The sequence below is a fragment of the Chelon labrosus genome (genome assembly GCF_963514085.1).
Source record: "Chelon labrosus genome assembly, chromosome: 2".
NCBI classification, from domain to species: Eukaryota; Metazoa; Chordata; class Actinopteri; order Mugiliformes; family Mugilidae; genus Chelon; species Chelon labrosus.
Genome location: NC_140338.1, coordinates 5,797,891 through 5,858,205, shown reverse-complemented (window position 1 = coordinate 5,858,205; position 60,315 = coordinate 5,797,891). Strand labels below are relative to the sequence as shown.

Genomic DNA, 60,315 nt, shown 5'->3' with positions numbered 1-60,315 from the left:
CCTAGAACACCAACGTTAAAAAGTCGCCACCTTGATGTTACTAAGCAAATAGGTAGAAGCCTCCTATTTCATGGGTGATTATGTTTCAGCAGGCAACAAGTTATTTAACTCCAACTCATGCAATGAGTAGCTTCTCATTTCTTTAACAACCATGTCTAAAGACACATCCTGTGGTCGTGGAAAAGATGTTTGAGAAGGGTCAAATCATTGGCATGCATCAAGCAGAGAAAACATCTAAGGAGATTGAAGAAACTACTAAAACTGGGTTTAGAACTGTCCAACACATTATTAAAAACTGGAAGGACAGTGGGGAACCATCGTCTTCAAGGAGGAAATGTGGTCGGAAAAAAATCCTGATTGATAGTGATCGGCGCTCACTTAAACGTTTGATGAAATCAAATGGAAGAAAAACAACAGTAGAACTCAGGGCTATGTTTAATAGTGAAAGTAAGAGCATTTCCATATGTACAATGTGAAGGGAACTCAAGGGATTGGGACTGAACAGCTGTGTAGCCTTAAGAAAACCACTAATCAGTGAGGCTAACTGGAAAAAGAAGGCTTCAATTTGCTAGGGAGCATAAAGATTGGACTCTGGAGCAATGAAAGAAGGTCATGTGGTCTGATGAGTCCAGATTTACCCTGTTCCAGAGTGATGGGGGCATCAGGGTAAGGAGAGAGGCAGATGAAGTGACGCACCCATCATGCCTAGTGCCTACTGTACAAGCCTGTGGGGGCAGTGCTATGATCTGGGGTTGCTGCAGTTGCTCAGGTCTAGGTTCAGCAACATTATGTTGCCCAAACAGTAACGTTGGGTGAAAATCACCTGAACACGTACCTGAAGAAAAAAATCAGGGATTGGAGTGAGGAAACACTTCTGCTTTCAATGATGTCAGTGAAGATAGCCTGAAGATACCCAAGGACCCACACAACTCAGGCAGCAGCAACACAACTAAAATCGCGTGACAACAGTTAGTTTTCTAGGATTAAGGTGACACAGATTGTTGGTGGGACACTAACAGACATTTGACAGTGGAGGACCAATAATTAGTTGAAGTGTCCACATCATGACTGTTTTATTTTGTTTGTTTGATTTATAGGTGAAGTATGGACACCACATACCTTTGTGCAGGTTTGGTCTGGGACTGTCTTATGTTTGGGTTCCTTTAATTCGACATTCTCAATTAGTGTTGCGCAAGTCTACAAGTCACTTCACCCCCTCTTAGATCAAGGTACAGGCATTAACAGCCAAAAGCATATGAATATTATCTCAAAGGCTTTTATTTCATTATTTTATTTATCAAATCGTGTTTTAAGCTGATCCTACTGTGACCAAGAAGGCAAATCTGTTCCTACATTTGTGCTTGAGGCCGATTCCTATGTGTTTATTTATTTATTTTCACAGTTGCCTCAGACTGGGTCGAGATAAAATCGATATTTTTTTTTTTTTGCATCAACTGGTCCACATCATCAAAGGTTGATCTGTGTGTACAGCGATGCTTCATTTACCAAATGCTCTGTTTAAAAATTAAACCCACTTTAACACATCAAAGTCAACACTACAAAGCTGTTTGCTCAATTATTAAGAGGCGCCCCTCGCTGTTCAAGCCTGAAGCTTTCTGCTCGCAGAGTGAAGGGTCGATGCCTTACTACAGAAAACCTCCCACAGACTCATCAGGAGGGGTTTCTGGTTGGAAAGAATCGACTTGAAACATCTCTATATCATCGTTTGAGTTGCCTGTTTTGATTTAATGTCGTTCTCATGTTTCTTTAAAATATTCCATTTATATCCATACCAACTGCAGCACCATTGACCTCACACAAATATGGTCAATTGCAAATGCCTTTTAACCATTAGTCTTGTTATGATACAGATGGAGTCTGGAGGCAGTTTCCAAGTCCATTCATACATCAACTACAACATTAAAACCACTGACACTGGCATCCGTTGGTGTGGATGTTACTTAGACATGTAGCACCCACCTAGACCAGACCAGGCAGCACCACCCCATAGCAATGACACTCCTGGATGGCAGCAGCCATCCCCAGCAGGATGTAGCCTGACACAGACACAAAAACACTTTAGGAACAACTAAAAACACGAAGAACAGCACAAGGAGTCAATCTGGCCTCCAAATTCACTAGATCCCAAACTGATCAAGTATCTGTGGGATGATCCACAGAGGCCCCTCCCCTCAAAGGCCCCCCACTAACAACATTCTGTTGCCAGACACCACAGGACACCCTCAGAAGGCCCATGTCCATTCTCTGATGAGTCACAACTGTTTGGGAGGCACAAGGGAGACCTACACAATATTAGGAAGGTAGGCGTAATGTTATGCCTGATCGATGTCCTTCAAGCTCAGGTCCTCTGCCAGAGGCCTGGGAGCTTCGGGACACAGATCTTAGATGTTGTTCCTGCTGGAGTTTTTCTCTCAATCTGGTCTTCTGATCTCCACAGGGACCTCTGCTCCGTTCACCCTTCCACATCTTTTCTCATTCTTCTTGAAGCCCTTGGTGTTTCTCCACCTTCTCATGTTCCTTCTTCTTGTTGCTGCTATCACTTGGAATTTCTGCTGTTTGTCCTACACTACTATTACCATCACCAATTTGTCATACTGTGTATATAATCTGAAACAATGTTAACGATGCCAAACCCGCATGTTTGTTAAGATGGTTATGAATAGTCCTGGCTTCAGTATTTTCCATCTGATTTCTTCAACTGCGCTCAAGTATACCGGTTATTTAATACAGCCAAATTGCCAATGTGCAGAGGTCAAATGTATTTTATAAGTTTCTAGAATAATGTTTTCATTTTTTTAAGTCAAATGCTTACTTATTTACATTTATCTTTATTGTCAACCACTGACGAACTGCTTCCTGTTAACTGATTCACTTTCTTCTTCTTCTTTTCCTGCTGCAGGGCTGTTGGCGCAGCTCCAACAACGCTCTGTTTACCCTTTCAACAAACACATCTCCATCTCATTGACATTCTGGGAGCCTCTTCACAGAGTCAGGGTGCCTCTATGCAGAGTGGACCCCCCCTCCTCCTCCTCCCTTTCAACAGAGCTACACATCCACATCCTTTTCACATATAGACTCAGGAAATGACTTACTGATCTATTAATGGACACCAATACAAAAAAAAATCAGCTGTGCCAATGCCAAAAGGAGATTGGACAAAGATGGCTGCAGGCTTGACTCGAAATAACCATCCTTTGGTGAAACAGGTGGCCAATAGGTTTCGGCGTTTTCCCTCAACTGACTGCTTTACTGGGAGGAAAAGGACAAAGAATTTATTCAGATGTTGATATTTTGGTAGTAAAAAAACAATACCACCCGCAATGGAAGTAACAACAGCTGATAAAACCATCATTTGAGAAATTAAAGTTTCTCCTTCTCTCGGAAAAAAATGAGATTAAACTCCTTGGCGCCCAGTGACTGCAGGATATTGTTACCAACCCAACATGAAGTAAAAAAAAAAACAAACAAAAAAAAAAACAATCAAGTTCAATGGGGAGTTGTTTACTTTGTGCTAGCTTGTGATATCATATCTCTTGTTCTTACTATGCTGTTGTGCTGAGACACATGATTTGATTGTATAACCCACAATCAGAGGAGATGGTACCTGGTCAACAACTGCTCCAAACATGACAGCATGACATCTTATTTAATCTTCAGTCCTGGGTGATCTGATCACAAGTGGAAAGCTGAGAGTACAGGTGTGAACACCCCCCAGGATGCATTACAGTGGTCCAATCTCAGAAGTGGTCTGAAACTGGACCACATTTCTTTGGCCACTTTCTTTATAGGTAATCTGAGTTTTGTTCAGGTCTTCTCAGTCTTGTCATGACGTACATGCAACAAACAGATGTTTGTGGTTCTGAAACAACACTAGCTGGAGGTCTATTAAAGACATCTTCTGTGCCTCAAATTATGATGGTGTTTAATTTTATACGGAGTGCAAAACTGAGATCAAATCTCAAGTGCTGACTGAGGACACGTGTGGAGACACATTTTAATGCTAGGTGTGAACAAAGGAACTTAAAGCTGGTGATGAAAAGTCTGAACAGGGCCAGAGATCTACCCGGAAAAGTCTGTTTGCCGACCCCAATCAGCCCCTCCGCCTCGTTAATCAACACCAATAGACGCCGCAGTTTATTTTAATTAATCGTTGCGGACGTCTTTGTGAACTCTGCAGACTTCAGGAGGCGCCATTTTGGGCACTCGCCCCTTTGCTCCAGGAAACAGTGGTGTTTATAAAATGGACGGCCAAGTCAAATAAAGCCGGGGAAAAACACTTTTGGACACCGTGCCTCTGTAAATGGCGCTGCAGTGATGTCCCTGGGGTTGAAGTGAGAAGACAAGAGAAAAACAACAAGGCTCCCTTTTTCCCTTCTCTCCCCCCCACGCCCCCTAATCCCGTTCGCAGGCCTGCGGGGAACGGACGGCCAGCTGCCAAGACAAGGACTGCTGGGAAAATGTGGCTGCTGCCAAGCGGGAGTGGCGGCGGCAGCGGCGGCGGCGGTGTCGCACATAGCTTTGTTGTGCCAGAGGCCTCAATTCAAACTCAGAGTTTTACGGTTGCACTGGATCATCGCCAAACTGAAGCACCCACCCCACCGCCTCCATCATCGCCTCAATCTCTCACGCCCTCTCTTTTTTTTTGTTTTGTTTATGCACTTTAATTCTTGGTCTCTTCACTGTCACACATTCATATGGTCTTTGCTCCATGTTTTCCTGACTCTCTCTCTCTCTCTTAGCTCCACAGCTCGTACTCCTTCGCCTCGGCTTGAAGCCAATGGCCGCCTGCCAAAGACTCGTCAGTTGCCATGGTGGCAGCGAGAGAGAGAGAGAAAGAATAATGACTCACTCCTGGAGCCAGATGTGCATTAATGGATCTGCATTATGGTGATACTCTCTTTGTGTGCATAGGAATGGGTTTTTCTGGGGTGGGGAGGCGGGTCGAGACGCACAGAGAAACCCAGACACCGTGAGTGTAACCTGCATTTTCAAATAAACCTGACTACCGGGCCAGGGAGTTAGCTCAGACCTCTGGAGAGGAAACGATTGGAATATCCCTGGAAGAGAGAACTGTTTTCAAAAGAGAAAGGACACTGGAATCTTAAATAGCAGATGGGAAAAGATCCATGCTTGGGATATTAGCCTCGTTACTGAGCTGACATGACGAGTATGATGCCAGAGTGGAGCCGTCCGGTAGTTCAGAGTCTCGCCAAAACCTCTCGTCAGAAAAATGTTTCCAGACCATTTAAGAGGTCAGAGACAAAGCCCAACAGAGACTCTGTAGTCTGTAAAAGCAGTCACAGCATCACTTGAAGGAAATTTTTTCTCTACATTTTCCTTCTCCGTCATCATTCTTTTCTTTATGATATTGTGTAGGAACAAACTGCTAAACTCATCAGTAGGGGAGTATTTAATGTCCATGGGCTCTTAAACATCCTAACTAGATCTCGCCCACTTCCCTTCTTCTTCTTCTTCTTCTTCTTCTTCTTGTTTGGTTTCTTGATTGCAGTGCCGGGCGTTTTCTATTCAGGTGCAGAACGCTCCGCTTTGCCAAAAATAACATCAGCGCCACACGGCAGAGGTCAGCCATGATGTAACAAAAACCCCTGATGCAAAAAGGCGGAAAATAATGAAGGCTTACGTAACGTCTCGACAAACCGCAGCCAAACCGAAGATCCAGGCTTCTGCCAGGAGGCCGACATCAAAAACTGAGCTCGCCACAAAGTTCAAAGCCATCAAGCGTTGGCTGAAAGGCAGATGGCAGAACATCAGAGAGAGTGTCTCCTCACATCCTGCAAAGCAACAGAAGGCATTTGTTGCTTTTGAGGATTCATCTTATCCAACATGCGCACGAGTTCCTGCAGTGCAGCAAAAAAAATATTATCCGTATGACAATAGGAACCGAGGCAGATTGCACAAGCTTCATCCTTGAAAGAAATGCCCCTGACTGCAGAGAACAGAAAAATAAATAAATGAAACTTCTGTCAGGTTTATAAAGCTAGAAATACTTTTTGGGCCTTCATTAAACCTACACCAATATTTCATTGGTGTATTTTAGTCATAGACGATGCATTTATCACCACATCCATTACATTTCAAATCTAATTATAAATTGGTGTTCCAAACCAAACAAAAAAACAGATAAAGGACCAATCCAGCACCGAACACTCATATATCATTACTCCAGTGATGTATTATAACAGTCTGATTTATACGTTAGCCAGGCTAAATATGTCCTTGACCTGCACCTGCACAGGAAACTGTGTGGAAACTAATGTTCTTCCTGTTTTTGAATAAGACTTACCCATGTTAGTTTTTGTACTCGAAAAAATAGGATTTAAACCTGAAACGTTGGACTGAAGTGATTTTTTCCTTGTTATTAAATGGCACGATGCTCCTTTAAGGCTCTTTAAGAGTACTGTGGGACCTAGACAACGTAACTTACGCACATAGCCTGCACCGGTGTGAGCCATTTATACTTTTGCGCTCGTCAGTCTGGCTCGCTCTGTAACAACGCCACCAAAAATGCTAGTCAGCACTGTGTCTCCTTTGCCGGTCGGGTTAATTTTTGTTTCTACTTCCTGCTTCACTTTCAACAACAGCAACTGAAGCTTTTGCGGAAGTTTTCGCCCAACACGAGTCATACAGATGTTTGTATATCCGAACCTCCTCGGTTAACCGGAAATATTAAAGCAGAAACACGCTACTACCAAGCGGACCAATCACAGCTCTTGTGGTCTGCGTTGCCGTGGCGCATAATTACAAATTTCTGGGGAGGTGTACGTCATTTACACATATGTTGTGATGTCGCCATTGCTTCTGCGTCAACTTAACGCGGGAAGTTTAACCTCCTATTAGAGTTTTCGATCTAATACACCATCAAGGGATTGAAAGTCATCTAGCCAGTGCTTACGTTTGAGGTACTGGAGAGAGGGAGTTGAAAAATTATCTAAGACCCTGTTCCGACCTCACATTATTTCCTCTGTTCACACCTGACATTGAAATGCGTCTGCATATGCGTCCCCAGCCAGCACTTGAGATCCAATCTCAGTTTCGCACTCTGTATGCAGTTAAACACCAACATTATTTGGGTTACATATAATATTGGAACAGCTGATTATGCATTTATTGATTTTCGTCCCGATGTTAGTTATTTTAGACACTTGCACGAAGCTCAGATTATAAGTGGAAGCCAGGCAACTTCTCTACGCACTCTAACTTCAACGCTGTGCTCAAAGTGGTAGCGATTCATTAAAGACAGAGGCTGTTCTTTCGCAAATGTGTTTTTACTTGCATACAGAACTAAGATGGGAACTCAAGTACTGGCTGGGGACGCACATGAAGAGACGTGGTTTAACACCATACGTGAACACTTATGATCAGATTGCCCAGGATGTACGTTAATGTGAGGTGTGAACGGAGCTCGGAATAAAGAACATAATGCTAGACTGTTTTGAATGTTATTTGTTGGTTTGCCAGTTACAACAGCTTGCCAGATTTTTGCAAATTAAGATTAATTGTTTTATTTTTCATCATCACTCTAAACTCCTGTCTTATCTTAAATGAAATATGCAGTCATTTTTTGGTTGGAGTGGGCGCATGGAGTCAAGCAGCTTTTCTCCAGCTGGGACTGTGAGAGTTTTTCCCACTAATTCTGTCAATGCTTCCCACCTGGTGGAAACAGCTGAAGGAAAGGTTAACCCTGGTGTCTTGCGCTCTCTCCCTCAGGCAAAGCCGGTCAAGGTGATCAGAAGAAGCTAATAAATAGGGGGAGGAACAGTGGCTCACATCTTCTTCTCTCAGCTACTGTTGGTTTTTGCAGTAGATCAGATTTATTATGATTTATTATGTTTGTTTAAGGTTTAGTGGGCTGCCACTTATTTTGACCGGCCCATCAGATTTATTGAGTTGGTTGATTACTAAATTAACCACTGTGGTGAGAGCCAGCCAAAAGTGGTTGTTAAACATCTTAAAACCTTCACTGTTTGACGCGGTAGGAGGAAGTGTCTAACTCCTGCTTTAACCTTCCAAAATAACAATTTAATCTTCGTAAAGCTGGAAAGGAAAATCACTCAAAGACAGTGAGACAAAACAAGGTTTTATCATTGTTTAAATACTGTTTTCCACCGTGCAATTTAGTGTGACTCTACTGTCTAGTATCTGATCTGAGTCCACACATAACAAATCTCAACCCACAGTCTGGTCACGCTATAACACTGAAAGAAAAAACAAAAAAAAACAAGAACCCCAGTCCCTCCCAGAGTCCTTGAGCTGCAGGAAGCAGTTTTATGATGTCTAGCACATGAATATCCTCACTCTTTCTTCACTTTTTCAGATTTTATACATTTTCCATCCTTCCTCTGCTCCAGCCCTGGTCCCTGTCTCTGTTTTTGTCGTTCGGGTCCACTGCTGGGGCGTCTGTCTGATGGGTGTGTTACTCATGACGTGGACTCAGCTCTTTGTTTTTGGACCCAAAAAGAAAATCCCACCTATTTCCGCTTATTTATTACACACATGCAAAAACTGAGACGTTTCGAGCACCAGTTTCTGATGTACAACACAGGTGCACGCATGCAGTCCATAAATAACACTCATAAACACAGACGTGTTGAGGTGAGTGTGCACCGTTCTGTGTACATGACATAAAAAGTCATGTATGTATGTGTAGACAAGGTTTATTCTAGGGGTTGCATGACTTCAGATATTTTACCGACTCGTCTCTGATGACGTGACTAATAAAAACACAGTAGAAAGTAATGAAATCTATATTCTTGACCTGAATACATATGCTGAGAACAGACAGCTCATGTGCTACATACTGTGAGCTGCAGATATGTATAGCCTGTATAAAAAGTTATCCTCAACTTCCTGATAAAAACTTAACAACTGTGGGGTGTCCATGGAATCTCTTGTCACATGCAATGGACAACTCTGTTTCTCGACATGCAAACGTTGTTGAATGCATGTATTTTTATTTTTATTTTTTTCCGGAAACATTAATCCTGTGACTTCTTTAATGGAGTCACCATCTGAGAAAGGTTTCCCATGTTGGGCAGTGAGTTGAGGACCAAGGAACTGGCCGTTGTGGTATTTTTTCTGTATTTTGTCAGCATGTAAATAAAAACAGTTGGCTTCCATTTACTGAACTTACATCCCGTTGGGCACCAGGATTTCATAGTGCCGTTGTATGTTAAAGTCTTTCATTACAGCAACGGTTCTGTTTCATATCAACCAGACACTGTATCTGAAATCTGAAATTGCTATCTCGTGTTTCTTTGGTTGTGTCATTTCAGGCCACCTGTGTCAAGAGTCATCTTTGATTAATCTTGTTTTGTGGAGAAGCTGCAGCGTTCAAGACGCTAGCGCCACCTACTGTTAGAACTAAATAGTAAAATACAGTCAAGTTGTGCAAGGGGCCATGTTCCATTAAATGCTTAGTTTGCTGCGGGCCGCTGTAGTTTGGAAACCCCTGATGTACTTGCTCCGTTGCTCCTCTACAACCTGTTTCTCGCTCCATTTCCCTCCCTTCAAAGAGGCCCGGCACTCAGACCGCTTATCCCTGGACTCGCACAAAACACGCAGCGGGTCAGAGTACACCGGGTGCCCTTGGCGAGACGGATAAGCCGGCGTTATGTGATTACGCGGCTCAGCTATTGTGCAACCCCATGACTCAGTGCTCTAATTGGCGAACGCTCTGTGAGAGAAAGAGGCAGAGAGAGAATCTCATGTTTTATCTTTTAATGTGATTTCTCACTCAGCTTTTAGCAAGAATCACAACATTTAACCAATGCACTGCCTTGATGGAGTGTTTTATATTTCCTGTTTTAATTTTACAGTGTGTACATAGTATGAAACTCTACCTAATAATTCATAACGTGGGATAACCCTACGTGGAGTTTTAACTCTATAAAATCCAACTTTGCCTTAAGAAAACAAAACTACAGTGTACATTTTTCCAGCTACAATTGCAAGACATCAAGTTTGCTGCAGATCTTGCATGAAAACGTTTAATGTTACCATGAAAAATTGCAAAGATATTTTACACTAAAGGAGAATATTTAACAATCCTGTCTGCAGCTAAAGGCTGAAGAGTGTGTGGACTATAAAGACATAGCGTCTTGAAAGTGGAACAACAAATAAACACTGACTTCGTTAGCAGGGTGTTGTCTGTCGGTACAACACTGGTTCAATCCTGGTTATAAAAAGAGAAAGAAAGTGGGACAGGGAGGAGGGTGGTAAATGGAGGGCTGGATTTACGGCTTCAGATCAACAGAAGGACAGGGGTTTTCTGCCCTTATCAGGACACACAGCTCTGCAGTAAAGTCACAGCCGTGTCATCTCATTCGCACGGAGGAGATCAAGTGATTCGGTTATGTAACCTCCGATCACATCACCGGGCTACGTGTCACTGCGAGGAAGAGCCGCAATCAGCCGGGTCATGGTTGACTGGCCAGAGGAACTACATGACCTCACCGAGCCTGCAACCAAGGCCACACTCTAAACAACCGGGAACCAGGACATGTCAAACTGTAATTAAGGCAAAAGTAAATAAAAGGCACAATTGAAAACAAGACTTGTGGAAAACTGTACAATAATGTGAGTTAGGTATTGCAGACAGACATTGCACAGTGTAATAATAATAATAGCTTGGACTTATATAGCGCCTTTCATAGTACCCAAGGTCGCTTAACAATGGGGGGGGGGGGGGGGGGGGGGTTAGGGGTCAAGTGTGTAGCTCTTGATAAGGAACATTTTGTTGAACCAGCTCCTCTGATCGTTCTTGAAGCTCGGGTTCAGCGGCCATTTGTGTGGTGGACAACGCCAGCAGCACGATGGTATTGGCTAGAAGGCAGACTGATGGGAGTTGTTGGAGAACCCTGAGAGTGTTTGGCTTCAGGACATAAACTGATGTCATTCTCAGGTCCGCAATAAAACCTTTTCATCCTTGGTGATGGGAACAAATCAAATAGTCTCGGCTGATGTTTTGGAAGGGTTACCCTACAGTTCGCAAACTTCCATTAATAGTTCACACGGCAGCGAGCACACACAATGCTGCGGCAAATCTGAATGAAGTGAAGTTTGTTTAGGAATTCCTGTTTAGAGAGCCAGGATAGAGGGTGATCTCATTGTTATTTTTCTTTTTTTTTTCTTTTGAAACACGAGAAGCATCTGGAAATAGGTTTTTAACAATCCGTCTCAAGTCCTTCGGGATGAGAAACATGCATTTGCCAAGCTGCCTTCTGAACGCGGTGAATGTTTACGGTGGATTTCCTGCAGTTGCCACCCTGACGGCAGGTGTCCAGCTGTTCCTCTGCGCCTTCGTTTGCTCAATCAGACGTTTCTGTCTTTAAACAACAGTGGACAATTGCAGGAAAAGGCAACGGCAGAAGAAATAATCACCCCCTGCTTTGTTTCTTTTCCGTTTCTTCCCGACACTGATCTTAATCTGTGGTCAGAACCCTTAAACCACGCCATTTCCCCGAACGTATTCAATTGTCTGAATGCATAGCCATAGAGATGACCAGATTGCACTTGTATTACGGCAATAGTAATGATTAGGACGGCAATGACTCGCTTGAAAGGCACTTGTCATTGGCAGTAAATCGAAACTGCCAAAACCCCAAAAGAAGACAACAAAGTGGTTTCAAGCTACTCCCAACTATAGCTGAACTGAGTATCTTTACTATTCTAGTGAATTTACTGCGATTGTTGGTTGGTGGTCAGAGCCTGGGAGTCACTGTTGTGTCTTCATCTGTTATTTTTGAGAAAACTCAAGCGCAAATCCAAATCGTGATGCTAATTGCTAGCACTGCAGTGTTATTTTCCAGTGCATTCACAAGTTGTAAGCACATTGTTTGGAATATGATTCTGCCGTTATTAGACCTTTAGCTGCAATACACGGAGAAGGCTTCAGAGAAATGCCTGATACACTATCCCATCTAACAACACGTTGTGGAGTACTATTAAATGCTATTGATGGTGTTGATTTGCTGCCTGTTTTTATACAGGCTATACATATCTCCAGATCACAGTATGTAGCACATGAGCTGTCTGTTCTCAGCTTATGTATTCATACTTTAAAACATCTGAAGTCGTGCAGCCCCTAGTCAGAAGTCAACTTGACTTCTTGTCGACTTCTTTTAGTCCCATTTGATGTGTAGGTTTACACTGCAGCAGAAGTACCGAGGGATAAAAACGCTGCGTGTTCCACAAAGCTTCCTGTCTACTGTTACCAAACAGGAGTCTCGTCTTCAGACACCGAACATGAGACTCTCGTCAACCAGAGCCGGTTTCTGATGGATCCTCGTCCCCGTCAATGCTCTGTCTGTCTCGCGTCTGTGTATCCAGGGTGGCTCGGGCCTCTCATCTGTCCCGGTCGCATTGTCCCACCGCTATTCAAGGAAGGAGAGTAAACCAACACTGCCGTTCCCATTCAGATCCAATATGGCCGAGATCCGACACCATGTGAAGCAACAGCTCGGCTTCTCTCAGAGGGATCTTGTTGCTGAGGCAAAAAGAAAACCCACCAAACCTTAAATAAAGTAAAACACGTGTAGAGCTCAGGTCCAGCTCAGCGTTTGAGAAAGGGAACCTTGTCAGCGGGACTGTAGGAAAGGAAGGGGCGTGGAGTAGAATAATGTGAGGATAGTGTGAGCATTATAACTACAAACAAGAGTACTGTTTTGTTTTGTTTGAGAATCAGTTTAGTGGCACACTTGACTCTGGACCGTATTCTGAATGAGGCGCACACATTTAATTTACGTTGTATACAGTTCATATATAAGTCTAGCTTGTCATTTAACCATGTTATTGTCCTAAATACAGATTTATTTATGGGTTATTCTCATATTTGTTGTTATTTCAGGTTATGAACTCAATGAATTGGAAATGGAGGCGTTGACTGCATCCCTGTTGGTACAATTATCCCATTTTAGATGCATAACTTGATATATATACATTACCTATCACCAAATTAGTAAATTATGGGCAAATGTAAGTCTACCAAATGTGTGGAGAAGCCTATGCCTATGTCAAGACCAAGGCCAAGACTCCAGCGACATGTTTTCTGTTTTCTGACGTGTTTTGGCTTTTACGTAGCATTTAAACCAGACAGGTACACTGTTAAACATTACAGCCCCGTTAAGTTATGTGAATGTTTGTCTTCTCTTTAACTCCCATCGTGATGACAACTTTTTGATATTAAACTCTGCATCACTGCCTTCACAACTCTCAGTTTTACAGATAAAACTGAGATCAGATCTCAAATGGTGGCTGGGGACGTATATGGAGACACATTTCAATACCAAGGTGTGAACACAGCTGGCTAGTTGCAACCTGAAATTTGCTAATGCCAGGTCTGAACGGGCCCTAAGACTTTGTAGTGAGTAGTTCATTAGTCTATTTATAGTCACTTTACCGGTTTTGCTTTGTTTTTATTTGTTTTAACAAAAAGTAAAACCTTTTGTTACAGTTCTATTTGAACTTTGCATCAAATACATTTATTTTTGTCATATCTAGATACTCTGGATGGGTTTTGTTTCTTCTTCTAGTGTATCGCCTCTAATGCATGTTCATCTCAATGTCCAACTCTCCAACTCTCTCAGATCAGTATTTGGGGAGCAGAGTCTAGTAGCTCTGGTGGTTTCTGTGCATTTTCCATCATGTTTCAGTCGCAGCCCGCCCTGTGGTTGTGTTGTTGGGTGCGCCCAGCGTACACGCCCTCCTGTTATGGAAGTTCGTGAATTGAGCCGACTCGCTTCATGGACACAAGTAGGTCAGGAACAACACAAGAAGTCAGCAGCAAACACATACGCTAAATGAGAGGGTGTGTGCTGTATGTAAGCAATGAATGTTTTAATTACAATCTTTATTTTTAGAGCATTTATGAGCTTGTTTTATCCAGGGAAGCAAATTAAAACAGACAAAGCCTAAAATGACTTCAAATAAGTTGAGAAATTCAGATGAAATCTCAGTGAATCAGTCCACATCCTCGGACACGACTGTAATATAATATAGCTAATACAACTCCAAACGATCTTAGAATACACAGTGGCTCATAAATGTATTATAAATACATTATATAGTTACATTTCTGGCGAGGTTCACGTCTCTTACATAGGGGTCTGCCCTGTTGCCGTAGCTTTTGCGTCAACTTAGCTTTGGTGTCATTTGGTGTTGTTCGGAAGATATTTAGATCCAGCGGAGCGCCGCGTATATTCATGTAGTGGGAGTGACTGGGGCACCGAAACGCAGCGTCTAAATAATGCATTATCTGCCACGAAACTCACTCATTTCACCAATATTTTGTTATGAGACGCTAGTGCTATTCCCCGTTGAGTCCAGAGTTACCTGTTACCATCATCCGGGGTCTGTAGATTGACCCACTAACTTCTCACCTGGATGATGTAATCTCTGAGCGCTGCACGCACCCGCAACGGTTGGCGTATTTACCTGTAATTTGCTACTGCTAGTTTTTTGCAACATAGCTGAATATTTTTGGACGTCCTTATCGTTTTGAGCCAGAGCATACAGACGAGAAGCTCATTGAAAGGAGGATGCGTGGGTAGAGCGAGGAACAGCTGGCCAAAGAACAACAAACCGCTGCACGTCCGCGAATAGACAACAGGTAACTCCGGACTCAGCGGGGAATAGCACTAGCGTATCATAACAAAATTGGTGAAATTAACCAGTTTCGTGGCAGATGATGCGTTATTTAGAGGCTGCGTTTCGGTGCCCCTATCACTCCCACTATATGGATGTACGTGGCACTCCACTGGATCTAAATATCTTACGAACAACTCCAAATGACACCAACGTTATATGGGTGAGTAAACGATTGTATTTTATGCCAGAAATAAGGTCCAGGTTGTAAAAAAAAAAATGGTAATTCCCCTCCAACGCAGAAGTCTAAACCGCCTATAACAGGGTAAACACTGTTTGCATCACGTACCACAGATGAATCATACACTAGTTAATCTGCTCCAAGCTGACGAGGAAAAAACGAAAAGAACAGCCCATCCCACCTCAGTGCAACACCACTGAAGAGCCTGTATGAGACCTCAACAGTGGTTCTCACAGAGATACAAGAATAACAACAAACACACGCACAACCTTGTAATTATATGCGAGTCACAAACGCATCCGCACACACAGACTAGTCCACAGTGTTCTGGTGATCCATGCGGGTGACAGAGAGGTCATGCAGCCTCCTTGTTTTCCCTCCTCATGTGTCCTTACTCGCTTGAAAAGGCCAATGTCTTTTTCCTCTTTCATCCTCTGACGCTCATATTAGCGAGCGCATGTGCACACACATCAATTTGTCCCATTATCCTTCTCCCGCGACTCTCTCCAACAAGGCCGACCATTCATCTGCCAGGCGGGCCGACGTGCCTTGAATTGGATCGCCGCTCTTTTTAAAGCGGGCGAGTGAGCGAGCGAGCGCCACAACGGCCAGACTGTGTTCGTGTCTGCGATCGAACCTGAATACTAATAGAAGAGCATTACATTATGTGACTCAGTGAAAATAAAGGAGGAGGACCTGGGGCAACTACAGCCTGTCAAGCATTGGCCAAACTGACCCATTCAAAGTAAATACTGTGGTGACCCATCACAGTCTAAATTCCTCCTTTGTGGTTTCAAAATGAAATCATTTTGCCATTACAATCACAAGAATTTTAACTTTCGTATGATGCGAGTCATGTGATTTTCCAGTTGTGTCCGCTGGCTGCTTGTGATTGGATCACAGAGGAAGCCGAGGACTGAACATGGCCCTTGTTTTGCGTTTTTCTAACTCCCTTTTTTTAACTGTCCTCATGTCTTTTGGTTAATTTTGATCCCTTGTGTTTTCCCGTAGGTGTAATTGTTTGCTCTCCCTTATTGCCATCACCAGCGTCTTCCTTTTTTGTGTTTTGTGGATTTACGTTTGTTGGACTCTATATGAATTTATCACTCTGTAGCACCTTTTGTTCTCCGGTAAATGAAATGCATTTAAAGATTTACGTCTGCGAGAGCCACAGACTGACAGATTAGACGGGCTTTAACGTTTTTGTTTTTTGTTCTTTTTTAATACCGTTACTCTTTTGTGTTCACGGTCTGCAAAGCTTCTCTTCCCTCTTTGTTCGTACCTGCACTGAGCGACTGAGTCGGTACAAGCTCAGACAGCATCAGCTTTCATGTCATGCTCATGGCTGCTACTCCTCCTCCTCTTCCTCCTCCTCCTCTTCATCCTCTTTATCAGGTGACCTTCACGCACCCATGTTCTCATCTGTTACCTAGCAACCCAGATTTGACACAGGGCCGCGTTGCCGTGTCAACATCGATGCGTATAGCCTTCATGTGGGTGAGGGAGGGAGGGGGGGTTTCCACAGATCAGAGAGGAGTACTGTGCCGTACTCCTCTCTGCAGAAATTATTACACCAGTCTTTTTTTTTTTTCATATCTCATGTTCAGGCTCAGACAAGAGATAGATTTTAGAAGTCACCTGTTGCCTCCTGTCAGGTGATATGTACCTCTGCATTCCCAGTGCCCAAGCAGTGGAAGTTCAAGTGTCTCTTGCTGGTGCAGGGACTTGTTTACCTTAACCAGCCGCACCTTAGAAAGGTTGGATAAAGACATGTCCTTTCAACAGCTTGTATTTTGTCTTTTTTTTTCATTGAAATAAACCCTTTATTTAACATTCTAACACGAGTGTTGTAAAACTTTTGCTTTTCCTTCATTCTTCTGCAGCCCAACTCAACCCAAACCCTCTCAGTTAAGGTTTAAGTCAGTAACTCCTGACACTATGCACGCAAATTATGTGGGAATGGAAATAAAGGAAATACTATTGGCCCTAAGACTGAGCCCTGAGGCACACCATACGTCACAATACATATAGATGATTCAAGAATTATTCACAGAAACTTAAAACCTTTTATCTTCCAAGGAGAACAAGTTGAGGGCTGTTCCCTGATATTCCTGCTCAGTACCTCTAGTGATGATAAATTAAAGATGAGTATCATACACACAGAGAATAAACAAGGCGGCCATCATGAGGTAAAAAAATAATCAAGCATCCCAAATTGCTTAGATTTTAAGCACATATAAATAATATTTGTGTGATTCTCAAAGAACAGCTAACCACGTCCTGTGCAATCGATGTAGATGATAAACTGGCATCACCCCCGCAGTTTAACATTAAGGATTTTTGGCGAACGCTGGAGCCTGTCCTCCTTTTTTATTTGCTCTGTGAAAAACATGAAGACGGAGAGGTCCGTTGCTGCGGGGGGAAGAGGTTCAGCTGTTTCGTTTCAAAAGCAAACAAGGCCGCAGTCGGGGGAAAACTTCAAAGCTCAGCGTGACATTTCAGATGAAGACATCCAACGGAGAATATCTTTTTGAGACGAGGGCTTCTCTTCGTCTTCGCCCCAATTGACGCTTTTCATTGACTGGTGTGACGTGTTTACGCCTAAAAGCACGCATGAATCTATTCGATGTTTCTGAACAATTTTAAATGAAACTGAGGTTCCCTCTAGTTTCACAGCTCTTCTCTGTCTTTGTTCAGTCCTGATGTTTCTCTCACAGCTGGAGCTTCTGTCATGTTTTGAATCTCCCTCACATGTACCTTGCTGCATGGTCTCGCTAGATTTGTCCTGCATAACCACACTCGCGAGACTGCAACCAGATTTCAAACAAGATGCAGGAAATGGTGTGCATTTTATGAACTCATATTGGATCTTTCATATCAAGATCAATTTGAATGTGAATTTGTTGTTTTTGTTGTTGTGTACAATGCAGAACAAAGACCCATTCTTCATTTTATACAGTATTTTAATCTAGCTGAATTCCCAATAAAGCTTAAAGCTGCCTGCATTTATTAAAGATTTTAGTGTTGTCAGGTAACAGAATGACTCATTTTGAAGCCATTACCAAGCTTTGCGCAGCTACTGTAGCTAACCATCATTAGTTAATGATGGTAGTATTGGTTGTTGGTCTGGAGTCTCCCTGTTAGGAACTGATTCTGCTCCTGCAAAAAAATCTGCCGGGGCAATCACATCATTTGGGCGGGGCTTAATGTGGTGATGGACAGAATAGTAACATCAAGTTAGTCATCCACGTCATCTGAGGGACGTGGAGTTGAAGTAAATCAACGATACAGCTCTGATTTGTTGGAGGATTACCCACTTCGATGCAGAGATATTTTTTCTCTGTATAGAGCTCCGGTAGCTGACGTCACCATGCACCAGCAATCACATCGCCACCATATTGGCAGGAAAGCACGCTTTGCTAATGACTACTCACTTGACAACTGCAAGCAACTAACTTGTCCTACTACCAGTTATATCTAAAAATGGTCTACAGCCAGAATAGATGGGGACAAGCAAAGGGGAAATCATTTTACAGGATTCCCAAAGATCCCGCAAGACGGCAGTTGTGGATTACTGCAATAAAAAGTGCAAAACAGTACATTTAAAGCGTGCAGTTAAACTCTGACGGCCTGAAATCAGCACTGGCACCTTTCATTTTTCCTCAGAGCTTTCCTGCCAATATGGCGACGTCAACAAAAAAAAGTCACGTGACATCCAGATCTCTACTGGTTGAAACACGCCTCATAATGGTCCCCATCCCTTTTTGTGCTGCAGTGGCTTAGAGTCATTAACAAAGCTGCTATTTTAACATTAAAAGCAGAAGAAGGGAACATAAAAAGCTCCCTCACGCGACGATTTTGCTGGGCATAAAAAGGAAAGAGTGGTGCTTGGAAAAGAGAGGGAATGAGCAAGAGAGAGGTTCACGGAGGACAGATTGCATCATCACAGTTTCCACCACTTCTCACCAGACACAGGTCAGCATTCGACCAAACCAAAAAAAAAAGAAAAGAAAAAAGAACGAAAGAAGACGGAGGATTCCATCATCTGAATGTTTCTGCAGATGTCCTCAGAGGAGATGTTAGATTAAATATCATATAAAAGGCTGAATGAATATAGAAGACATGGTTGTTGTATTGCTATGCATACAGGAGAGCTGCAATGACCGGATTAAACTAAAATACTATAATAATAATGATGGAGCTCCCTCTAAAAGAGTTTCACAAAAAGTGGACATTGAAGCCTTTGGGAGGGGGGAACGGGAAGGAAGATTGTACGATACTGTTGGAATCACAGCTGGAGCACAAAGCTGTGACTGAGACGTTTTGGAGGTTCCTTTCTCTCAGAGTAAACCTTCAGTCTTCTCACAGAGAGAGAAGCGAGAGACAGAGGATGCTTAAAAATGAGTCTGCTGCACTGAACCACAGCGCCCCCTGCAGGAGCAACGAGTACCCTGCAGCGATGCAGATGCTTTACATTTGGCTCATGCAAAATACAAGGATCCTCGTGTAGTAATTAAACTTAGGAATTATGTTTGAATATGTTTTGATGATACAGGCCAGCACAGGTCTGCTGTCTGTTCCAGGGGCCCGGCTGTAGACAAAAGGACCCCTGGGCTGGGACTCTGTGATGTCTCTATTTAATATTGGAGGCCTTTACCACGGTTTAAGAACTAATGTTAATTTAAAAAGTTCATGTCACTTAACATAAAAGTGCTCATAAAAATAAAAATAAATAAATGAAAACATATTCATTTTAATTTTACAAGTAAAAAAAAAAAATATGTTCACAAAGAAAGATTTTGTGATTTAGGAAGATTTACACATCTGAATGAAACCGATTCAGATTTAATTAAGTTCTGTAATTTAAAACAGTATTTTAAAATCAGTAAAAGAAAAATGTCTTTAGTAATATACTATATCATATTTTTGGCTATAATAAAATAATTTCTTGTCAATAGATAGATAGATATCATGTTGCTGCTGCTGTGAGACTAAACACTGAGGTTAAACATTAAAAGTACATTTCAAATCAATCACTTGTTGTGGTCTGTATTTAGATTTCTGGAAATTTAGACTCCAGCTTAACGTGAAGTATAAATGAAACATTTACTACTTTACAACACGGCACAGTTCCAAATTACTGCAAACACGGGTCATCGCTGGGTCTGTCCGCTAGTTTTCTCCAACTCTTGAAAAGATTTCCTCGTGTCAGGACTGAAATAAATCTCATTTTCATTTACATTTCATCAAGGAGCATTCATATTATCTCAAGATGCTTTACAGAACTCAGAGTCTGAACCCCAGAGCAACACTAAGACTACAATCTGAAAAAGAATTAAATGAAATTATTGACTATGATAACACTGACTGATTCTGTTGTTACATGTGGTTAATTATTGATGCATCATGTTGATGTATAAGGAGCAGCGGAGTTGAGTTACTTTCTCCTCATTTCCTGGTGCTTTTATTTACCTTTCTATTATGATGTGGAAGGAAAACAGCTCTGTTCATGGTCCTGAAACAACAGTGGAGATCAGTATAAGCCCCAGATGATGTCAGTGTTGATTTACTTACAGAGAGCTGAACGGAAATCAGATCTAGAGAGCTGAATGGAGTGTTAATGCAAAGTGTGAACACAGGAACTAAAGCTGGCCAGTTATGACTGGAATAACCAGGATGGGAATTAATGTGAGGTCTGAATATGGTAAATATGGGATCAACTTTACAAATTTGATTATAAATATGACAATTTAAAAGACAGAGAGAGAGATTTATTTACTAAAATACTTTATTTTCATGAACACATGAGGCACATAAAGATCAGCATAGTAATAAGACACACAGATTCATACAGTAAAAGTTTGTGCAAATTGCAGTTCTTCGTCTTCCACAGTGCAAATAACATTTTTACAGCACCACTGTTGTTCAAACGTGTCTAAGTCTGCCATCATCTTATAAAATCTGAACTCCAGCCAAAGTCTGGACCTGACATTACAAAGCCACACTGAAGTGGCCACTCTGTCCTCCATTTTGTTCTTCCTGCCCACGTATATGGCTAATTTAGCCTCTCCTGACAGGAAGTTCAGTAGCTGCCACTTTTTCTTTTTGTAGCCTGCACCGAAAATGAAGCTGGTCTCAGAAAACTTTTCACCAAATTGTCTAAAAACAACAGTTAAAAGATTAAAGAATTCAGTGAGTCTTGTGCACTCAGTGAAAAGATGGAAGAGTCTCATTCAGGTCACAAAAAGAACAGAGATAAAGGCATTTGAAGCAATAGCACCATGTAAAACCCTCCACTGGAGGTCAGCTGTCCTTTTCTTGAAGGGGACGTTTATATAAAATTCTCCACTGTGGGCTCAGTTTGTTTGAACATTTAATAGGCTACAGTCCATGTACAGAGTTTTTTTTTTTTTTTTTTTTTGTCCGCTCTGTACAAGCTCAGTTTGTCAGGGTTATATGTGTTCATTGGGGGGCCGCTCAGCCCCCCAAGAACAGGGCTCAGGACGATCTCAGGGAACGGGTCTCTCTCTCTCTCTAGAATTTCAAATCAGTCAGATAATGGCGGCAATGACGGTTAAACTGCGCATGCTCAGTTGCTCTTTGAAACTAACCAATCGTTTGCGAGCAACAGCACAGTCTCATTTACATGAAGTGAATATAAAACGGCGGCTCTGCGCTGCCAGTGACTTATCCGTTTGTGTAACGCCAACGTAGAGCCATGCCTGATCCAGTGAAAGCACCCAAGAAGGGCTCCAAGAAAGCCGTCTCCAAGACCGTGACTAAGACCGGCAAGAAGAGGAGAAAGTCCAGGAAGGAGAGCTACGCCATCTACGTGTACAAGGTGTTGAAGCAGGTCCACCCTGACACCGGTATCTCCTCCAAGGCTATGGGCATCATGAACTCGTTCGTGAGCGACATCTTCGAGCGTATCGCCGGCGAGTCTTCTCGTCTTGCTCACTACAACAAACGCTCCACCATCACCTCCAGGGAGATCCAGACCGCTGTCCGCCTTCTGCTGCCCGGTGAGCTGGCCAAGCACGCCGTGTCTGAGGGAACCAAGGCTGTCACCAAGTACACCAGCTCCAAGTAAACTCATCAGCTGTGTCCAAAACAAAGGCTCTTTTAAGAGCCACCCAACTCTACCTGACGAGCTCATGATCCTTTATACACACACAAATGCCGTCTATAATGGATCAATATGTTGAATTAGTATTAATACTAGTTAATTCTGTAAGACTTGTTAAATTTAATACAAGAGTGTATGTGCATATAAATGTATAAAAGACATAATTTCTATGAGATGTGTTTAGAATTAAGAGTAGTTCAATATGTAGATGATGTATAAGATAAGTCACTTTATTGACTATTGATCTGATCAATCTAAATACTTTATCACCTTTAAGTGTTTTTGGGATTTTCCTTTTGGATTATTAATCAGTTAAAATCCAGTACAGAATTTGGGCTAAGTTTGTAAGTAAATAGAAAATATCAAAAGTTTTTGTCCATGAGCTGTTTACAATAAAGAGATTAATCTTTAGAAATATATTTAGTCAGAGTGTGAGACCATCCACATAAACAAACAATAACTCTGCACTACTGTGTATAGTCACTGTACAAATGGTTTGGTGTATCTGCTCTTATTCCATATTTTATGTGTATAGATTGAGATTTATTTTATTTTTAATTTTCTTTCACTTACTTAAGTTTGTGTGTTTATGTACAAGAGAGTACAGTTACTGGAATCAAATTCCCTGTATGTGCTCATACTTGGTCATTAAAGCTGATTCTGATATGTAAAATATTAGATATGTTTCAAATAAATGAGGTGGTGTAAAGACTCAAAATGGAAACTATAGCAATTATTTAAACATAGACACAAATTTAGCCTTTGCAGAGGGGTTTGCATCACTTTCATCTTTTGTGTTTTAAAAACTTCTCCATAACTTAAGCCAAAAGTTTGCAGCTACTGCTTACTGGAGACTGTGACGCTGATGCCTCACTGCCACCAAGCGGTGGGAAGCTGCATTGCGGTCCACGGGTGCAGAACTGAAGGTTTTTTGAGGCCCATTAGTTGGAGCTCCATGGTTAAGAATCACTGATCTAGGACATATTTCTCCAAGCTGCTGTAGACGACTGAACAGGAAACATTTAGTTAATGTTATTGCTGCACAAGGAGGTCACAAGGATTCATTGACTTTTACGCCCCACATATGATTAATTTTCTTGATAAGGTTTAGTTTGATTGGGGTTATTTCATCCACTTGTAGGACGCCATCTCTTGTGGTTTTGGGTCATTTTTATGCCAACATATAGACAATTAGCAGCTCACAGATTATCTACAAATTCCATTTCGATTTGGTTTATACATTTGGTTGGGGCAGAAAGGTAAAGGCTTGAACTTTTAACAGAACTCACTGCAGTCCTCAAGGACAGACACTCCCCAAGACTACATCATTGTGTCTAACTTTAAAAAGTTATGTTCTTTTAAGAAGGAATGATTGCTCTGCCTCTTTAAACACAGTTAGCCAGTTGAAGTAATGTTGCTTTCATAGCATACGAGCTGTTGTGACTTCTGCTGGTCAATGTAATTACTATTCCACAGTATTACAGTATAAAGAGGTCTGTCAACATAAACATTTACATACATGTATACATATTAACACCCCAGATATAAAAATAGAAACACAGAGATAATTTTCATACATCTACAAATCAATCAAGTGCACAACAACAGAAGTAAAGGGTTAAAATACAGTCAAGAGCAAACATAACAACTTACAACAAGAGGTTCCAGGGCAGAGGACTGTTGGTCTTTGAGTCTATCATCTTCCTCCTCCTGAGAGCTGCTAAAATGTTCCTGAAGACAGTGTCGTTGTTGATCATCTTCTGTTCAATGACTGTTTTAGATCTTGTTTTCCAGATGTGACAGTTGATGATACCCCAGCCAGAACAGACGTCTCTTATAATCAATGAAACTCTCGTTAAAAAGGCCGTGACAGATTTCTCATTGATGTTAAACATTAAAGCCCACGGTATTCATTTTGTTCCCGATTTTTGTTCTAACAGTCTATTATGTTGGAGAGTTTCATCCTCATCACAGTTTGACATTGGACATTTTTTTACATAGCAGCTCCACTGGACCATACCTCTAACTGGGAGTCTGTTTACTGAGATCTGCCACATGGTGTCTCTGAGGTTATTGGATATGAGTTTGTGGTTGATGTTTTTACTTATTTGTTGGTGTTCGTTTTTATTGTCGTTGATTATCTTACAAATGTCCTTGGTGGCAGAGTCAGTCCAGTTTATGTTCAGGTTCATCTGGTTCATAAAATCTCCAAAGAGGAGTTTATAATACGGAACATTGGTTCTGGCTCTGCCTCTTAGCTTGTTCCAGTGGCCTTTACTAACATTTGTCAAATGAGCTCTTCTGCTTTGAGCTACAGCTATGTTCTTTACAAAATGGATTTTTAGGTTGATTTCACAGTCAGGTGCTCCTAGACCACCAGTGTTCTTACTTTTGTACATGATATAACTTTTTGTCACTTCTCTATTGGTTCCCCAGAGGAAACACCGTACATAGAAAGAGGAGTTTAGACATGATATGACTTTTAACAACGTTTAAGCAAGCTTTATAGTTTCTTTTATTGTCCCACTTTAATACTTTATCTCTTATTTCATTTTCTTTTTTGGACCAGTTTGAGAGGCAATAGTCGTTTCCACTGAACCAGATACCAAGGACTTTAATTTCCTCTTTTACCTGGATGTTAACTTTTGGTTTATTCAGTTCATTTCCAGTTCAGACCCTTTTACAGCCCACATCACAACTACATTACGGCAGTTAGCAAAAACTAATTGCCACCATATGTATATCTTATTGTCAAATTTGCCCTGTGTCTAACGTTTCTATTTCTCACAATTTAATATAAATGTGGTCTACTGCCCATGGATTTACTATTCTTTTACTTTTGTGATATTTTCCATTTACTTACAAACTTTGCCCAAATTCTGTACTGGATTTTAACTGATTAATAATCCAAAAGGAAAATCCCCAAAACGCTTATGTCATAAAGTATTCAGATTTAGATTGATCAGATCAATACCAATTAATAGTTAATAAGGTGACTTATCAAAACTATTGCGTTTCCATCGAGTCTTAACACATTTTTCTACATATTAAACTACTCTTTATTCTAAACACATCTCGTAGGAATTACTTTTATAGATTTATATGCACATACACTCTTGTATTAAATTTAAGTCTTATAGAATTAACTAGTATTATTAAGTATTCAATTCAACATATTGATATATTAAAGACAGTATTTTTGTGTATAAAGGATCATGAGCTCGTCAGGTAGAGTTGGGTGGCTCTTAAAAGAGCCTTTGTGTTGGACACAGCTGATGAGTTTACTTGGAGCTGGTGTACTTGGTGACAGCCTTGGTTCCCTCAGACACGGCATGCTTGGCCAGCTCACCGGGAAGCAGAAGGCGGACGGCGGTCTGGATCTCCCTGGAGGTGATGGTGGAGCGTTTGTTGTAGTGAGCAAGACGAGAAGACTCGCCGGCGATACGCTCGAAGATGTCGCTCACAAATGAGTTCATGATGCTCATGGCCTTGGAGAAGATACCAGTGTCAGGGTGGAATGAGGAGAAAGTAACTCAGCTCCGCTCTTTGTTATACATCAACATGATGCATCAATAATTAACCAGAAAATCAGTGTATTCATAGTCAATAATTAAATTTAATTGTTTTACAATTGCATTTAGTCTTAGTGCTGCTCTGGGGTTCAGACTTAGAATTCTGTAAAGCATCTTGAGATAATATGAATGCTCCTTGATGAGGTGTAAATAAAAATGAGATTTATTTCAGTCCTGACACGAGGAAATGTTTTCTAGAGTTGGAGAAAAACATCAGACCCGGTGATGACCCATGTTAGACTTAGATAGTTTTTAGATGTGTGTGATTAGTGTTTGCAGTAGTTTGAAACTGTGCCGTGTTGTAAAGTAGTAAATATTTCATTTATCTTCACTTTAAGCTGGAGTTTAAATTTCCAGAAATCTAACCGTTTGGGTGATGTGGTGCAACGCTCCTTGAGGCCTCGTCTACCCATCACTAATTCGGCTCCTGGCTGCTTTCTTCTCAGCGGAAGCTCTCTTGGCTGCCCGCCTAACCAGTTTGCGGTTATTGGCTGCTCTCCTCTTAGCGATGGCTTCCTTGTTCTTCTTAGCAATTGCTTTTTTCTTGGCTCTAGCAACAGCTTCCTTCTTGGCCTTAATTTCAACCTCCTTGTTCAACCTAAAGGAGCCACTGGCCCCGACCCCCTTGGTCCGGATCAGGATCCCCTTTTCCACCAGGGACTTGAGGCTGTTAATGACTCGTTTTCTGTTTCCCTCCACATCGTAGTCGCCGGCTGCCAGGGCTTTCTTGATGAAGTCTAAACTCAAGCTGTACCTTCCGTTGGTAGCGGACAGAGCTTTAATGATCATCTCGCTGACGGGGAGAGCCTTCGTCTTGGCGGTTGCAGCAGGAGCTTCTTTTTCTTCCATCTTTCCTTTGTGTCGTCGCTCGTCAGACTGTAGTGACGTAAGATCCGGGGCAGGGGGCGGGACTTAAACACTGTAGGCGCGTTCGACTTGATGCAGATCTGAGCAGATCTGACTTGACGTGATGCATGCTGGGTAGAACAAGTTCATTTTAACCAATCATATTCGAGATCTATGAGCATGACAACCCAGCATGCATCACCAGGGTATATGCAGGATTCACAGAGATGAATTTACTACCTTTTACTACCTTTTTTACTACCTCCACAATATTTTTTACTACCAACACGACATCAACCAGCAGCCCTTTTTGGACTACTAATTATAAGGTATAAGTGTGACACTGTCAGACCCATCATACATATCAGGTACACTAATGTTTAATTGTGATCATTAAATATTGTCATTGTCAATTATGTGTTTTTTGTAGTGTCGAGTTGATTCTTAGCCCTAATTAAGTGAGTAATAACCTTTGCACTTCTTAAACACAATAACACCTAACAACCATAAAGATTAATAAGAAAGTGTGTCACATCACACACACTTACCCACAAACACGCATTCTCACACATGCAGACTTTAAGCAGTTAATTACTGTCAAAAGAGCAATTTATTTAATCACAAGAAATACATCACAAGGGGTAACTTGTAACAATAGCTTACACTGGACTTAAAAACTGTCCAAAGAGCCCATGGAGTGGTAATGGATGGTAATCATGGGTGTTTAAAAGTTGATGCATGACATTCATTCGAGTTGAATGAATGATGGTTGGCTGCTGTGTTCAGGCACCAGAGAACCTCAGCCCTGAGGGCTGATGTTTGTAGCGGTAACGTCTGCTGTTTGGCTATCGCAGCCGTAGTGGTGCTGGTGGCACTGGTTTGCTGCTGAAGTGGTGCGACTACAGCTGATAAGTTGGCATGATTTGTGCGGTGCTGCTGCTAGCATTGCAAAACAACGACATCGGGAGCTGCCCCCCCCCCTCACCCGAAGCTGCTGCTGGTGAATACTGGATCCACTGTGTGACTTGATAGCCGTAATGCCGTTCCAGGTAATATTTATTGTTTTTTTGCAGACACTGCAAAATGCCTCACGGTCATTTCCCATGACGGGTTTAAGCCAGTCTTTATATCAGTGTTTTTCAACCTTTTTTGAGCCAAGGTACATTTTTTTCATTGAAAAAATCACAAGGCACACCACCAACCGAAAATGTTAAAAAAATGAAGCTCTGTAGCCTAAAGTAACAATATAAAGTCATTCTTGTCAAAGTGTCTTGAATATGAATCAAATAAACACAAAGAAAAAAGTCTTATACCGTCTTTCGTCTAATACAGGCCCGGGCCTTTATTTTACTCAAGCGCATCGTGGTCCAGGCCTTTATTGGAAGGAGGCCAGAATTAGAGGCAGGCCTTAATTTCTATTTGAGCAAAACGAACTAGAATGAATAAAAACAAGGTTTTGTGTCTATTTGAACCTATAAAATATCCTACTAGGTTCATTTATTGAAAACGTACAGTTACCATAACATGGTATGCATAAAGAACATAACAACAAATGAGCGGCGCGACGCGGTTGGAGCGTGAGTCCGCTGCCGGTCGGCAGTCGCGCCGGGAGCGAGTGGGACCCGTCCCTCCCCGCACGGAGAGAGGGCGCAGTGAGCACTGATTCCACGACCCCAGGGAAGCGGTGAAGTGAGATGCGGGGGGTCGCTGTAAAGCTCGCGGCCGGAGCCGTCGAGCCACCTTCGCCCCGAGCACTTACAGGCCGCGCACCGCCACGGAGGAAATGCGCCCGGCGGGGGCCGGCCGACGCCGGGGAGAGGTCCCGCTGAGGGGATCCTCCCAAACCGTGCCGCCGAAACCCTGACCCGCCGAGATGGTTCTAATAATAGCCCCGGCAAAAAGGCGGAAAATGTTAGCGTCGCTGATAGGCTATCAACTCCACAATGTTTACCTCTACGTCATTGCTATCAACTACGCCTCACTCAGGTCCTGTTAGCACCGTATATATTTTTAAACTATATAGGCTAGATGAAGTTCAAACATGCAAACACAAATAATACACAAACAATGGAAACTCATTAAATATTGAGGCAGAGATAAAAACATTTTTACTACCAAGTCAAATCGCGTTTGTTACCTTTTACTACCTTTCAAGGGCCTTAATTTGGGTAGATTCTTTTTACTACCTTTTACTACCTTTCACTACCGCGCGGACACCCTGATCACGTCAAGTCAGACTCAGACAGATCTGCATCAAGTCGAACGCGCCTTGTGTGAGAACATATATATATATATATATATATATAGTATATACAGTCAATGGTGAGAACATAGAGAGCCGAAGTCCCGCCCCCTCTACTTCCGGGTTATGGGACCTATCTTTCGAAAAAATATGAACGGCAGTCTATGGCGAAAGATAAATTATTTTCTGGTCCCGATCGACTTGTGCCTTGGATTATACATATGTTGTTTTTCAGAATAAAAAATGATTTTACATGTCAAGAATGTCACAGTTTGTCGCAAGATAGTTCAGTAAAACGCTATGGAAAATACGTAATTAAACGAACTACAAGTCCCACATGCCGGCGCGTACAGAACCGACCAAAACTCCCTTCGTGTAACTACAGCTCTCGACATGACCCGATTTATAATGATTTTCACCTCGTTTGATGCTTCTGCCTTCGTCCTGGTAAAGCTCAACAAGGAGACAGTCATAGTTATCTAGTTACGTACATTGTTCGAGACGAGAGATGTAGTTCACTAAGCGATCTCATACAAAACCTAATGTTGTTCAGCTTATTTACGTCAAATAATTTATCTCTTGACGTGAAAAGTTATCTTTTAAATTCACACACATCATATGTGAAATTCATGCCACAATTCGAACGGGACCAAAAAATAATTATGATCTCGCCATAGACTGCCGTTCATATAGACGGATTTCTTGTCAACGTCACAAGTGTGTGCGCGCGCAGACAGGGGGCAGAAAAGACGTCTTTTCAGAGAGTGTTGATAACGGAGGAGGACTGAATCTTTGTGTGTTTCGTTTAGTAGTAGTAGTGCTACAGTCAAAATGTCAAGGAGTTGTTGTGTTGGCTGCGCTAAAAGAGCCAGTGATGAGTGCCAGATGTTTAATATTCCCTGGGGGAATCATACTTTTGCAAAAAACCGGAGGAGGTTATGGCTTCAGGCAATAAAAAGGGCAGATTGGGGTCCAGGTGGTGTTTTGTTTTAGAGCTATCTTAATTCTCTATCTATGAGTTTAAGTTAGCACTGCATGCTCGTCCATGTTCACGTTCATTCATGTTAAAGTTTAACAAATTGTAAACAAAAGACGTTGCGTTCAGTAAATCTGTTCGTAGCAGGCTAGCAACAAGCGCTAGCTAAATCACGTTTGCGAGTGCTAATGCTGTTATAGCATGCCGGTTGGATCATTACTTCGGAGATATCCCCTTTCAACTTAACTACAGGTTGTATTTTAATACTTAAAACACGGAATACATTAGCCAACATATCTTAGCAAGTAGCCTGCACGTCAACATATCTTAGCATAGCCTGCACGTCAAATGACAAAGAGCTCGAAATCTACAAAAATGTAAATTCAGCTAAATGTTCAAGATATGTGAGCAAGCCAGGTAAGCTCTGTGACTAAAGAAAAACGAAGGGTTCATAACTTTAATTTAAAAGTAAAATCGGGCTGTCCGATTGATGCCGCTGTTAAAATTGGCTACGTTTTACATTACCCGCCTAACATGATAATTATAGCCATACATATACAGTAACACTGCAAAATTAAAGATGGACAAACAGATCCAACTAAAATCACGTTTTATTGAGTCTGCAGTTGTGCATTTATATACAAACAAAACAAAAAAGCTTCAATACTTAAGATTGTTGTCATAGTCAGTCTGGCTTTCTGCCCCCTGGATGCGCGCGCACCCAGTAATGTTTGTAAACAGGAAACCCGTCTATTAGGCGCGTTCGACTTCATGCAGATCTGTGCAGCTCTGACTTGACGTGATGCATGCTGGGTAGAACAAGTTCATTTTAACCAATCATATTCGAGATCTATGAGCATAACAACCCAGCATGCATCACGTCAAGTCAGATCTGCACAGATCTGACGTTCTCTGATGAAGTCGAACGCGCCTATTTTTTCGAAAGATCGGTCCCATAACCCGGAAGTAGAGGGGCGGGACTTCGAGGACTCCTGAGAAAACAAAACAAACACGACCGACCACCATCAGCCTGAGCTTAGTCTCCACGGTTCTCACACAGTGTTTAAGTCCCGCCCCCTGCCCCGGATCTTACGTCACATTACAGTCTGACGAGCGACGACACAAAGGAAAGATGGAGGAAGAAGAAGCTCCTGCTGAAACCGCCAAGACGAAGGCTCTCCACGTCAGCGAGATGATCATTAAAGCTCTGTCCGTTACCAGGTACAGAGTAGGGACTTCGAAATTCATCAGGCAAGCCCTGGGAGCCGGCGGCTACGATGTGGAGAAAAAACAAAACAAAATATATATCAACAAATGCCTCAGGTCGCTGGTGGAAAAGGGGATCGTGATCCGGACCAAGGGGGCCGGGGCCAGTGGCTCCTTTAAGTTGAGCAAGGAGTTTGAAATTGAGGCCAAGAAGAAGGCTGTTGCTATAGCCAAGAAACAAGAAATTGCTAAGAAGAAAAAGGAAGCCAACGCTCAGAGGAGAGAAGCCAACGCTCAGATGAGAGAAGCCATCGCTCAGATGAGGGCAGCCAAGAAACGCAACCTGGAAACCTCGGCCTCCGCTGGGAGGAAATCAGCCAGGATACAGTCAATGATCAGAACTAGTGATGGGTAGACGAGGCCTCGTGGAGCGTCGCACCACATTACCCAAACGGCATTGATACTGTGTCGCTCGATACGGACACCTGCTGGATCGTAACCATTATTGCAGGCAACCCAGTTAAGAGACTCTACTGACATACTAATCAAATGACCTAGTAGTACACAATAATATTATTTGTTATTGTACTATTTTATATCTCAATCTAAGTGTAAGATATCAAAGATATATTTAAAACAGTCAATAAATGTGAACGTTTGTCAACGTGAACATCAAAGCAAAAGTGTGAATGTGTTGCTTTTTTTTTTTTTTTGTACAATTTTTTTTATTCAAAAACAAAACAAGTTTTTCCCGTCTCTTGGCATTCAATCAGTTACGTTTCTTGGAGGCAAGTTCTCAAACTTTGCAGAACAGGCGCTCGCAAGGTACTGATGAAACTGGAGTGCATAAAAACTGTAGGGACAGCCGGAAGAGGGTTGGGTAAATGTGTTTTTGGCTGGCCCAATATTTCAAGGGATCCATATCACGTATTGAAGGAAGAGTTGTGATTCAGACGTGCAAGGATTTATTTTTTTTATTTTTTTGACAGATACGCATCCTTATAAACACTGTTTGGCGCCTCAGTGACGAAACGGCGTCGTATCGGTCACGTGACTTTTTCTTAAAGCGATACGCGCACCGACACTGGGTTTCGTTCTACACATTCGCCGACGCCGTACCCATCACTAGCTGCAACAAGGACACTAAAAGAGCCCCAATACGGTGGCCCCTGCAGCCAAGGAGGCCCCCGCTAAGAGGAGAGCAGCCGAGAAGTGAATTCCCAAAAGATCCCCAACTCCTCAAAGGCTCTTTTAAGAGCCACTACTCCATCCTCTAAGACACCACTCCTGACATTTCACTTTGTTACACTTAGATATCATATTACAAATACAAATGAAAAGAAATAAGTGTTTTAGAAACGCATCCAGAGCTGAAATGCAGGAATATTGGTTCTTGGTGGAATATCAACATCATTTCCAGAAACTGGTGCAGTTAATTTCCATTAACGTTTCTGGTTATTAGCATAACAAGCAAGGCAAGGAAAGGCAAGGCATTTTTATTTATATAGCGCATTTCATACCAAGAGGCAACTCAATGTGCTTTACATAAAAACAGAACAAATTAGAACACACAGTTAAAAGCAAGAACAAAGAAAAAGAAAAAAAAGAAAAAGAAAAGTGTATTATATATATACATATATTAAAACGATTAAGAGGACTTACAGTGTAAATCCAAGATTACGATTTAAAATGATTTAAAAGGGCTCAGCCATATGCACATGAAAAAATAAATGTTTTTAACCTAGATTTAAAAGTGCTTACAGTTGGGGCTGATTTCAGCTCTGCTGGTAGTTTGTTCCATTTGTGTGCAGCGTAACAGCTAAATGCTGCTTCACCGTGTTTGGTTTTAACTCTGTGCTCCACTATCTGACCTGAGTCAGTCGATCTCAGAGCTCGACTGGGTTTATACATTGCTAACATGTCATTCATGTATTCTGGACCTAAACCATTCAGTGATTTGTAAACCAGTAGCAGAACTTTAAAATCTATTCTGTAGCTGACTGGGAGCCAATGTAAAGACTTAAGAACTGGGGTGATATGCTCTGATTTCTTTGTTCTGGTTTAAAAAGCAAGTTTTTTTTTTTCAGGAGGAGTTCCTATTTAAACCTCAGACTTCCCACCAGTCCCCTAGAACTGAAGAAGCTACTTGGATGAGTGGTGAAACGTCTTCTCAAAAAACTCTACAAGTCCAGTTGCCTTTTTTGAACCTTTGCTGGATAAAGGGCAGGATTGTTATGTCTACTTTGAGAAATATTATTTGGAGAAAGTGAATGTGCAGAGGAGACAGTATTGTTTCTTTGTCCTTGCTTTTGATATCTGTTACGTATTTTAAATCCTGTCTTACTTTGTTCTGTATCCTTCAGTGTTTTGAAAGGCGCCTGTAAATGAAATTTATTATTATTTTTTATTATTTTACATGCTTCACGGTGAGTGGTGTCTCAAAGGATAATATGTGCAGAATAAATATGTGGATAATGGGACTAGGCAGAGAGAGAGAGAGAGTCACACACTTCAATCCACTGTTACAGACTGGCAACTGAAATCATTTTAGGACAGAAAACAGTGGGAGGAGGTGAGGTTTGGACGCTCCACGGGCCAAATAAAGACTCCATCCGAGCTCAGCCGTGAGGTGAACACTAAGAGACAAAAAACTGTATACTGTGGGTTTTAATGTTAAAATCAATGAAAAATCTGTTATGTATGGCATTTTTTTTGTGAGAAACTGATCGATTCTAAGAGACGTCTGCTCTGGCTGGTGATGTGTGTTATAAACTCCCACATCTGGAAAACGAGAACGAAGTCAGCCATGGAACAGAAAATGATCAAGAGCGACTTCGTTATTAAGAACATTTTAGCAGACCTCAGGAGGAGGAAGACCATAGACTTAAAGAACAATAGTCCTTTACCCTGGAACAGCTTAGACATATGAAAACCCTCCTCCCTGACATACCTGATGTATTAGACTAAATATTGTGATGGAATGTGTATGTGTGTTTATGTATATATATATATGTGTATGGATGTGTGCGTATGTGCATGTACGTATGTGGGTATATGTATGGAAGTGTATGAATGTATGTGTATATACTTGTATATGTATATATATGTGTATATATGTATGTATATGTTGTATGTGTATGTATGTAGATACAGGTAGATGGGTGTGGTAAGATATGTGTGAATATGTATATATGCAGGGAGTGAGTATACATGGAAATATGGGCGTGTATGTATGAATGAAGGTAGGCACACACTTTTGTATCTGGAAGGATTTTATATAAACACAGGTTAATTGAAAGATGTATCTTGTCAATGGACCGTCTTATACTGTGTTGTGGTGGAATGCGATCATGTTTGTAACCATGTTGTTAAAAAAAATATATATATATATTTAAATAAAGTATCTTTAAAAAGTTAAGAGACAAAGTGCACACGTGTGCTCCTCGTTTCAGCCTGCAGGGATTCTCCAACAATCATTTTTCCCTCTTGAATGACTCCTGAGAAAACAAAACAAACACGAGCGACCGCCATCAGCCTGAGCTGAACCTCCACGGTTCTCGCACAGTGTTTAAGTCCCGCCCCCTGCCCCGGATCTTACGTCACACTACAGTCGGACGAGCGACGACACGAAGGAAAGATGGAAGAAAGAGAAGCTCCTGCTGCAACCGCCAAGACGAAGCCTTTCCCCATCGAGGAGATGATCACTAAAGCTCTGTCCCTTTCCACGGGAGTAGGGACTTCGGACTTCGTCAGGAAAGCCCTGGCAGCCAGCGGCTACGATGTGGAGAAAAAGAGAACAGTAATCAATAACGCCCTCAAGCGCCTGGTGAAAAAGGGGATCGTGATCCAGACCAAGGGGGTCGGGGCCACTGGCTCCTTCAAGCTGAACAAGAAGTTTGAGGCCGAGAAGAAAGCTGATGCTAGAGCCAAGAAAATAGCAATTGCTAAGAAGAACAAGGAAGCCGTCGCTAAGAGGAAGGAAGCCAACGCTAGGAGGAGAGCAGCCAAGAAGCGCAAACTGGTAACCCCTGCACCCAAGAAACCCTCCGCTAAAAGGAAAAGGAGAGCACCCAGGATCCGCAACTAGTGATTACACCACATTACCCAAACGGCATTGATACTGTGTCATGGCAACCTATTAAGAGACTCTACTGACATACTAATCAAATGGCCTAGTAGTACACACAATAATATTTGTTATTGTTACTACTTTATATCGAAGTGTAAGATATCAAAGATATCTTTAACAACAGTCAATAAATGTGAACGTGTGGCAACGTGAACATCAAAGCGAAAGTGTGAATGTGTTGCTTTTTTAACATTTTTTTTTATTTATTCAAAAACAAAAGTTTTTCTAGTGTCTTGGTATTCAATCGATTACGTTATACGCGCTCGCAAGGTACTGATGAAACTGGAGTGCATAAAAACTGTAGGGACAGCCGGAAGAGGTTTGGGTAAATGTGTTTTTTTTTCTGGCCCAATATTTCAAGGGATCCATATCACGGCTTGAAGGAAGAGCTGTGATTCAAAAGTGCAAGGATTTTTTTTTTATTATTATTTATTCGCAGAGATTCATCCCGCCGACAGTTAGTATGCTTATGACCACAGTTTGGCGCCTCAGTGACGAAACGGATTTTTGTATTGGTCACGTGACTTTTTCTTAAAGTGATACGCGCACTGACACTGGGTTTCGCTCTACGCATGCGCCGACGCATCGGCGTTGCTTTTTAAAACCACTTTATTCAGTTTTTAACAATATGATAACAAACGTGATTACAGCTCTATAATGTTACAATATAAGAAGGTCCATTAACAAAATACATATTTTAACATTTACCTATGTTTATGTACCCATTACTAGCTGCAACAAGGACGCTGCAGCCAAGGAGCCCCCCCGCTAAGAAGAGAGCAGCCGAGAAGAAGTGAATTCCCAAAAGATCCCAACTCCTCAAAGGCTCTTTTAAGAGCCAATTCTCCGTCCTCTAAAACAACACTCCTGTCACTTTGTCACATTTAGAGCTAGAATAGAAATGAAATAAGTGTTTTAGAAACGCATCCAGAGCTGAAATGTGCAGGAATATCTTGGTTCTTGGTGGAATATCTATCAACATCATTTCTCCTGTAACTTACAGTTAACTGTACATATGTATATTCCATAGCCATATCTCTATCCCACAGTCATATTTACATTTAATTTACAATAAAGGATATTCTATTAGCTCCATAATTAGATATATTGTTATTACTTTGCTTTTATTAGATGTGCCAATGAATGCCAAAGCATTGGCTTGACTTGTAGTGTTTTTGTTATATTTCTCTATTCCTTCTCCTCCTCTCTAGCTGTCAACAGCTTATTGAGTGATTAGATAGATACATAGATACATAAATACATAGATAGAGAGCTGACGAACAGGCTTTTTTTTTTTTTTTGGAGCCAGGATAACTAAAACTATTCCTTCAAAATAAAAGCATTTAACACCAACCAAAACATAATAAAGAGGCTGTATGGATGCGACGCTTGGATAATGACTCAAAGACAACACTGCCACCATGAGGTCAAAATGGAAATTTCAACAGCCTCCTATGGATAGAAAGACATTTGATCCATCAGTACTCTGAGACGGGATGATTTGCAGTCCGCAAAAAGGGTTGAAAATAAAGAGTGTGGATGTTACTTAGACATGTACCACCCACCTAGACCAGACTAGGTACCCCCACCCCAAAGGAGACCTACACAGTATTAGGAAAGTAGTCATGAAGTTGTGCCTGTTCAGTGGGTAAGTTTATATATATATATATGTCACACACAAACACCTTCTCTCGCACTGTTCCAACTGCACATTATTTGGGCCAAGGTTATACAGTCTATGAATGTCTATGAGTTGAATACAACAACAACAAAAAAAAAGAAATTAAAAGAAATATGCGTTTGGTGAAAAGAGGAGTTGGAGTGGAAATACTGCTCTCTGGGGTTGTGTGGCAGACAGTGACAGGAAACCCTGCACAGGAAGTGGGCAAATTAAATCCCACTTTCAGCAAATTCTGACGGAAAAATGTTAAGCAGTCAGTCAAAAAACACAAGCCGGACCTCTGCTTGCTCATTTTGTACACACCAAGAATATCAGTCAGAGCATGGACTGAAAATTTGTGAAGAATTACTTCACTGTTTAAGAAGTTCAACACATCCCTGCCCGATTCTCTTCACTGAATTTAAGGAAATAAAACCAACAATTAATATAAAATCACATTATTAATGTGTTAGTGGTATGTAGTTTTTATATTAACAAACCGCAATGAATGATAAAATAAGATTTCCTTAAATGAGAATAAATTTGTTTATGTTCTGTATGTCACATGCTGTATTGGCTTCAGAGAGACTGGGTTTCAGCTTGTTGTAGTAGCACTTCAGCGCCTCAGGGGGTCAGTGTTGTTCCACACACATTTCCCAAAAGGAAATCTGTAAATGATCTGCCTGCAACCTAACCCAGACCTCTCCTGAGGTCACTGCAGATGTGGTGAATAGGTAGGTGTGTAACAGACGTTTAGAGATTCATTGGAATGGTTTTTTTTCTTCTTCTATTTATTAAGGGTGCATCTGTTTGTGCAGGAGTCCTGTAACAGCACCAACCGTTTTTACGCTCAAAATGCGTAATTTACAAAAGCAAAGGTAACCAGAGAAGGGTGCGGTAACTGTTTTATTATTAAATAAACCATTAAAACTTTCAGTTTAAGGAAGATGACTTGTTAAAGGAAATTTATAAATCTGTGGACCAGGCTTGTTCCAGTGCATCTCACCTTGTGTGCCCGTATAATGCTCTTTATACAGTCTATTGTATAGACCTCTTCAGTGTCAGTTTTCTAGTGGGAGGGGCTTAGCTGGAGGCAAACCAATCCACAGGAACCACCGTATATAAGGCGTGTTCGACTTCATGCAGATCTGTGCAGATCTGACTTGACGTGATGCATGCTGGGTTGAACAAGTTCATTTTAACCAATCATATTCGAGGTCTATGAGCATGAACAACCCAGCATGCATCACGTCAAGTCAGATCTGCACAGATCTGCATGAAGTCGAACACGCCTATAAATGTGGACAATGCGTCACTTCTTTGCATTGGCCGAACTGACGCTATTTTCCCGGTAATACGAGCAGCGCCATCTTGCGAGTTGGAAGCCAGAGTCTGCGCAGTAGCCTACGGTCCAAGGGTGGAGGCGGAGCCACGTTATTGATGACACGCGCACACTTCTGGTAGATTAAAACTGAGCTCTGCTCCACCTCCACGATTTACAGAGAAATGCTGGATTATACACTGTATTTATTTTTGTTATTTTTTCCTCCAACTCTTATGCTTCAAGGAGCGGTTGGCATGGCAACTGGTCGCCATCATGATGTCACATTCTGTTGCTATAGTGTCAAATAACTAACTAAAGCTAAACATCAGTATTATATTCATCGTGGCTACTATATTAACTACCTAAAATGACAGAAATGACAGAAACCCTCCTTGAAAAAAAAAAAAAAAATGTATATTTGACGTTTGTTTTACTTATTTTAGGGTTTAGTTTGGCCAAAAGCCCCGCCCACTAACATGGAGGGGGTGGAGCTTATGGTTAGCTGCTATACACTGCAGGGAACCACCAGGGGGAGCTCTACTTGCTTTGGCTTAAAGTTAGAGGAACATTAATGGACGGGACTAATGGACGGAGGACCTGACAGGATTAAACAACTGTTCAACGGTCGATACATTTACACTTGATAGAGAAACGAAGTGGACACTAAAGAGAAAAAGAGGACATATAAATCCTTGGAACTACGACAATTAAGACTCATCTTACAAAGATTTTGCTAGCTGGAGTTCCTCATAGATAGCAGCGAGGCTGGAAAACAAACATGTCTTGGATTATTGCGAACGAACCAGCGGCTACATCTTGACAGCTAACTGCACTAGCATGGCTGGGTAAGTAAGCTACATCTAAGTGTTTATCTACTGTCACGTTAACTACATACGTGTTATATAATGGAAATCAACTCATGGCTAAGAGGCTACTGTAAAAACAACATGTTGTTAGCTTTGTCACGCTTAGCAAAGCATTAAAATTAAGCTATTTAAGTATCAGCGTAGCTTATTATTTCTAAAGTTGGCTAACTTTCTAGTGGGAGCTGATGCTACACGTAGTGATGGCCCTCTGACACCCGAGGCTCCGACACATGCGCCGTAGCTCATGAAGCAATTGTATCGAACCACTGTGCCGAGGCGTGCTTCGGTCACGTGACTAGTGACGTTTGAAGCACTTGAGTGACGTTCGAAGCAGTTCAAGTGCTTCGAATGCTTCAGCGGCAAACGAATCACCTGAGGGGTTCGGTTTGTCATGTGAATCACCTGGTGGGATCGAGTGTGTTCAGGGATATCTCGGATACCCTATCCCTATTTAGTGGTGCTCATTTGAATGTTTCTTTGCATAGTAGGTTGGTTTGTTGCTGTAGTTGGAGTTAGTTGCGTATTTTGTGGAGATAGATCGTAAGATTCAGAGAGAAATAGATAAATACATAGCACTAGATTGATAGATAGACATAGTTAAATAGATAGTCCTAAATAGCGTTATATATAGATAAGACAGAGAGAGAGAGATACAGATACGATATAGATATATAGTCAGAAGTGCGTGTATAGTTTTGGTTGGGACAAATCACGTGTTTTGTGACGTATGAACCATTTCACTGCTTCATTCAGAAACCCTGTCACTGGTTTGGTTGTCTCGGCTCTTCGGGAGAGATGAGATGAGTCTTCAGAGCAAATAATGAGTCAAGAGAGATTTGGTTTGACACTGTTGCATTCAGTACAAATATTCTCTAACACTACTAAACCATGATACCAAGAGCAAATGAAAATAGCTGATGTAAGCGCTGAAACATAAACATTAGTGTAAATTAGCAAAGGTTCATAGAGTGTAGCAGTGACGTAATCAAAATGGTCCACCGACAACGGTGCTTCATTAATGAGGTTCGTGGTACACTGTGAAATCACCCGTACACCGGTCTTTCGTCAGCGAAACAAGGGTTCGATTCCCGTCTGTTCTTTATTATTTATTTTATTGTTATATGTATATAATTTTCTTGTAATAAACTTTAAACCACATATCCATGTAATGTAGTCGAATAGGAATGTGCATGGCAAATCAAGTCCCATTCAAGCATGAACCTGTATGACACGTCTCCATTGCACTACATTTTATTGTCCACTAGATGTCCTAATAGAACACTGGCAATCGAGGCTTCAACAAAGCCTCGATTGCCCATCACTAGCTACACGAACATTTTTGATGATCGCCCCAGTCCAGTACTTTAATTTTATCGTGTTTAATCACAAGTTTCAACAATCTTTTTGACTCATAGTGGCAACTGGTGCATTAATAAAATGTCAGATTCTGGTTTTAGCCTCCAGCTAACCGCTGTGACGTAAAGGGCCTATGCCACCCCACGTGATAACACCCAGCCAATCAAGTTTGTGCATTCCAGACGATAAATAGGTGTGTTCGACTTCATGCAGATCTGTGCAGACCTGACTTGACGTGATGCATGCTGGGTTGTTCATGCTCATAGACCTCGAATATGATTGGTTAAAATGAACTTGTTCAACCCAGCATGCATCACGTCAAGTCAGATCTGCATGATCTGCACACGCCTAATATTGCTACTCTGTGCTAACGGACCATAGACTGTAAATAAAGATGGACGCCATGACCAGTGGCGGCTGCTGGTCTTTCAAATAGGGGAAGCCCAGTTTTGTAAAATTGGCCAAATATTACATCATTAAATTTAACAGGGTTACTAATTAATTCTCCTTATATGTTTATAGTTATTATTAGTTAATTACAGTGCATGAAAATGCACTGTAATTAACTAATGCACTACTGTTATCAGAAGTGTTCTTCGTATTATTATTATCATTCTTCTAACCAAAATTAATTTAATTAATTCAGCTTGAATCGTTTAACGTAGAAACTTCATTCAACTTAAAACTACAGTGGGTGCAGCTAGCTAGCTGGCTGGCTAGTTTACCCCCTACAATTGCAAATAAACAAACTTTTTAAAACTGAAATGAAAACAAGTAGCAAACTCAATAACGCTATATATTCACGATTTTATTTTGACAGATGGAAATAGTGCGATATATCGCAACAGATAATTAGCAGTAGCTTAGTATTAACCCTGTATTACTGTAACTTCACTCGCCAAATATCCGCATGGGACTGACCTAAAATCCTTCGATGCAGAAGTATTCTGGTATAGGCTTAAAGCGCTGTCAATCACGACGAGTTCCAGCCACGTTAACAATTCATCCAATCATCATACAGAAGCTCGGCGTCCTGGTACATCCCACTGCCCATTCACTCCCAGAGACGCCCGGCTTCCCTGGAAGTGACGATTTTGGAGCGTTTGTCCAATAAATGTCGAGCTTTTTTGCCCTGAGATCGGCCCATTCTGAAGCCCCATTGAAAGTCCATTGAAGCCGAGCCTCAATGGGTTTTTAAACGGACCGTGATATGAGAAAAAAAATCACGATAGACGAACGGCTAAAACTTATTAACGATTGTGTTATTATAAGAAGTAGCCATGAAGTCGATCATGTTCTAGCACATTTTAGTTTGAGTAGTAACGTAAATTCGTAGTATTTGACGAAATTGCCAGTGATATTTTAGGGGAGGCTGAGCTTCCCCTGTAGTCTTAGAGCAATCGCCTCTGGCCATGACAGCTACTCAAAAGTGAAGCCAAAGCATTTAGAGCTCGCCATATTGGAGCGTTGAAACAGTCGTTGCTCCTACAGTGCATTACATCTATGGAGGAATGGTGTTTCTACACAATAAAAGTGATCATAAATCGCTCAGTTGAAGTCCGGCATCTTTTCTTTACAATCTTCTGACAGAAGCTAGTCTGCTGATAACATTAAGTAAAATTTGTATTTGGGTAGCAAAACCATATTTTTTATCATAGCTACATGTGTGACGTTTTTAACAAATCAATACGTTTGGAAATCGGTCCAAAATTCAGCGAATAATTCTACTTTGAGATTGAGGAGTACCTCTTTCCTTCGTAGGTTCATGCACTGCTGCCACTACTAGCCCTGTACCAAGATGGCGGCGCTTTAGGCACGTCCCTCCACAGTCGATGCGGCGTCTATATGTATATGTCTATGATGTTCCTGACCTGCAGTATTTTTTCTGAGGAGGTTCATGACAGTGATGTAACTACAATAACAAGTAACAGTTTAATCCTGAATTTCTTTCTCATCGTGAGTAGTTTCAGTGCTGAATGTGATCCACGTTATAAACATTGGCCTAACTTGCCTTAATGAAAAGAAATCTGTTGGACATTGTGTTAAAAATGTGCTAAATAAACAAGACATTACACCTGGAAAACGCTGGATTGTGCACCTGATATAAATTGATATGTTTCTTGAGGGATCCCACCGCTCCATTTTCTTGTGCCTGTTTCTTGCATATTTTATTGCAGTCTTGTGGGATCTTTGGGAATCCTATAAAACGATTTCCCCGTTGCTTGTCCCCGACTATTCTGGCATCCTGGGGCACAACGGCTGTTGACCATTTTTGGATGTAACCGGTACAAGGACAAGTTACGCAGTTAGTTGCTCATATTTGTCAACCGAATAGTATTTCAAAAAGTACACTTTCCTGCCAATATGGCAGTGTTGTGATTGCTGGTGCAGGGTGACGTCAGCTACCGGAGCTCAACCTGGTGGTGGCTCCACACCCTCCATGTTGGTGCATGGATAGTTTCTGTTGTTTTAGGTAGTTAATATAATCCTGATGTATGTTCAAGTGTAAGTTTTTCTGATAAGTTTCATTTTAGTTAGTTATTTAACACTATAGAAACGGGATGTGACCTCATGATGAGTACAAGTTGCCACGCCAGCGTCTCTGTGAAGCTGTCTCATAGGACCGTGAGAGAAGAAAACAATAAAAATATATTGGCACAGTGTTAAATCCAACATGTCCTTGTAGCTGGTGGAGGTAGAGCATAGCGCAGTATTAGTCAACAACTGACACGAAATAGTGTCAGTTTGGTCAATGCGAGGAAGTGGGGACGCATTGTCCATATTTATATACAGTCTAACTCTCTCATCTGTCTGTAGCATAGAGGAAAGTTACACATGAATGGAAATAGAAAGATAGCGACACATTTTTGAGATTTATTATGTGAAAAACTGGTTGAGACTGAGTCAAGATGTGAAACAGCAAAGGGGAAATTCAGGCTTTCCCTCCCTTTATTTTATTTCTCTCATGTTAAGCTCTTTATTTGAATGTGTACAATTTTCACATTTTATTTATTTTGTCTTTTTTTAAAAGTGCAGCTCAATTTTATTTAGTCTGTGGGAGAACTTTACACACATCTGCAGCCATACATACTGTATATGTTCAGCTCTATGTCACGTGATAATAAATAGTGTCAAAAAGTCTAATCTTACAACTACTCTTTGCATATATATCACACTACATAGTCAGATGTTATGATCTTTTAGACCTTTGCTTTAAGAAATGTTGTCGAACTGGACCGCTTTAAAACTCGAAGTTGAATATCCCTGATGTAGAGTATAGAGTTTGTAACGGCTGGACAACTTTTGAGATATTCAGTGTGTTATGATTTTTATGATCGTGGCTAGACGCTGCGTCAAAAGTCATAAGTCATTACTTAAGGCACGGGTGTCAAACAGCCTGTGTGCCTCAGCCGGCCTCAACCTTCCGCCAATGTGGATGTAATTGCAAAGTGTGTAAATGACATAGAGGACAATAAACAGCAGATGGCAGCAATGTCCCAAAATTGCACATATTTTTTTGTCAAGAAATTTCAGGTTGTTCATAAAATCTTTTGTAAATATTGTCATAATGTGCTTGTTATTCTTTGCACTGAAAAGTTTTGTCGTTATTTGTGGGTTATTATGTTGTGCTGGGCTGTATGTGGCCCCTGAACTTAAATGAGTTTGACACCCCTGACTTAAGCCACTATATTCAAGTCTTGTCTAGTGGCTGCACTGATGCATCACTTGATATGAACAGCTGCAGCAAATGTGACATCTACAATTATACAAGCATCTACTGGCTCAGTTTCTAGTTATTCCCGACATCAGTAGCAGCTTCACTGCAGATCTATCTAATTGCCCGGCAGCTCGTAGCTACTGAACTCTGATGAATTAGATGTGGTGGTGTTTCTGGTGTCCTCCATGCTAATCTCCATCCACATACTAACTCCTCCGCCATCAGTCGGCCCATTAGTTCTCATCATGTCACACACAGCCTTAATGGTGTTAGACACGCACACACACACAACCGGATATAACTAAAACCATAAAAACCCAGGACACCATTATTGTCCATGTGTGTGCCTGTGTGTAGCTGTGTGTGACGTGTGTGTGTGTGTGTGTATGTGTGTGTCAACCTTTTACCAGGTTTTATGTTCCCAGACCTGCTGATCAAAAACATGCAGCCGTGGACCGGTTTGGCCTGGTGGTCTGCTTGGACCCGGGTGGTCTCAGGATTTACAGCAAGATGGGGTGGTGGGTGGGGGGGTAGTGGTGTTGGTGGTGAGGGTTAGTTACTGGTGTTGTTGGACAATTTGTATACCTCAAGTGTGCCGGATGGGTGTCTCAGGCCCATGGGTGCCGCGTAATGATCACATCTCCTTTCATATCAAGCTTGAAGATGGGTGCTGTCTGCTTCTAGTTTCATACCCGTGGGTTAGGGTTTAATCCCTGGTTTTTACTTAATCTGGTTGACTGTGATCTGCAAAAAGGAATCTACCGCTGTTTCTTCAATCCATGACAAAGACTACGGCCTGACGTTTTGCCATCAGCACCTTCAGGCTCTGGACAAAGTCAGTGTTCCCCTTGTGAAATGCTTAAAATTCAATTTAAATATATTTATAGATTTATTTCTACCACATGTGAGAGTGTTTTATTATATCAATCATTGTCTGATTTATTTATTTTGACTGATCAGTGTTTTTTTGTTTAATTTTCTTTAGTTACAGTACATAAATACACTGTTGCCCATAAAGCTGATAGATAGAAATTCGGAATAAAGATTTTTCTTAAATCTTCTCATGAAATTATTGTGACAATGTGATTTACAAAAATAGGAGTCAAAAGAAGATGTTGTCTTAAAAAAAAAAAAAAAAGTAATTCCAACTTTATGGGCAACAGCGTATAAAACAAAATCTTATTAATTAATCACTAGAAACACTTTTTTGTCATTATTATTTTAAATTTACTGATTTCTATGAAGATCTCTTGAACAAAACTAAATTAAGAAAAGAGTTAAAACATCAAAACAAAGTAGTAGAAACTAAATCCACTCTCCAGTCGTCCTCTGTGGCTCCTCGATAGAGACGGACGCAGGGAGTTCTGGGAGTTCTTTGTCTTTAATGGGTCGATAAACATGTTATTTTTATAAATTTTTTAAATTGCATTTTGTTTTTTGTTTTTTCCCCCCGCTGGACAAACCTGAGTTTGACTTAAAGCGAGGGAGAGGGCCACCCAAGATAAAGAGGTGTGAGACCTGCCAACATGGCAACTAATGAGCAATAAATCGCCATAGCAACTGACCTGCCGGCAATGCAGTAAATCAAAAGAGAATGAGGGAGAGGGCAGAGCGGGAGGGGAGAGTGGTCAAATTAGTAAAAGGTGATTAGTTTAAAATAATCTTTTGTCGCTCCGATCACTTCCAGTCATTTTTATTCACAAAGCATCAATCCAAGCTGTCTCAACTGCGTCATAGAACCCAGAACCTGAAACCTCCAGAGCAGGAACTGAGGCGACGGTAGCAACGAGAAAATCCCTTTAACAAGAAGAAACCTTGAGCAGAACCAACTCATTACTGGGGGACATGTCGGCTTTAGGCCGGGAAAAGAGGGTGATAGGACGGAGGAGAAGCAGGAGCAAGCAGATGAATTCATTCATCTATCCATATATACATCAATATACAAACATACATAAATATATATAGTGTATATGTGTTTAGTCTTACCATAACGATAGCAATTTCATATTTGCAATGCACAATGAAATTTTTCCGAATGGTATAAATATTAGATAAGATAATTATTATAACTGATGGCTTTACACAGACTGCTATAATCTTCCACCAAAAATGATGACACATACATTTATTTAGCTAATTTTGAACTGTGGGACGCCAGATATTGGTATTAGCTGTTAGCGTCCCATTTGGAGATGCTCAAGATGTCTCTCCATACATTTTGTTTAATTTATTTTCAATAACAAAAACGGATTAAATGGGAATAGCGTAACATAGCATAGCATAAAATTTTTTTTTTTTTTAAAGGCATGCAGCTTTATGTTAATAAGCTTTAATGTCCCCCATTTAGGATAATGGATATGAAATACTGATTGATACCGTTTAAAATGGTTCATAACAATGTTTTTAAATGTTGAGGACTTCTCATCATATCTAACTTCTTTGGAACAACAAAGCTAAAAAATATTTTTTTAAGTTTTAATTCAATATACCAATTATCATTACGTTTACAGTTGTTTTTTTTGTTTGTTTTTTATATAGAGTTTTTTTTTATGGTAACCTAATGGTACGTTGTGGTTTTGAATTTTCACTATTATCTATGATAATATGATCTATGATTTATTTTTATTTTTTTATTGTGTTTCTTGGTTTTATTTTTAAAGCTTCATCCTTAGTGTTTCTTGTTTTGTTCTACTTCCTGTGTTTTCCCCCTTGGATTGTTATAGGTTTCTCCTTGTGGCTCCGCCCTCATTAGTTTCACCTGTGTCTCCTTGCCCATCTGCCCATGTGTGTATATATATATATAGCCCTGCCTTCCTCTTTGTTCTCCGTCAAGTTGTCTGTTCTCAGCGTTCAGTTCCTCATGTTCTCGTCTTGGTTTTGCTCTTCAGCTGTTTTCAGGCAATGTTTTTTGTTTTTTTTAAACCTTAAGTTCCGTGTATCGGGTTTCTATTGAAGTCATTTTACTTTTTACTCTTACTTCACCATAAACCGATATTAGTTGGATCACCTTTTCTTGCTGGAGTTCCCATCGTCTTCACATGCCCAGAAAAACCAGATAGAATGAACAAATGAAAAAAATAGAATTTCTCTGTTCTCTGTATAATGTATAATCTGAATTTAACCATACAATGCCACATGTCGCATGTTTTATAGGTAACATAGATTTACGAGACCTCTGCTCCACCAACATAATCACTACCTACCTCAAAAAACGGTTGTTGGTGGATTCATTCATGCTCCAGCTTTTGGCAGCCATTTCCAATATGGCCGCATTCATGGCCTTTCTAGTTTTTTGCAGGGAATTATTTTCCAATTCTGAAGAGGTTACGTTAAGAATAACACAGATATTGTTATTGATGTTTTAATATGAATATTTACTTTATGCAGGACTGAAGAACTTTATCTTTTTCCTAAACATTAGACAGGCGTTTATAATCCTGGACTACCTCATTTTACCTCAGCTGCCCACTCATTGCTGATTTTTACAAACAGCTGACTCAGTTTAATTGCTACTGTATTTCAGTGTTGTATTATTATTCATGTATTTTATACTTTACAACGTGTGGCACTTACTGTGCACAGCAAAGGAAGAATGTCATTGTACAGGGAAACATGTTTCCTAATTGTGCATGTGACAATAAACACTTGAATCTTTAATCTTTATTGAAGCGACCTATAATTACTTCATATTAAATACATAATGTTGTAAAATCCCGTTGAAAGGTTGTGGAGCCATATGATACAGCAGGTATGTAGGTACTCTACCTCAGTTGTTACTGTAATGCATTTTATGATCCAGTCTGCATTATTCCTGCCACCATGCCAGTTTTTCTTAAAAGAAATCATGTTAAAGATTAAAACGTCATCTTGGAATATGCACTAATTTATTCCATATTAGTGGAATTTTTAAATATTTGCGTGATATTTCTGTTCCTCCTCAATTTTCACCAACATAATTATCATCATAACCTTTATAATTTACTAATTCAGAGAAGGAATTTATTCGAACATTTGTTTTTCAGTTTGTCTTTGCGTGACCAAGGACAGGAACATTCGTTCTCCTACTAAAGGACAAAATTAAAAACATCATTAAAAAAAAAAAAAGGATCCCATTTCAGGAAAATGCAACCGAATCAAATGTTCCAATTACAATGAACAGTATTGTTTTTTGTTTTATTTGTTCTTAAACTGAAAATATAAATAAAATGTGGTCAGTAAATAGCCATAATTTCAGATATCATGTATCAAATATGATTAGTGAAAATGGTTTTAATGAGTCATAGTAGATGATGAGACGCAGTAGAAATAAACCATACAAGGCTTTTTGATTGAGTTAGAAAATGTTTATAATAACAAAAATAAAAGGGACAAACCACAAAGACTGATGTGAAAGTTTTTTTACACGGATGTGGTTTATTTTAGCAATACATGCAGGGATTTTATTTATTTTTTATTTATTTTATTTTTTATTCAAAGACCGTGTGAACACCGAACATAAAAAGGGGCCACAGTTTTACACAAATGCACGATACACGTCTGCCACCAATCTTTTTCACCCTTCAATATCAACCTGTCTGATAGTTTGAATACATGTATACTTGAGCAAAAGTGAACAAAGTCATTGGTAATTCTGTATCATGAAAAGTCAGACAAGATGCATATATAAAAGCGTAAAGTCATAGCGTTTCCATTTAAGTCAGATCCATACTGATATGATTATACGCAAATTATTGATTGATAATCCACATTTTACTGGATCTGTCACTCATGAGTGGGTGCTGCCTGAATTCTTGCATGGCTGCTTTTCCACTCTTCACTACGTTTTATCATCAGAATCCCTTCATTGAGTGTTCTGTGAATTCCCGCATAGTGTGGTGATGTTATTCTTAACCGAAGGAAAGATTGGTCATCGTACAACCATCCGAGCCTCCCGACCTGTGCACTTATTTCAGAGCATGAAAACTGGGAAAAAAAGAAAAAAGGAAAGGTCGCATGCACTAACAACTGCATTGCTGTGCTCAACTCTGTGACTCAAAATGAGTGAATGGAATTCCTCCCAGAGGAAGCCAGGCTAAAGTAAGACCGACTGCAATGACGTAACTTAAACATGTGGTTTTTAACCTGGACGTTGCACGACAAGTCGCACGCAGAATCTAAAGAAAAATTGTAAAAAGCTGCAGCGGTGGTTAATTTAATACCGGTTATTAAATCATATTCTTGACATGGATTAAATCAGGCTGACAACAGATAAACTTACAATGAACTAATGATCAGCTTTAGGTAGTACATTAAAAAAAACGTGTAATACAAAGAACATTGATTAGGATGAACAAAAGTCAACATACATCAAATATCTTTAACGGCATGTTCTTTCTTAAACCTAACCTGATATCCGGTTGATTAAATGTGATATTTTCAAATGATGCCAATTTAATTTACTACTCCTCTCTTGAAGACCTTTCATCCTAGTAGAACTGGTGGTAGGAACACCTAGAGGTGTTGTCCATCAGAAACTTACATGACTAGAGTCTGTTAGCAACCGGCTACTCGCCTGTAGTTGGAGAAAACTGTTTTGATTCCGTCTTCTTTCCACGGTGAACGGTCTTAGGTTGAAACGTAAGTGGTTCCTGTCATCCGCTCTCATTCTCCTGTACTACCTAAGGGTCGATTGACTCAAAATGAGTGGAGATATATCTGCGAAGCTTCTCCGACATCCACGTCATGGTTTATCCAAAAGAAGAGAACCTTCAGAGACATATTGCTACACACTTTGGGGCAGACTTCAACAGAAACCGCTTCCATTTCAACCACAGACCATTCGCTGGGGGAAGGAAAAACAGCTACAGGTAAGCGTCTGGTCATAGTCATGTGAGTTTGTGATGGGTGACACCCACAGATGTTCCTGTTTAAACCTAAACCAGCTTTTTAGACTTGAAGGCTTGGATGAAACGTCTTCTACAAGTCCAGTTGTTTCAGCTTGTTTTTTTGTTTTTGTTTTTTGGATTAATATATATATTTTTTAAAACTGGTTTTACATGAAGAGGGATAGTTTTTATGTGTGGTTAATAATAATAACATGTATGAAGGGCTCAGTGTTTAGCATGACATATAAATGATACATGGAAACTACAATGGCTACAACACCAATCATTCATTAATCGAAGTTTGTTTCTGTCCTCGGACGATAATTTTCCTCCATCTCATTGGAAAAATTAGAAACAGAAATCATATTTGAGAACTTGTAACCTACAGATGTTTGGAAGTTGTCCATGATATGTTTATCCATTATTGAACATTGTTGTTATTTAATATTCATAAAATCCCATGCGTGTCAAGGGCTCAATGTTTGGCACCAGCCTATAAACTACAATGACTACTACACTAGTCATTCATGAATCATTGGTTGTTTCTGTTCTTGATAGAACTTTATTAAATGCAAAGTAAATTTTCAATCTTATTCTAATGTACAATTATTTTGAAAATAGTTTAGACTAAAATGTCCAATGCCTCGAACCAGCTTTGTCCAAAAATCAGTCAAAAACATTTGAGAAGCTGTAACCCATAAATATTTTTAAAAATTGTGCTTGATATTTTTATTGCTGTTAATAAATGTTATATTAATTATGAATTCATTTGTGCTTTAGGCTAAAATGTCCAAGGACACAATACCTAACAGCAGTCATAAAGTCAACACAAATCATATTTCAGAAGCTGTAACCTACAGATGTTTGGTCGCTTTGCTTGAACATGATTATGAACATATATGATGATTAATTTTATATCAACTGACAGTCTGAGCTCAGATTCATGTCATAACGATATCCCGATGATGAAGATGATGATGGGACAAACAATAGAAGAGTTTGTGGCCTGTGGCTTCTTGGCTCCACGTCTGTCAAGACGAATTCAATTTATACTTCATCTCCAAACTAGAAACACAGTTAGGGAGGAAAATGAACAAAACCAAATGAAAACAAAGCTAAATGACTCTGCTGTTTTGGTTTCATTGTGTTGGCACCGAGCTGCAAAAAAATAAAAAAATTTTAAAAAAAAGCATCGTGACCCATGTTGCGTCCCGGGCCGTGGGCTGAAGACATGCTGCGCTGTTGATTGCTCGCCACATGCCAAATTGAAAGAAGTCTCCATATGGTTAGAAGCTATAATTTTCCAGATCAATTTTCCTTTTCTCTATATTTTTTTTTTTTCCTTTTTCATTTTCTTCACAACCATCTATAAAAAGTGAACAATGGGCAGGCTGTCTCTGGTTTGGCTGCTAATGAATCCAATATTTCCCCCTCATGGCAGGGGCTGATTAGAAGGAGGAAGAAAAAAAAAAAACAAATTTTGTCATCGTGTCTTTTGATGGAAACCCTTATATCTGTATGTACGCCGGGCGCACGTACGTCTCTGTGTCATTGAAGGTTGACCTTGAGGTTCGTTTCAAAGCCTGCCAAGGGCTCGACCTCTTCTCTGATTTCCTCCCTCCTCTCTTCTCTCCTCCTTCCCTGCCTCTTTCCCCTCTTTTTTTCCCATTTCATCCCGTTTTTACATTTAAGACACAGCCGCACACGTTGCTAATTACAGTTTGTGCTCCCGACTCACGATAACAAGTATTAAATTAAAATTGCATGTTGTCACTGGCGCCCAAACACCACAAATAGGTAGGCCCGTCTCTTGAGGGAAACGGAGCCCCCTGGTGGAGGGGGAATGCAACACATTGGCGTATAATGGTAGGGGTGGGTGGGAAACGAAGGAGGAGTGGGAGTAGAAGGGTGGTGTGTGGGGAGGAGGAGGAGGAGGGGGAGGGGGAGGGGGAGGGGGGTCTGAATGAGGTAATGGCTGCCAGATGTTTTGGTATTATCGCAGGGAAAAATTCTATTCCAGCCGTAGTCATCTATCATGTTCACCAGTCCTGTGCACTTAGAGGCCGGCAAACAGACAGACAGGAGACAAGGAGAGAGATAAGTGTGTGTGTGAAAGAAAGAATGAAAGAATAAAGAAAGAAAGAGTTGCAGATTATTACAAACACGGATATCGGTTTGTGATGTTGAATACCTCATGTGACGTCTTCCTTTGTTTTGATTGTAGTTTTTGAAAATGTCTGTGGCAAAACATTTGCAGCTGCAATATTAGAGATTTAAGAATTAAAAGCTTAAAACTCCTTTAACCTTCCCATTAAAAGAGGTCCGGCTTCAACACTCTTGTAACTGCTCTAAAATAAGGTTCCTTTCTATCTTATTTGCCCCTGAAACGAATGGCCACTACATTCACTCAATATTGTGAGTCATATTTAAATGTGATCCGGCCAAATGTCACACTGTAGAGCTTTTCAGTAGACGAACGCTCGCACACTTACTTCATCCCCTCAGGATGTGTAAAGCATCATCTTTTCACATGGCATTCCCTTTGATGTGTATATATATATATATATATATATATATATATATATATATATATATAATTTCCTGTAAATGAGGTCTATTGGCTATAAATTCAGGAAAAGAAGTCTACGGTATCTACTAATTAAATGAAAAGAAGTTGGCTTCAAGTGCGTAACGCAGAATTAGGTGATACTTTATATTTTAAGGTCCATAAACAGTCAGACCATTCACGTCAGTATGTGCTGCCACTTAAAACAATATGTAATGATTTCAAACGAGTGTCCTGACTCAAGTTACTGTCATAATCCGTCAACATACACCAATCTGCCACAACATTATGAGGAGAAGTAAATAACATTGACCATCTTGTGACAATTCAGTGTTCTGCTGGGAAACTTTTGGACCTGGCATTCATTGGTGTGGATGTTACTTAGACATGTAGCACCCACCTAGACCAGACCAGGCACCCCCACCCCATAGCAATGACACTCCTTGATGGCAGCAGCCATCCCCAGCAGGATGCAGCCTGACACAGACACACACACAAAAACGCTTTAGGAACGACTAAAAAAACATGAAGAACAGCACAAGGTGTTGACCTGGCCTCCAAATTCACTAGGTCCCAAACTGATCAAGTATCTGTGGGATGATCCACAGAGGCCCCTCCCCTCAAAGGCCCCCCACTAAAAACACCACAGGACACCCTCAGAAGGCCCATGTCCATTCTCTGATGAGTCACCTCAAAGGAGACCTAAACAATATTAGGACGGTGGTCATAATGTTATGACTGATTAGTGTATTTCAGTGTATGTTGACGTGTACTTAAGTGTTTTAGTTTGTCCCAAGTCCCATCCACTAACATAAAGGAGGTGGAGCTTATAACTCCCAGCCACCAGGGGGAGCTCTACTTGCTTTGGCTCCACTTTAGAGGAGCTGTTATGTCATCCATCTTTTTTACAGTCTATGTTGTTGTATCTAAGGAGCTTATGGGGCGCTGACATCGAGGAGGACTCGAGGAGCTCTTTTAAATCTCGCATGCTTATGAAGATGCTGCAATAAAATGACTAATAACGATAATAACAAGCTGAGTAAGCGATTAAGAGTGAGGATTCAGTGTAGATGAAACCCTCCCAGAATAGCAAAGCTCAGTAAAGTGTGCAGTGGCCGCGTAAACGTATGAGCCAGTTTAGTGACATATTTCCTCAGAGATTTTTTCTGTCACTATTTCAAATGGCACAGCAGTAAATTTACAGTACATAAATCAGTTATAATATATGAAATTGTGCATGTATCTAAAATAAATCAGTTCAGGACAAATATACATATCAACAATAACTTTATGCTTTCAGTGTGTTAAAAAAAAAAAAAACAGTTTGTTTGTACAGCTTGTTCCAAAATATGTCATCTACCAGTCATGACGCATACAATTTGTTTGTGGTTCTGATAAAATGCTAGAGATCCATTAAAGTACAGCAGCTGTTATAATATCATATTTACCCCCAAAATTATGTCAGTGTTCATTTGCACACCGAATGCAAACTAAGATCAGATCAGAAGTGATGGCTGGGGGCGTATGTGGAGACACATTTTAAATAAGGTCTGAACACAGGTACTTAAAAATGGACACTTGTGATCATATTGCCCAGAATGAATGTTAATGCGAGATCTGAACAGGGGCCAAAAACACGGTAACCGACATGCTAACTACATAGCCAGCTACACTGATTGTTGCTAAGTTACAAAACAGCTTGTGGCAGACAACGGATTATTCAACGGTGAAATATTTTTTTGAGTGAGTCTGCCCCGTCCAGTTGCCAGGACAGATGGTGGTGTGCAAGAAACCATTTGATGCATCAGGTTACGTTGGACAAAGTAAAAAGCTAAAAAGACGAGTGTCGGAATGATGGAGGAAGATTTGTAGAGTTTTTGAGAAGACCCATCCCAGTAGCTTCTTCAGTTCTAGTATCAGTTCTAGCTACTCGGACGAGTCGTGAAACTTATTCTCAAAAAAACTGCAAGTCCAGTTGCCTTTTTTAACGTTTTATGTACAAGTATATATATATATATATATCAAACACCGAAAAGGTTAAAGATATTGTCACTAATATTTGTTTATTGCATAGCAGCAAATAGTAGTGGTGGTGATTTAAGTTTGGTTGAGGTGTGTTTTCGCAGCCACCTTTACTCCTCTCCACAGCTGATCCAGAGACGTACGTCTTCCTGTGGTAGGAGTGTCTCTGTGTCCCGGTCACTGTGGGGTCATCTCTGTCTGACGCCAGCTCTCTCACTAATTATCCGCTCTCCTGTCTTCACCCGAGGCCAGACTCAGGCCATTACATCTCGCGTTAGTCTCTGTCAAGACGAGAAAAATCCTCTCAAGCTCTTTTTTTTTCTAATCGACATACCTTATCTGGATGATAAGGTCTTATCAGTGGATGGCTGACTGACGGCTCCATCAGATACTCTGGAAGCATGTATTTTAGGCTGGCTGAGCGTGCGCTAGTGTCTCAGCTGTCAGCATGACAGTTTGTTTGTTATCGGGTTGGGCCGCTACAAGTTAAGAGTTATTTAATTGCCACAAAAAAGTATTGGGTCCGTAGAGTTTTAATATGTCAGGGTGGAGAAACATTTGGAAGTGTTGAGACGACGGAGTGGTTACAAATGTCTTTCCACATTAAGGTTTGTGAGTCATTCGAATAGTTTAATTAATGATATATAAAGGTGTGCTGCAGTCCAGCTACAACCTCATTTTTATTTATTTATTTATTTATTTTTCTTCCATTGTCATTACTCATTGCTCCCCATATTTGAGGAGGTGTCCATCAGCTGCAGTAGAAGTTCCAAAACAGCAGACCCAAGCCTTGGTTTTTGCAGTATAAACCTGATTAGGCCTTTGAAGGGAAGAGATTTTTAAGGAGTACTTTGCTGTCAGGAATCTCTGTGGTTTTTGTGGCAGGTGCACAAGTATGAACATTAGATATGTTTGAATGATGGATGCTGAACGTCTTTGGTAAAAACAGTTCTCAAGCTTCAAGATTCATGACCCTTGACCTTCAACCACACATTTCATAAACCTATGTTATTATTTTTTACTAATTATTAGCAATCAGGCATAACATTATGACCACCTTCCTAATATTGTGTAGGTCTCCCTTGTGCCTCCAAAACAGTTGTGACTCATCAGAGAATGGACATGGGCCTTCCTGTGGTGTCCTGTGGTGTCCTGTGGTGTCTGGGATGTTGTTAGTGGGGGGCCTTTGGGTCCTATGTGTTGAGGGGAGGGGCCTCTGTGGATCATCCCACAGATACTTGATCAGTTTGGGCCAGGTCAACACCTTGTGCTGTTCTTCATGTTTTTTTTTTAGTTGTTCCTAAAGCGTTTTTGTGTGTGTGCCTGTGTCAGGCTGCATCATGCTGGGGATGTCTGCTGCCATCAAGGAGTGTCATTGCTATGGGGTGGGGGTGCCTGGTCTGGTCTAGGTGGGTGCTACAAGTAACATCCACACCAATGAACACCAGGTCCCAGCAGAAAGTTTCCCAGCAGAACACTGGATCGTCACAAGATGGTCCATGTTGTTTACTTCTCTTGTCAGTGGTCATAATGTTGTGGCTGATCGGTGTAAATCATATGCATTCATAATATTCCCCCTGTCCTCTACAACAGTTTTCCCACCGCATCTCCAAATTGCAATTCCAATCTTACATTGCATGTAGTTTCATGTCATATAAATTACTTTATTATTAATTTCAGGACTCGACTGTTTACTTATTCATTTGGACGGATTGATTAATGTATTCCCTTGAAGTTATGAACTTAAATTCTCTAAGGTGATATTATGGGTGAGGGTGGGGTAGACCTCTTGTATGTTTCAGTTTCCATCAGACACCTGGTGATTGTCCACGGTCCATATTTGCCGTCCACCCTCCGTCCAAAGTAAAATGACACTCACAGAGTCAGCAGCAAAATGATGTGGTGGACAAAATTAAAAAGTCATAAAATGTGGTTATTCCAAATAATATGAAGACTTTTTCCATCACTCTGTAATTATGTTAATATTACGTAACCTTCACCATGGGTTTTTATGCCACAGAATGTCCTCACTCCTAAAGCGTGAACATTTATTCAGCTTTCTTTTTGGGTAAAACTGACAGACAAAATATATTCCCTCATCCCATGGCGGATAGCTGTCCTTATTAGAGTTAAGTCTTCACTAAAGACGCATTTATCACTTCCTGCCTCTTCTGCGTTTCTAACCTGCTGCCTTGGGAAGAGGCGAAACCGTACTGGGATATGTTGAGCATATTAAAATAGTTTCTGGTTGTGTTGCGACCGACGCAAAGGCCAAACAAATCTCCAGATTTGACCCAACTGCTTATTATATGTAAAGACTAGTTCAGTGTCCGTACGGTCCTAAAGCCTCATCACGTTTGTGGTTTTGCTGTGCATGTGGCTGAAAGCTCTCTGGGGGTGACTGCATTTCTAAAAGAAAAACAAAAAAATACATAAAATAAAACACAAATGGTTCCTTTAAATGTCACTTTATGTTTTAAAGGTGCAAACTTAAACTGCTTCGGTTTATAATATATATATTTTTATATAATATATTTGGAGATGAAACACTTTTTATGAGTTTGACGCAGAAAAACAAATGATTTTCATTTAAATCTGTTTAAAAAGGAAGTATGAAAATTACAATATCCCAGATAAAGCACGAACTAATCATGTCATTTTTTTTTTGGTGATTTTTAGGCATTTACACATGCACGTTTGTTTCTATTTTATTTTTTTTAATTTATTATTATTATTATTAATAAAATAACGTGTCTTGTTCTCGCGTTGACCGACGCCAGTCTCGCCACGTTGCGTTCACGTGCGCAGCCTCCCGCGACTCAGATGCTCAAAAACCAGTTTGCTCCGAGTCACCATGTAACCAGGTGGCGGTTTATTCATGAACACTGTTTACATCCCACATGAAGCATTAATTTCCACTCCCACCACACGTTCACACCACAACATGGACACTTCGTCATCTACATTTACAACTCAAAACTGCAAGAGATAGAGATAGAGATAGAGAGAGAGATTGGGGGGTCGGGGGGCACGGGGGAGACGTTCACATACATCTTGTCCTGTGTCTAATCAGTGATAAATGTCCGTTGTCAGTCAGAATGGCACCTTGGATCCTTTTTTAATTGCACATAAATATATATTCCATTAAATAAAGCGGAGAGAGCTCCTCGACGCACCGTGTTTGTTTGTGTGTGTGTGCGTAATTGTGTTGTGCGTGGGTGGGTGCGTGTTGCGTTTACTGCATCAAGGAGAGAAATAGGAAATAAAAAAAAAATAAAAAAAGGTCGTTCCCTGAACAGGAAGAGAGACTTGGCCTAGCAGAGGAGCTAAAGAGAACCCAGCAGCACCAAGGCCTGTACACTTTTAGAACGGGACCAGTCCCACTGACCGACCCACGCAGCTGCGCCAATAGAGTCCTGACCGAAGAGTTTCCACGGACATCAAATATGAAGACTGACAGAGAAAAAAAAAAAAATATATCATTTTTTTTATGTGTGTGAATCAATAAACATCTTCACCTGAAGAGCGTGGGGAAGAATTTAAGGTGGAAATCAGGCTTAAAGCGCCTCTCATTCAAGGTAAAAGTAGGGGCTGGGGGTAGGGGGTTATAAATCCCAAATTATGTTCTAGTTGTAGCGGAGCTCCACCGTTACAGCGCCGTGGGGGGGAAACCACGAGGTCCAGAGAGACAGAGGGGGAGACAGACGACACCGACCACCGTTCCAGAGTTCACCGTGGTGCAGGACGCGTGTCCCTCCGCGGAGAAGAGGAGCGCAGGGAGGAGGCGCTACTGTTTGAGTTCCAGGGCCCAGACGTGCTGAGGCCACCCCGTCCGCCCTTTGCTCTTCTTATCGGCCACTGTGGAGGAGGACGACGACGAGGAGGAGGATGAGGAGGATGAAGTTGTCTTAGGGATCTCCACCTGCAGACACAAAGACACTTGGCATCAATCACGTTCTTCGTGCGGATCCTCGCAGCCACCGCGTTTAATTGGTTGTTATACACGGTGCGTAAATCACAGCGTTCAAAAACAACCAGAAGGAGAAAGAAAGAAAGAAAGAAAGAAAGGGAGAGTGTGCGCACAGTGAGTTGGATGTTTTTTTTGCAGAAGCGTAACGCCACAGACATGAGGCCGAAATACCTGAAATACCCGGCAGTGGTCATCAGCAGCAGATTAAATCTATCTCAGAGAGGCATCAGCTCACCTCCAGGCGAAATCCACACACTTTCACTTAATGCTCCAAAGCACAGAGACTAGTTTAACACTGTGGTAAATCCACGCAAGAATAACCAGCACAATCAACTTGCATTTATATTTAATAGTTTGATTTGTGCAGGATATTATGACTTTTCTTTATTAATTCATCCGTAACCCCCCGTTTAAATTATAATATAAAGGTTGAGTGAAATATCAAGAGTAGGTTATGGACGCAGTTAATGATTTAATACGTTTTTAAATAAATTTTCCTGCTGGGGAGGAGAAGGAGAGCGGGTTGTAAATGAAGAAATGCGCAATAAAAAGCTGACTTGTGGCTCGCTGGTGCAGATTCCACCATATTCCGCTGGACCTGCTCTGTAAATCCTCCGCAGGATTCGCATTACTCCATATTTTCCCTGAACGTGACACAGTAACGTCGCTTTCGCTTTGAGGGAACTGCAGCCTGCAGCAATTGTGCAGCGGTAAACCACCCTTCAGTTCAGAGAAAGGCCCGAGTGATCCAGCAGCGTCCGATCCGTCCAGTCCAGGGACCAAAACAAAACAACAACAGAAAATAGTCCAGACTGTTCAGACGGTTTAAAACATGACTGAGATAAAGATGGAGAAACACGGATTATAGCGTAAATGTACCTTTTCTCCTCCAAAACCTTTGAGCCACTGTTTTTTTCTTTAATTATAAAATTGTTGCAACGTTAGTTTTTCTTGTCCGTGTACGTGCAGTCTATATTAACTAAGAAAAGTTAAACGCAAAGGAGAAATAATATATATTATTATACACGAGTTTAGAGAAGAAGGGCTGCGTCAAATGCATATAAAAGATCAGACAGTTTCCAATTTAAAACTTTGAATTCAGGATAGACAAATAAAAAAAAAAAATAATAATAATTAAAAATAACTCACTGCATTACATCCTGTTTGGAGCGTTAAGGAAGTGAGACTGTAAACTGTAAACGGGTCTTTGCGTAAAAATACAAACGAGCTTTATATAGAACAACCTTCCTCTATTTTAATTTATATCCTTCTATATTATATTGCGTATACCAAATATCAAATTTTAAAATAGGCTACAAATGTAAACTATTACTACTACTCCTAATAGCTAACTATAATAATAATAATATAATAATCTTTTATGGTTTAATTCCGAACATTTCGAGCAGATTTATAAGTGGTTTTGTCGCGACATATTATCTAATTTATTGAGCCATAACTTATTTTAAATCACACAGTATAGATTTATATAAGGTGTAATAAAAATATATAAAAAAATAAATAAAATAGCAGTGATTAGTATTAGTTACACACAGCTTAGCCTGAGCAGCTACAGACTGTGAATGTTTAATGTAAAGTTTCGGTGCCAGTGGTGTGGCTCCTGTCCTGACAAATGACAGGACGGGGGGGGGGGGGGGGGGGGGGTTATCCTCCCTCTATCACTACGAGGGCCAACAACATATGTAACACAACACCACACACACAAAAAAACAAAAACAGAAAGAGCAATAAAAACTGAAGTAAAAACTGTGATTCAGTCTTTAAAAGGAGACTCTGACACAAAAGCTTTCAGTGACTTGACACCTTTAGGTTTTGCAGTGGGACTATTGCTGCATTCTGGGAAATAATATAACAATAATAATAATAATGTGGAAGGTGGAATTAAGAATCCTGCACATATTCACCAAGAATCTACATCTGCATGTTTCTGCACAACATACTAAACCCCACTTGCAGCCTATCCATGCACGTTCCCTCTTCGGGATACT

The 60,315-nt window shown here is 40.8% G+C and overlaps 4 protein-coding genes across 4 annotated transcripts in view; 2 read left to right on the top strand and 2 right to left on the bottom strand.

Moving 5' to 3' along the window:
- The first annotated feature begins 21,399 nt into the window (after positions 1 to 21,399).
- LOC311503921 (histone H2B-like) lies at positions 21,400 to 22,813 on the top strand. Its single transcript, XM_084566831.1, has one exon. It carries the CDS (start codon positions 21,582 to 21,584, stop codon positions 21,951 to 21,953), a length of 372 nt encoding a protein of 123 aa, XP_084422957.1. The 5' UTR covers positions 21,400 to 21,581; the 3' UTR covers positions 21,954 to 22,813.
- A 2,623-nt stretch (positions 22,814 to 25,436) lies between these two features.
- LOC311505197 (histone H1.5-like) lies at positions 25,437 to 28,585 on the bottom strand. The gene has a single exon (XM_084568636.1). It carries the CDS (start codon positions 26,408 to 26,410, stop codon positions 25,967 to 25,969), a length of 444 nt encoding a protein of 147 aa, XP_084424762.1. The 5' UTR covers positions 26,411 to 28,585; the 3' UTR covers positions 25,437 to 25,966.
- Positions 28,586 to 34,401: 5,816 nt separating this feature from the next.
- On the top strand, positions 34,402 to 35,094 carry LOC311497516 (histone H1.5-like). Its single transcript, XM_084557833.1, has one exon. The coding sequence runs from the start codon at positions 34,469 to 34,471 to the stop codon at positions 34,916 to 34,918; it is 450 nt and encodes a 149-aa protein (XP_084413959.1). The 5' UTR covers positions 34,402 to 34,468; the 3' UTR covers positions 34,919 to 35,094.
- A 23,029-nt stretch (positions 35,095 to 58,123) lies between these two features.
- Positions 58,124 to 60,315, bottom strand: part of hand2 (heart and neural crest derivatives expressed 2) — a gene marked incomplete at its 3' end in the record, with an annotated part of 5,597 nt that continues 3,405 nt past the window's right edge. Inside the window, exon 2 of the mRNA XM_084557783.1 lies at positions 58,124 to 58,258. Within this exon, the coding sequence (XP_084413909.1) occupies positions 58,124 to 58,258 (135 nt within the window). The remainder of the gene's footprint in view (positions 58,259 to 60,315) is intronic.

What these genes read in the sequence shown, in the direction of transcription:
- LOC311497516 (XM_084557833.1), top strand. Translation starts at nt 34,469, where the DNA reads ATGGAAGAAAGAGAAGCTCCTGCTGCAACCGCCAAGACGAAGCCTTTC.
- LOC311503921 (XM_084566831.1), top strand. Translation starts at nt 21,582, where the DNA reads ATGCCTGATCCAGTGAAAGCACCCAAGAAGGGCTCCAAGAAAGCCGTC.
- LOC311505197 (XM_084568636.1), bottom strand. Translation starts at nt 26,410, where the DNA reads ATGGAAGAAAAAGAAGCTCCTGCTGCAACCGCCAAGACGAAGGCTCTC.